This window comes from Pithys albifrons, chromosome 18, assembly GCF_047495875.1.
Source record: "Pithys albifrons albifrons isolate INPA30051 chromosome 18, PitAlb_v1, whole genome shotgun sequence".
NCBI classification, from domain to species: Eukaryota; Metazoa; Chordata; class Aves; order Passeriformes; family Thamnophilidae; genus Pithys; species Pithys albifrons.
Genome location: NC_092475.1, coordinates 10,793,100 through 10,865,188, shown reverse-complemented (window position 1 = coordinate 10,865,188; position 72,089 = coordinate 10,793,100).

The window sequence follows — 72,089 nt, the reverse complement described above, 5'->3', positions numbered from 1 at the left end:
AAAGAGACAGAAACAATGAAAGACTTTTGATCTACTCTGCTTTTTTTATGGAAAATTAAATTTTTCACTAAAGGACTGGTCTTATCAAAAGGAAAAAAAGAAGTAGTTTCCATAGAAAATGTTGCCTTTTTGTCATAGCTACAAAACACAAAGATTTCTCTTTTCAGTCAAAACAGAAAAGCTGTAGGGACAAACAGTCTGTTCAGAATTGCTAGGGGAAAATAAAATATAGTCTGCATTAACAGAACATTTCTGTGAACCTCTAATGCAATTATCCAGCTCACTTTAGGAGTAGAGGCAAAGAATTAGCTTGGAAATCCATCTCCCCCCTGCACAACAGTTACACTAAAGTAACAGAACTTTGGGAAAGAAAATAAAATAAGCAAAACAAAACCAGCTCAGTTGTTTATTTCATACTCTTTCCTTATATTTTGTCCTCTTATGACCCTGCACGCTGTAGATTTTGGAACAGATTTATGTAAAAGTACAAAAATACCATAAACCAGGCAATTCTAGTATTTTTGCTCCTGTGGGAGACAAGAATTACTGGAAATATCTTTGAATAAAGCTGCCCTCAGAGGAGGCATCTCTCCATGCAGTTCTCTGAGATTTGGGTATTTTAAAAAGGGTCAGCGTCAAGCTTCTGTGTTACTGGTGTGGTTCAGCTTCTGTGTACTGACACTGGAGGTACTTTCCATTAGATGTCCATAGCCTGTCATTCTCTCTTTTGTTTTGCTTCTTAGCTGTGTCTTTTTAACAGTTAGCTCTGATAGTTTCAGCAGTTTCCACTTGAGGTTTGCAGACGTCTCCAGTCAGGATGAATTGTCATCCATATGGACAGACTTCTGTTTCCTCAGATTTTTGGAATAAAGAATATTTTGTCATCAGCTGAAGAAAGGATGATATTTCCTTTGTTTAGACCTTGTTGGGAATGTTTTGAACAGACACAGCCCACAAGGGCCTGATTTCCAAAAGCAGCTCTAGATTGTGCCATCAGCTCATTTCCCTCCTGTACAAAATTGGTGGCGTCAACTTGTCTGACAGCCAAGGTTGCATGTACAGATCTTTAGGTGAGGACCCACACACAGATGATGTCAAACCTACGCCTCTGGGCAGCTGAGGCTCCTCAGAATTGAGATGCCTTCCCAGTGTGTCTCAGAACTAAAGTTACTCTGCAAGAAACATGTAAACCCTCCCATTATACACAAAGCAGACCATGTTTAAGAGACCAGTGAGCAGGAGATGTGTATGATGTAAGGGCTTGTTTATGCCTTATGCACAGCAGACAAAGTTATTTGGACATCCACATGCTTTTCTGATTTCTTCATAGTGTTTGGCATTACGTAAGTACCAGTGACAGTAACCACCATGTGCTCAACATTCTCCATTGATCTCATGCACACTGTCTGAGTTTCCACACAGTGGTGACTAAACTTTGTGGGTCCCACTTTGGGATGCTTTGATTGCGGGATAAATCATGGCACAGATTTTCCAGGCTAATTCCTGATTCTGTTGGTACTTCACAGTTTTCATCAAGCATTTTTGAAGGGATATTTTTCATCCCCACTCCTAAAATGACAAGCAACGCTACAAATTTGGGTCTGCCTGAATATCCAAACATTAGACTCTTATTTCACAACAGCTGGATGTTTGAAAACATTCAAGTGTGTAGAAATACTGTTAGACTAATTTAAATGTCCCACAGTCAAGCCTTGCAGTTGTTTTCTTGCAACACGTGTCTCTTACTGGAAGCAAAACAAGTGGGGCGAGTGGAAAACATGTGACTCTACCCATTATTTACATCCCCTTTCCACCCCTGCCAGCCAACACAGTTTGAACATGAAAGTCACTGGAGAACAGCAGCCTATAAATATTCAGAGAAATCCAGGCAGGGCAAAAATGTTGCAAAAACCTTTGACTAGCAGTTCACAGACCCTGTGAGTTGGGACTAACCACTTCTGGCCAGGGACACAGCCTGGACTCAAACAAAGACTGATTGTAATTTTGTGGTTGGACATGAATGTTTTGCTCAACACTGACTGAGGCCACTTTGAAAACTGGGCCAGGGTTGTAAAATAACCTATTTACTGCAGTGTGCATTGTATTTGAAAACACAATGGAGCCTTTTAGATTCTAACGGGGCTTGGTCGAGACCTTGCAGCTGAAAAAGGCTCTTCTTGGTATGAGGAGCCTTGTGGGACCTTGCTTATTTTATTTGTTGCCTTTGATTAGGTGAGGTAAAGTGAATTAAATACAAAGCAAGGAATTGGGTATTTTTAACTTCTAATTCCAGTTTTTCCATTGATTTTTCTCTTTGACCTTTGGCAAGTCACTTAACCCTTTGGCCCTTTGATTTCTTACACAAAGAAATGGAATAAGGCTGTGCTACTCAGGCAGCTCAGTGGGATGACTAATGAATTAATGTTAATGAATTAATAATTATAAAGCCTGCAGTACATACAAAGCCTTATGCCAGTGGGAAATGTTACAGAAGTCTCATGAGTCTGTACAGCATTGTCTGTGCATGATGAAGTCACCTCCCATTGACTTACTGTGTGGCCTCAGTTGAACCCAGGCTTGAGCTTGAGGGTTGAACTTGTGACCTTGGCATCAGCAGTGATGACCTTCTGCCTGAGGCAGACTGTGAGGAACTGGACTCCTAAAAGTAAGCAGGTGTTGAGACATGCAGGTTTGCTCCTTCTGAGCTTTGCACAACAGTGTAAGTGCCTGAAGTCTTCATTTGTTGAGCTCCTTCATAGCCTGGCAGACAGTGAGTGGCACCCAGAACAAGACAAAAACTTTGTTCTCCTCTGTGGGGCAGTCTGAGGAAACTCAGGCATCCCAAGGATAGTCCCCAGTGCAGCTTAGGGAGAGGGGGAGCAAAGACTTCTCACAGGACAAAGGTGCAACCTGCCTGCCCAGACTCCCTCCAGTGCAACGAGGAGCAAATGGATTTGCTTGGACCTGTTGTTCACCTGAAGCTGTTGACCAGTCTTTTCATTAAACAGTTGGTTTTCTTACTTCCATCCTTTCTGCTATGTCTTACACAACTGATCTAATCACCTGCCTGCCCTGGAAATAGAAGTGGTTGAGGTCTGAAAGAAAAGGTGTTTGTAAAGACTGAGCCTCAGCTGAGGGATTGGCTCTCCCTATCACCCTGATAAGACTTGGCTGTTTGTGGTAAGATGTGCTAACCATGCCTTTCACTAGTTAACATGTAGTAGGCACCCTGATCCCCTTTCCAGTCATTTTGGGATCTGAATACCTCAGGAAAATACTTGCTTTGGTGTAAGAAAAAAGCACAGGCCTTGACTAAATTTCAATAGCAAAAGCAAAAATAGGGAAGGAATAGAGAGGTATTGTAGATAATTCACCGCAACAAATTTGCTTTCAGATGTAACTTTGGCTTCTTTCTCACCTGGTTAGGACCTAACTGCTACAAATCTGCTCTGCATGATCTGCCTCCATATATTTATATGTCATCTGTGTGACTTCCACACAGAACAAGGCATGATAGAAATCTTTCATTTAATTAAAATTGATTTTAAAATTCCCTTGATCAATAGTGAGTTAAAATTCATCCCAGCAGTGATGGGAACAGCAAACCTTCTGAGAAAAGCTTTCAGGCCAGTGGTTTTGGCTTTAGAGACTGGGTCTTGCCTGAAATTATCCCTTTCTTGGCTCCTGGCTCCGTGGTGCTTGGCACATTATGGTTTCCCCTATAGGCCAGCTTGTCAACCACCCCTATGAAAAGCTGAGACATCCAGACTAAAGGTCTCTTTCTTTTTCTGCCTTTTTCAGTGCAGATACTTTAAACATCCAACTCTTTATAGCCTCTATTGTCATAACTTTGGTAATGCCTACTGGGCTTCAAAATGAAATTAGAGTTTTGTGGAAAATGACCCAATATTTCTTCTTTGATTCCTGCACTGCAGCCTATCTAAACCTTTTGAAGTTCTTTCTGAGATGGCAAAGTGGGGTAAGTTATTAGTAAAGTGATATTCAACTGCTGAGTTTTAAATATTGCAAAAGGGTCCCTCCACATGTAAGTTTTATTCCCCTGCAGAATAAAGACCCAAAGCAAATATGTATAATCTAAAAGAACATGGTTTATGTAACCTTGCCTAACAGAAATTGGAGAGATTAATAAATATCAGCTTCAAATGACAGTAACACTGTTGTTCACACTCCAGGGTGCTTCCTAATTAATTGTCTCAAGCCTTCACTGAGAGATACTTTACCAAAAGTGCTGTGATCAAGGAAAATTAAGAGGCTGGAGTACACACTCAGTGCTGCTTCTCTCCTGAGAGTTACTTATTTGGTCCCATATTCCCAAACTATTCTGAACTGGAAGGGACCCACAAGGATCATCGAGTCCAACTCTTAAATCAATGGCTCACATAGGGGATTGAACCCATGACCTTGGCATTATTACAACCAAGTTTTAACCAAGCGAGCTAATCACCTGACTTAATCAGCATTCCCATCTCAGTGATGAGAACTTCATTCCTGATCAGGCAACTGGATCACCCTGTTTGACTTCCTTGGAATCCACATTGACCAGACACAGCCAATTACCCCAGAGGATGTGACAGTGGGATTGGGGCTCTTGTTAACTCTGGACTAAAGTTAATGGTTTAGGTCCATGTAACTAATGTGTAAATAACACCAGTTTACACAGTTTAATAGAGAGCAAATCCAGAGAGCTGCAAAGAGTTCTTTGAACAGGAATTGTAGAAAATTGGTCCAGGCAAATCAATCAAGTGTCAAACAGCAAGGAAAAGAAATGTCTTCTGTGGTAGAAAGGTCTGGCATGATCTTGGATAGGATGGGCATGTATTCCCTGGTTAGGGGAAGCTGGTTTACTGAATTGCTACTTTGCATCTTGTGTTGAAAATATTGTGAGCTGATTTGCTCTTGTTTGCTGTCTTTTACAAAAGTACAGGAATCCAAAAGATTCCATGATGAGAAAATATTTTTGGTAGCAGAGGAACAGGCACCCCTTAAGTATTTCCTAGCACGTGGCAAAGGGGATACAGTGTAAGGATCACTCAAATTAAATTAATCCTGTAACATTGAAATTATTGTATAAAATCAGTAAACATTGTGATAGCAGGACTTCCTTTGTCATTTAAAAGAAAATTTAGACAGCTTCATGTTAATAGAAATGTTAATTTCTTAATATAAACATTTTAAACCTCAGAAGATTACATATCTTACACAAACAACAACAGAATCCCTGAAAAGGTATTTAAATCACCTATCTATTCAAAGTCTGTGCTTAAATGATCATAAATCATCACAACCTCTGTGACACTGGTATGTGAAGGTCCCAACCCCTTCCTGCAGCCATTTTTTACAGGAGGGGCACAGTGCCCTGGTGATGGGGCTGTGCTGGTACTACCTGTGTGACAGGAGAGTAACTGGGCTGTTGAGTTGCTCAAGCCCCATGTGCTGCCACGAGCTGGTGGCAGTACCAGGAATAGACCTGGAGCCTCACAGGTTCCCTGCTCTCACCTCCAGACAGCTCTGCCTGCAAACATTCCTTTGGCTTTTTATTCTTCTTTTTATACCTACACTATCACATTTTTATAGTAAAGTAGCCAAACCTTACTCATTTCACTTTCTGATGAGAAATGTTTTTCACAGCTCTGCTTGGTAATAGAATTAGATGCTTGATGCTTTTCAATTGTGCATGTAGTGATTGGGGACTTGTTTTATGCTTGCTGCACCCCAGTTTCTCAGAGCATCTTGGGTTCATTGCAGGAAAATTCCACACTGTTCCCCAGATGAGATTTCAGGCCATCCTACAGTCTGGTACCCTGCATTTCAATGTACTTGTTACGTGCTTTGAGGTGACTGGAACTCTTGCCTTCCCATTTCTCCATTCTCCCATTTTTCCCTTCTGTCTTCTCCCAAACAACTAAAAAATTTGCAGGTAATGTGTTCTGGCTATTGATTTCTATTCCTCATTTTCCTTGGCACTTGAAATGGAAAGAAGTGCCTCTGAAACAACCAGTCAAATGAAACACTAATGGCTTTCTTTAATTTTCTTATTTATATTGAAAAAAAATCAGTGGCACTCTTTTTTTTTTCTTTTTTTTTGTTTTGTTTTCTCAGACAGTGCCTTCTGGGGGGGTGTATTCTGGTGGGAAGAAGTCTATTGTCAGAAGGATAGCAAAACATCTACTGTGATTTTATTTTGCTTTCCTCTCTTCTGCTACACTATTCCACAAAGGAGCATAAGGCTGTTAGACCCTTGCTGATAATGTAGTTACAGTGACTGTGCAAAGAAATGTCAAAATGTTAATACAGTCCTCAAGAGTTCCCATGTTGCCTCAGCATTTGAATTGATTTCAGAGAGTTCTGAGCAGACGAAATGTTCCTTGTGTGAAGTGTAAATATGCTTTCTTTTCCATGAAGGCACGTTGGAGCCTCTACCTTCCTTCCTGAAGTCATAGTTGGGAGAACATTTGCCAACTTAAACAACCCTCATTTTCCCTCCTTGCCCACACACCTGCTTCTCTCTGCTCCATCCTTGTCATTGTGCCATTGCAGTTGTTGCTCATTGTCACAAGGGAACTGGGTGCATAAAGCTGAGGTGATTTAAGGGAAGTAGAAGACAGACAAATGTATCTGTCTGAATTTTGTTTTGGCCAGTATGGGTGCGCTAAAACATAGGTATTAAAACAAAAGCTTTCATATATGTCAGGATGAAGAATGGTCAGTGCCTGGATTTGCAATTTATGTGAGGAGCAGGACCTCTGAACAACCCGATACCACCTGCCCCTGCCACAGTGGGAGGCTCAGCAGGTCCCACTCCAGAGACTTGTTGTGAGTAACCATCTTCACCTCCTGGGTGGGAAATTTTGTCCTGTTCACTTTGTTGTAATTTTATTACCCAGTGTAATTTCACATTCTCTCAGCAAGTTCATTAAAAGATATGTGTTTTTCTACAACAAAAGGAAGAATCATCTCTTATGGAGAAATGCTGGTTAATTCCTACATCTAATTGTATTTTGACTGAAGATGAAAATGGACAGTGCTTCCCAGAATGAAGCTTGACTCTGCACAAGGTTATATTGGAGGCAATTTAGGGATTATTGTTTGTGTTTTCTGAAATAATTGTCTGCTGTTTGGAAAATTCAGTTTGCAAAAATTCCACAAAATTGGCCAGGGAGAGATTCCATTACTTTCAATCATCAAGCAGTTGGTTTAGATGAAAGGCCTTGCTGTCTTTGTCTTACACTTTCTGCCTCAGTCTCATTACTAGTGAGCCATGTAGTTACAGTTTGTAGATCTGAAAACAGCACCAAAGCTGTGGCAAATAATTTTCAAAGCCTTGACAAATTATTTTATTTGGTGTTTCTGGTGTGGTGTATTTGATGTATTGGAAAATGGCTTTTAGAGCTTACCTGCTTCAAAGGCAGAAATCTTAGATAATGATTTGAGGAAGCTGAGAGAAAGGAAAAACACCAAAAGCTCCTGCTGCTCTGTCTGATTTTCCAGTGCATCCTTCTTGTTGGGTCCCTGGAACACACCTTGAGTTCTGGTACTCTCTGGAGTTCTCTTGTGGTTTCTTTTTGTCTCTTCCTCGCAGGACCCTTTTGACCATCTGTGGCTTGTGGAGAATATGAAAGCTCCTTCCTGTGTCCAAGATCAATAGCTTTAAAAACAGAGCACAAGAAGGCACTAATCATCTTTTCCACCAGGAATGATTAATTTCTGAAGTGCTTCTGCTCCTTTCCTTTGAAGTTTCCTTTCCATTTCTTTTTCATTTTTTATTTTTTTTTTCAACAAGTGTCCAAAACTCAGAGGTCCACACCCACGTGTGTCTTGCAAGAGACTGGGGCTGGCAAGGACTCCTCCAGAGCCTCTGCTGTTTGGATGTGGGTGGGCCAGAGCCCTTTTTGGAAAGCTCTCCCAGATCCTGGAAATATGATTTCAAAAGCCAGTTGAGAGGTTTCCCAAAGCACCCTGGCTTCAGTGGAAAGTGGTGTTGCTTTCCTGCCTGAATCTTGGATTGAGAAGAGAAGGAAAAAGGAGGGGGAGGAAAAAACACCCCAAACAGCCACACTACAAGCTTTAATTGACTGTGGTTCAGTCCCTCAGCCCCACGCCAACTGAGTAAGAAAGTGATTGAGAGAAGCTACATCCCCACAGCCACCTCCTCCTTGTGTGAGTAAATAAGACATTCCAACAGGGCTGAGGCTGGGCCAGTGGAAATATTTTTTAAAAAATTGTTATTATTATAATTATTTTTAAATGTTATTTTTAAAGTTAAGTCATCTACAAATCCACCTGGTCTCTCTTCCTGTTTCTCCTGCACTGCACAGCAACTCCAAGGGCTGCTGTTATTACAGCACTGCTTGCAGAGGGAGGAATTGGATGTGACATGTGTGAACAAATTCCCTGGAATTCTGAAACTACACAAATTCAACACTGTCGTCTTTGCAACTTCCAAAAAAAATGGTTGTACTGTAAATGGGTGATGTGGTATTGGCTCACTCAGAAATGAACATGCCAACATATTATGGGTATGTACATGAGCCTCAGCACTGCTTCCAGTTGTATTTGCCTGGCATTTTCTGATACATCTTTGGCACTCAGAGGTGTCCTTGTGCACAAGCCATTGATGGATGACATGTAACTGGTTGTTGCCCAGTCTGCAGGTACAAATAAATAACTGTGTGCACACATTTCCTCCTCTGCACAGCTGCATTCCTAAAGATCAAACTTTGAAAAGGAGTTATATTGTGCGTGCATGTCAAAGAGATTTGCTATTCTTGTAAGACTGAGTGCTAGGTAGGGAAGGCATCCATAATCTCTTGCCAGGAAATCCCTGTTTGAAAACAGGACCTGGCTCTGATTTATTTTTAATATACTGGATTTGTTTATTTTTTATTCATGCACATCTCAGTCATAACCAGTTCTGGCTGCTATAGCAGTTGTGAGGCTCTATGAAAAGCTCTGTTAATTTTTGCAGCATTAGTAAAGGATGTAACTGAAATGCAGTGAGGAGGCTTGTGCTGGCAAGGTTTCTTACCCAAACGTATGAGCTTGTGGATTTCTGGGCAGCTGTGCTGAATTTGAAGCACCTGCTCATGTAAGGTGTGTTCTGTACAGACTGGATGATGGCCCAGTTGGAAAGGGGGAATTCACACATTTAAGAAGGAATACCTGTTGAAGCCACAGTGGTGAGTAAAGCTCATGGCTTTGCAACACTGGAATAACAGGAATGGGAAGGAAGTCTCTACAGCAGGAAAAGAGAATGTACACAGAAAATGAAAATGTTCTGTAGTGATTGCAGTAAACTGCTAATGTGCAAAACAGAAGCAACTGGTTCCCTCTGTGGTTCTGGCAGTGTGAAATGTGTTTTCTGCTGTCTCTTGAGGGTGACCCACTTACAAAGCAGTTGAATGATGACAGTAGACTTCAGTAAGGCTAAAACTAAATAGATACAGCTGTAGATGTTTCATAAGGGAGACAATCCCAGGAAATATGTCTGTTAGGGAATCTAGGCCTTGGTTTTAGCTAATACTGGATGCAGTTTCTCCTAATGTGTAGTTTCCAAACTGAGTGTAAAAATTATGCCCCATTTAATGCATTTTCCCTTGTTTCTCTCGCATCCATCCTGTTTCTGTTGTGTCTTCTGACAATGCTTCTAATCTCCCAGAATAGGATGAGATCTCTTGTCTCTGAGCACTTCATGTTCCAGGGTTTCATGGCTAATGATGTGCTTCTCCTTCCTTGTGCATGGGTGTTAGGAGGGAATCATGACCAGTGTAATTTGGAATGTACACATAAACCATGGTTTTCATGACTTTGTAAGAATTAGGTAACACAAAACATCTTTCATTGAATTATGTCATAAATAATATATGAATATTTATATATGTCTTTACCATTAGAAAAGGAAAAAAATAAGTATTAGTCCTTATACTGACTTTTCATGTGCCTGTCACCCAGTGTGAAACAGTTTCCTACATGATGGTCCCCAGTCTGTGTTCAGAACCACATGCAGCTGATATGATTTTAATTTGGCTGATATCCAGACAAGGACTTAAAGGAAAATTCTGTCCCCAAGAAAGAAAATGGCAGCATTGCCCACTCAAGGCTTGGGTTATTCTTGAGCCATCCTATGGGTTTCATTGCTTAGGAAAGCGTGTGATTCCCAAACTGGCTGTTAGTGCAGAGACCATCTGAAACCATAATGTCCTGTTAGTTTGAGCTATCCTAATTTCAAAACAGGCATGTGGTCTGTACTGATTTCAAAGTGGAGATGATACTTGCTTGTGAGGCTGTAAACTTGTATTAAGTACCAAGTTTAATTCTAATTCAAATATGTAGGGATGAGTTATGACTCCCTAAGGCTCACCAAGCTCCCCTTAGAAAGAGTGGGGCCGTTCAGTTAGAAGGGAAGGGGGGTGTTAATCTTTAGGAAAAGGGCTGCCAATCCATGAATTCTCCTCCTTCTCCTTCTGTGCCATAGTGCTATTCCTAAAGGTGTCTCTTGCAGGGTAGATTTTATCATTAACGGTCTATTTATTGCCAGGGCATCCCTGCACCTACTGCAGGAGCTCTGGACAAGCAACGTGGGGCACAAGGGCTTCTTTACACTTTGTTTTGCCCCTTGTGCCACAGCAACATGAGCACAGTGTGCAACTGGGATTCAGCCTAATCAGTGGCAGTGTTCCCCCAGTCTGACAAGCAATGAAAGGTGAAGGTGGCAGAATATTAGGTCTAACATTGACTATTTGGCTGATAGTTGTTTAATATGATGCTTAATATTAAGCTGATTTCTTTTCTGCCTTCCCACCTACCTCACCCCCCGTCTGCTTTCCTCATCCCTTTTTCTTTCCTGTTTCTAGAGGGATTTAAGGATAAAGCTGCAATCTCAGTGAAGTTACGAAGAGTGGAGTTTCATGACACCCACGCAAATGATGGTTGGTGGTGCACTGTTTCTGTACAAACATTTCACTGAATCTGTAGCCACTGTATTAAGCTGCATTTTCTCCATGAATGGTTTTAAATTGGTTGGCAAGAGAGGATTTGAGGGCCTGCAAATCTCACTGCACTCCCCCAGTCAACTTAATGTTACTACTAAACATTTTGGGTGGAAAAATAATGCTAAAAAAATCCTTCAAAAATCTATGAATATAAAAATGTAAGAGGTTTTCCTTATGGTTTTTTAGTGTCTTTATCTTGTGCCTGGGAATGCTATTTTGGATGTGTGTGTGAAATGGTGGGGGCTTTTCCTCCCCTTTTAAACAATTTATTTCCTTCTTGTGGAGGAATAAACTTTGGAAAAAGAAGTGAGATAGAGACTGTGAAGGATAGATGGTGGAGTGCTGGTATTGGCATACATACAGGTCTGGTGTTTTGTGGCTAACTGAAGTGTGTTGTGCCTCTGCAACACAGTGTCTGCCTTGGCACAGGAGCTCCCTAATATTCACGGAAGTTATAAAGTACATGAAAATACATTTCTCCCTCTTCCCCGCCTTTCCCCCTTCGTTTGAAACCTCAAGGTGTTGACTGGTGGCTCACTATAGCACTCAGTTCGTTACCACCCATTCACACCTCTGCGTGTCTACTGTCCCCACCTCCTCTCACACTTCCCTTGCTGTAACGATGTGTTGCAGAAATAAATTGTGTTGCACAATGAGCGCGTAGAAAGAACAAGAGGGTATTTAAAAGCTGAGAATTCAGACAACTGGTGTGGAAAGAGAGAGAGGGAAGTGCTTTTGGCACATTGAGCTGGTAGCGTGTTATAATTCAAGCTAGATGTCTGCTGTGCTGCAGTGATTATAGCATTCATTTGAATACTGGAAGTTGAGTTTACCAGGAAAGGATTGGGAAATCCAGGGCTTGGGGTGCTGTTTGAGAGCTTGGGAGATCAGTGTGCCTTCTCTGCTTTCCTTTAGGAAAAATGAAATATTTTTTTCAGTGTTTTTTTGTTTGTTTTGTTTTATTGTGGGCTTGTTTTTTCCCCCATTCAGGTCTGTAACCTACAAAGGTCTTGGAAAGATACTGCTCAGTCATGGATCCTTATAAATCCCACTCAGCACCTTGCAGATTTTCCTTGGTGGGTAGAAGCAGGTTTTCTGAGAAAGATAAATTAGTTGAAATAAATATTTAGCATTTCAACCATGTAATTGTAACACTTTCCTTTAGTTTCACATCTCTTTGGGAAGATTGTGCCCCTTGATCACACTTTGAATGAGCCAAGGCTGTGCTTTGCATTCACAGCACAAGCAGACACTAGGTACCTTTCTCATTCCCTGTGCAAACCTCCTTTGCTCGCTCCTCGGGAGCTGATGTTGAAGGAGATGGTACGAAACTTCATTATTTTCTTTCCAATTTCGTTAAATTTCAGTGAGCTCCCAATCTGAAATGATGGCTTGCCCTTAAAGAGCTGCTTGTACTTGACAAGTGTGTGGCAGTACTTCATTAATTATCAGCAGCCCTTCCCAGCACAACCTCAGTTAGGTGGAATATTTGTTCAGTGCACATAATTATCTCTCTGTCGTTCTCTCTCTCATATCGATTCATGTGGAAAATATGATTAAAACATGAACATCTACAAATGATTCAGAATAACAAGAGAGGAAAGGCCATTGTTTTTTCGCACTGACTATACTAGATTACTATAATTACAGCTGAATGGTTATACATTTCTCTGTGTCCCCCACAAGACCCTGCTCATTCACAGCCTCAATGTACTGTTTAAAAGTAGAGATGCTTAGAAGAAATATGCTCTTAAGGATGTTTCTTTGACCCATTAAGGACCTTTACCTTGGCTCTTGCACATGTAATCTCTGGCATAGGGTCATGCAAAGCGGGGGTAGGGCTGGGGAAAGAAACACCAACGCTTCAGACATCTGCTGTGGTGTTTGGGCCAAGAGCAGGAGGGGAGGCTGTGCCAGTTCGGCAGCCGCTCCCGCAGATTGCAGTCGGCCTGCTTTTGATGCCAGCGTTAATAATGTGGGCTTCCCGCTGGCTGGGTGGCACTGCCAGATTCCTAATTAGAATCCACTAAAAGCAGCAAAAGGTGAAGTGGTCACTGCTTTCCACCCCCCACGTCTTCATGTCTTCTCCCAGCAGAATTGTTTAGCCTCGTTTTTATTTCACCAGCTCAGCCCAGTGGAGAGGAGTGGGGCAGGATCCTGTGTGCTCTTGCCTTGATCTCAATTTAAACAACTGGAAATTTTGATCTGCTGAACTCCTCGGGAAGGCCTGATTCACTGTGGTGTGTGTGGAGATGACAGAACTAATTTCACACTTCATCCATTGTGCGCAGTGGGTTCACTTGGTGTTTGCTCTTGCAGCTGGTGTGGACTCCTGAGACAGGACATCGTTATCCTCCTCTGGTTTGTTAAGGGCCACACTGGAAGAGCCCACTTCAGAGGGCAGGAACATGTTATATGTCTCCCATTGGCAGCTCTGGCTTTCTCTTAAGAGGCTGTAAATACTATTCCAGAGGTCTTGTTTTCCTCTGAATAGTTTCAGGCTGCTTTTTGATATAATCACATGAATGGATTTGGGTTGGAAGGAACCATAAAGATCATCTTGTTACAACCACCCTGCCATGAGCAGGGTCACCTTTTCATGGACCAGACTGCTCAAACCCCCATCTAACCTGGCCTCAAACACTTTCAGGGATGGAGAAGCTACAGCTTCTCTTTTTGGTTGGTTCTGGATCAGCCAGCCCATTTGGAGACCTTGAAAATGTTCTGGCAACTCAGGCTGAGAAATAATTGAATTGTAGGATTGTTGACATGAATTGTTTCTGGTGAGGGTAGATGTGCTTATGTCCTCTGGGAGAACAAGCTTGAAAGCAGGCAGGACACAGAGGCACAGCTTGGACAAACCAGCCCAGAGTAGCACAAACCAGGCTGGATGTACAGTGGAAGGAATGGCAGATTTCTGGAAGATGGAATAACAGTTCTCAGGATGAAGTTTTGGGATTCTTGGCCCCTCCTCTACCTCTTCACTTTTCTTAAGAAAGGGCCTTGTATAAGTTTATTATAGATCTGTTTCTCCCTGGTTATTTGATGAAGGGATGGGATTACCTGGACCAAAAAACAGGCAAAGTGCAACCTGCAAAACATGGTCCAAAGAGTTCAGCAGGAATTGCAGACCTGGGCCTCAAGTTACTGTCACTGGACCGACCTCTCCTAAGGAACGTACAGTGCTTTTTTCTTGACACAAAACAAGGCATTCAGTTTTTGTTTATGAGGTTTGAGTTGCAACCCTGGAACTCAGGCTGCACAAAGTTGCTTATGAATCAGAAGGAGTCCCATGAACTCTCGCCAGCTGAAATGTCTGACTTTTCCTTGGCTTTACCTTTAATTTACTGTTAGAAAACCTGTGATCAAGCTTTAGCCTGTGAGCCAGAAGTAGCCAACTACTCAACAGCCTTTCTCATTGCCTGATTAAATAAAATCCTTCATACTGTCCTGCCTTTTGATCAGTAATGCAATATGATGCATATTCCAGTAGTTGTGAATGCAGAACAATGAGTTTTCTGCCAGAAGTATTTGCCTTCTGCAAATAGCACTTGACTATCTGACCTCAAGACAGAAGGGAAATTCCCCTTCTTGGTGTCCACAAAATACTTATTATTGACCACTAAATACCTTCTAGTCAGCACGTTATTCCAATTCCTTTCTATTTGCGTCCTATAAAATAAAACAATGCCAACTCCCTTTTTAGACTATCTACTAACCAGGGCATAATATTTATAATAAATATTTTGGAAAATTCCTATAACATATGTATGGATATAAAAGAGAAAGAGCCAAAAAGATGGAAGTAGTCCTGGTTTCAGACAGGGTGAAAGAGGAAGGGAGTAGGAAAAAAAAAAGATTTTCTGAGAGGCAGCAAATGTGTATCTTTTGTTTGGTAATATGGTATCCATGTAATGTCTCTGAAATGGCCACAGTTAAAGTTCATGCTACATTAGGAAAGCAAAGTGGTTTACATTGAAACTTAATAGAAGTCAATTGTGTTTGAAACATCTGATGCAGAAATAAAACACCTTATGTTTTATGGGAGTGAGGAGCTGCATATTTGGCACTCGTTCTTCTTTCTAAACACGTGTACTCTCTCTATCAGTTTGAGATAATCCAGGTCTGGCTCCTGCCCAGTCACTCCTCCTAACCAGAATTACATGAGACATGTTGGGTTCCCTGCACACACACACAGACACACACTCACACTCCTTCTTGGAGCACTTACTGCCTCGAGTGAGAATCAGTTTTCACCTTATACAAATCTTCCAACTCTCTCTCATATCCCAAGAGAACATTATTAACAGTGGATATTTTTTGCTTCCATCAACAAGTTCTTTTCTTTGTTTGGGAAGAGCTTGGGTGTTTTCCCCTTATTGTTTTCCTATTACTTAATGGTTTCTTGATGCAAACTTCAAACTTAAAGTTCACATCAGAGCATGATCTCTAGGCCTGCTGTTTGATCCATTTCCCTAACCAGCCAGAAAATGTAGTTTCACTGACAAAGCCACTCTGTTTTATAGGTAAGGTCATGAACTGATCCTCCAATTGAACCAAGGTTTCCTGTGGACACCTTCCAACTTCTGTTGCCTTGCAGTCAATTACATGCTTATTTTCCTAATCCTCTCTTTGACAGGCAGAGATTTGTACATTTTTGCATTCAAGATGAAATGGGAACCTCTTCTTTGCTGCATTGGATGTGTGCAGGCGTTCACACCTCCGGAGTACCGGGGGATCTAAACACAGGGAGTCAGGCTATGAGAACATAATCCAGAATTTACAAATATTAATGCATTTCTACACCCTCTTTCTGAGGGCTTGAAAATCAATTAGCTATTGAAGTGTTCTCTTTGGTAGATTAGTTAGGATTTGAATTTTAAGACAGGATTAATGTTTTGTTCCTACAAGGTTATATGGCAAGTCTGCAAGAGACCTGCAAATAATGTCCAGCCATCCCAATCCACAGTTCAGTGCTGCCCCATTGCTTCAGTTCTCCTCTCTTTAAATGTCACAAAGCCTTCAGTGGGAGCAAGTAGCAAACTATCCAAACACTTACTGACATGAGTTTCAGACTAAGTTACTCAATAACTTTAAGTAAATGACACATTTGTTTAGGTAAGGTAATATGTCAAGATTTATTTAATGCTCTCTATTAAAAATAAAAATAATAATAAAAAAATAACAAGAAAATATGTGCTTTTCAGCCAGTTAGGGTTATATGCATCTAGCCTAATTGTTCACAATAATGCTTTTATTTTTCCATATTAATCCTAATTGATGAAAAATTATTCTGAAATATTTTTTAAAGTCTGTACAAGTTTTGTACAAATAGCAGTAGTTAGACCTAGCAACATTTCTTATGCTTGTAGAGTATCTTAGTTGGATGCTAAGGATAGAATTAGGGTAAGCCCTTTATCAGTTAATGGTTATTGGAGACCAGGATTTGTCAAAAGTCTTGATATGTGCAAGAAGTGGAGATGAAGTTGTTATATTTCATATATCAGTATATTAAAACATATTCTCCCAGGAACTATTTCTGTTAAACAGAAATGTCTTAATTTTGTACCTGTTTTATAAATAGGTGAACAGTATGTTTTGTAAAACAATCCAGAGTGTGGAAAACTTCATCCCGAGGGGGAATGTGATAAAGCAGCAAACTTTTAATGTCAATATTTTAAACTCTGCTCTAGCACTATCTTTCCTAGGGGATTAATTTCTGTAGAACTGAAGCTGTGAGCCACCTTCCATTACCAGGCTTTGTTTTTGTTGGCTCTCTCAGAGGTTTTCCTTTTTTCCTTTGTAAAACTTCGGTGAGTGTGTGAAGACATTCTGGTGAGCTGTGCATGAGAATGTGAGGAAGGTGAATCTGTGTGTAAAGAGCAGTGGGTGTTGTTCTGCAGGCTCCAGGAGTAACCTGCATAGCAAAATATCTGTCATGAGTAAAGAAACAGGCTCTGCTTCAGAAAGAATTAAGTGCTGAGCACAGAACCAGGAAGGAGCTTAAGTGCAGAGCTACTGAGAATATAGAGCTGTATTTTTAAGTTTAGTCCTCTCTGAATCATGGCATCATGGAATGGTTTGGGTTGGAAGGGACCTTAAAGACCATCTAATTCCAACTGCCTGCCATGGGCAGGGGCACCTCCCACCAGTCCAGGTTACTCCAAGCCCCGTCCAACCTGGCCTTGGACACTTCAAGGGATGGGGCAGCCTCATATTCTCTTGACAGCCTGTTCCAGTGCCTTACCACCCTCTGAAAAAAGAATTTCCTCCTAACACCTAAACTAAACCTTCTCTCCTTTTGTTTAAAATCATTGTCCTATCACTATGTCCTGAATGTGTCTTCATGATTCAAAAGTCTACAATATGATTTCCCCTCCCCCCGGTTTTAGCTATGGCAGCTTCAAGCTTTGAGTAGTTGTGAAGGGTTTTTTGTTTTGTTTCTTTGTTTGGTCTAGTGTTTTGGAGGATGGATTTGGTTTGTTTGAGTTTTGATTTTATTTTCTTTTATAGCATAAGAATGATTCATTTTGAGGCTTTCAGTTCGTCCACTTCTATCCTTATCTGTCCATCTCTTTCTTTCTTTTTAGAAAAAAAATTCTAGTATAAGCAAGACAATGAAATAAGAACACCCCCTCCTTTGTTAGTACAAATTTAAAGCCACCTGATTACAGAGCATAAAGCAGGAATCACAAGTTTTGTCATAATGATATTAATATTGTCATAAAAATCAGATGACACTGTAGCTAAATGTCAGTTCTATCAGGATTTTCTCAGTATTTTTCCTGAAGTCACAGTTGTTGGCATTCTAGAACTAGGTGAATATCAAGTTCTCCCAGATGGAACAGAAAATTTGGGACCTAGAGGCTGAATAGTGATTTGAAACTTGAAAAGAAATGTGGCTATTGGTTAAACAGGATGGGGGGGGGGTGTGTGTGTGTTTGTTTTTCTATTTTTTTTTAAATAGGTTTGTGACCTTAAGCCCTGAGTCCTGCCTTTTGGCACCCAGATTTGACAGCAGTAGAATAGTCTGAAGTGGAAAGCCATTCCTGGTAGGGAAGGCTGACCCCAACACCCCAGATCTGCCCTGGTGTGTTCTCTGCAAGTGGGTCCAGTGTAAAAGTGAACCTCAGAAGGTCAGAGGAAGAAAGCAATTCCCTGGACAGACTGGGCCTGCAGTGCAGTCCCCAGGACAGGAGTGCCTCCTTCCCCTGCACTCCTTGGACATCTGGTCAGCTTATGTGTCAGCCCTCACCCCATGGCCCAGGGCTGCTGGCTGGGGGTGAGGAGCACCATGGCCCCACAGCTGGCTCCCATCACTGCTGCTGTCAGCAGGAACCACCAGCCTGGAGCACACTCTGCTCCTGTGCACTGGAAAAGCCAAGTCCCAGCAGGGTTCCCTGGCCCAATCTGTTGAAGACTGTGAGTCTCCCTGAGCAGGAGCTTTTGTCTTTGCTCCCCTTGATCATAGTGACACCACTGATAATTGCAAATACATTTCATGTATGACATCTGTGGAATTCATACATTAGTGCAGACCTTAGTGCTTCCTGGTACTTTTAAGTTCTCAGCATTGGCTTTGCATCCATCCAGGGCAGTCTATCTCACTGTCTCCTTCATCACTGGAGTTGCAGTATGGCAGGAAATCCTCTCTTTTGGGACCAGTCATTGCTGTCTCCTTCTTTCTCTCCCAGCCCCACAGTGCTGTTCCTTGATTGCGATCTAAATTGTCCTTATCATATGCCAGACACTGAGAGAGCTGCAAGGCATCGTTTCCTGCCGGGCACTGCCAGGCACAGAACATATGCTAGACATCCACAGGCAGATGGGGTTGGTTAGGGCCAGTGAAGCATGAAAAAATGGGGGCTTGGGTAGGAAGAGGCTAAAGAACTCACAAACTGGTCGAGTGCCATATCCCAAGCAATGTTAACAGCTCATTAACATTCCCTACAGGGCTGGCAGGTCAGCACAGGAGGTCAGAAAAATTAAGAACTATTTTCTTAAGGAAACAGGAGGCAAAGAGGTTTAGGTACATACAGCTGGTGTAGGACACAATGTAAGGATTGGTCTGAAAGAAGGCAAAGGGGATTGCTTCATCTCGGTCTCTGCCTGCTTAACTAGGACCAGCCATCTGTCCATTTTCTACCTGGGATTCTCCTCATGCTGAGCTGAAACTTGCTTCATTATTCAAAAGCAAACTTGCCCAATGGCACAAGATGTTGGGAGGCAGCTGATTCGTGACCTAGCCAAAGACATCGGGAGGAGAGAGCGAGGTTTTCCTTTGAACCAGGCTCTGCAAGCATATGGTGGGCCTTGTACTTCAGGACGTGATCCATATGCTGCTCCCCAGTGCCCATATGCTTTCTATATTTTCCGTATTTATTTATTTTAATCAGGATTGAGTCTCTGATCTTGATTTTCCTTTTGCTGCTGGCTGTAATTACATTTGGTTGTGCTACTGGAGGTAAGGCAACAAGGTTAAAAATGAACACCAGAGCATTCAGTTGTGTCCTTTTAACATCTTGTTCTGTGTGTTTTGTGGACAGAGTTGTATTCCAGGTTAATGATCTGTAGTACTATTAGTTTGCATTTCTTCTTCTCCTTGTTGCAGCTCAGGAGTGGAGTTTCATTGACTCAGAGACAGAGAAGAGACAAGCTCCAACAATAGAGTTGTACAAACATTAACTGATGTTCACTGTTGTTCAAACATTAACTGATGTTCACTGAGGTTAAAGGCTATAAATCAGGATATTCTTATTTCACTGGAAAGAGAGTGGAATTGAGAACGCTACTCTGGTCTCTGTCTCCACCCACCATGCCAGAATTCCACCTGAGGTACTTATGATTTATAGGGACAAGGAAGCACTTGTATCTTCCTCACTAATACAGGGACACTTTGATTCCAGAAGGGCAGTATTTCCTGATCTCTTTATCTGAACCCTTCCTGTCTCATGGGCTATGTGATGGTGACAGGTATGGCTCCTTAGGTCCCAAACCAAGCAAGAATGGTGCTGGTGAGATCCCACTTCTGCCCTGCAGACCTGAGCATGGAGAGGTCCCTGCAGACAGGGTGTGACCCCAGCCTGCCCAAACCAAGAGGAGCAACACCTCCTGAGCCCAGCAGTGGGTCTGTCCTGGTGGTGCACAGGCTCCAGCTGCACCATTAATGCCTGTTCCTCCTTCCACACTTCAGCAGGGATGCCACTTCCCTTCCTCAAGGAGCCCAACAGCAGAGAGCAGGAGCTGGAGTAGCAAACCCCCTCTCTGGCATGCCCAGCTCTTACCCACCTGCAGAAAATCCACCATGTGATAAAACAAAGCATTTGTAAGCACAACAAGTGTTCAGAACAAAATGAGTGTTCCAAAAAGAGGAGCTGCATTGCCGTGTACTTAGTTCTTTAGCCTTCAAAAAGTCTTGTTTTCACATTGCTGCTGGAAGGTCAGGGCTGCAAATGCAGTTATTTTTCAGAGGCAAAAGGCTTTATGGCCCAATTATTTTAACCATCCATGTGCTTTTTGTTTTCCCGTAAACCTGCTGAAGAATTAATAGTGAAATTTGATTTCTTTTTCATTTCCACATTCTTATAGAAAAATAACTCCTGACAAAATAATTCCTCTTGGATATTGGGGCAGGAGGAGTATTGGTTTTTGTTATTTTTTTTTCCTGTGGGAAAGAATGTACCATACTCTGGGTCTAACATTAATGAAAGCAGACTCTGTTGAGGGTTCTCACCAGTAATTAAATGAATATTCCTCACTTTTCCCTGCATACAAATAACAAATGGGCAGTTTGGGTATTTCCTGCATGAAGTGATAACATCTGTATATTATTGGAGAATACTTTAGTCCTCTATCACTGGGTAGTAACTCACTTAAAGGTTATTTAGACTCAATGACAGTTTTGTGTGAGAAAAGACAATGTCCTGGCTTCTTAAAGGCTTTATTAGTGACGTGTTTCTCCACCGCAACATTTTTAGACGCTGAGAAGATCTTACAATGTCAAGGACTTTGGACAAAACAATGACTTTCTTGCAAGAGGAACCATCTCCAATTTTCATTTAAATCTTGTGGTGAAAAGTATTTACCCATAAATACTTTTGGATTTTCAAGTTGTTATTACTGGAGAATTTGAAGTGTCAAAATACCTCATCTGTTGTTTGTGCTGTCAAAGGGAAGCAGGAGATATTATAAACCCTTCAGGAGAGCCTGTTTTTCTGAGAATAAGGAGATCATTGCCCAGAATGAAGACTTAGGAAGAAAGCTCTTCAAGAGATTTTGGTGGAAGGCCTTTTGGTAGAAAAATAAGTATTTAAATCTCAAAGATTTTTTGCCAAGGAGGTACAGCAAGGTCATTACAGGAGACTGGGGGCCCTGTGACATCAGACTCCAACTCTTGTGAGACATCACAGTGTTTGAAGAAGATGCACTTCAGTGTTAAATGTAATCTAATTTAGTTCAAACAGGGAATATTAAAATGTTTTGTATTATGAGCAACTCTAAGTATTTTTATTTTCTCCAATAAAAATTATATTGGAATTTTCTGCTCTACGCTTTCCCCTTGAAAAATATTTTTATTTGGGAAGCAAAATTAAATGAAGAAATGCTGGAGTTTCCATAGCACGTGGCTTTGTGTTTAAAGAACTCCAGTTAGAAAAAGCAGAAAATGTAGGAAAGGATCTGTACTTCAGATGTTCCAAGGTTCAGTCATTTCTCTACTTTAGTACTTAGATAACCACATGAATATATAGTGTCATTTATTCCTTTTAATAGTTTTTTGAGTACTAGAATACAACCCAAATTTTTAGATCATTACAGGATAATTCTATGGGCAGACTTCCCTTTCTGTCACAAGCAGCTGGGGAATGTGAGAACCTCACTCTGGATTTGGGCTTTGCATTCCTAACCTGTGCAAGCCTCAGGCTGCTGTCAAATCAATTGCTGATAATGATGGCAACCAGTGCTCTACTGAGGCTTGAATGACAACTTTCCTTATAGTTCTGGAAAGAACATCTTTATCTTGCAATATATTCTGAGAAACTTCACATTTTAACTCTCCTGGAGAAGACCTGGAAAGTACCCAGGCCTTGGTGGGATTTTCCAAGCATAAGTAGACAATAGAGGACAAACTTAGTCTTGACTGAACTTTAAGTTCCATGGGAAGCAGGGAATGTCCTTGATACAAAGGAGAAATAACACCATGAATGTTTGCCTGAATGTGTTGCTCCCACACAGAGCAATCTCTGTTATTGGCCTGGAGTGCTTTGGCTCCAGGTGAGGGGAGAGCAGAGCAATGTCTTTGCTGTGCAGCTTCAAGGAAATCCTTCTTTCTTGTCTAGGCTGAAAAGCTCAAACTGGATGACAGGAGAGAAAGTTCTGAGGCCCAGACCCCATCTCTGGATGGGAAATACCGTAATTTTCTCTTTGTTCTCCTGGTGAAATTTCAGTGTGTTTGTGTCTCTTCTTTCACCATTTAAAGGGTAAGAAACAAACAAATCTGAAAATGTGTCCTGCATCTTCCAGCAGTGAGCTTTGATTCACACTTCCTTTAATTCACTGCTGTGAAAAATGGGCTGGCGTCCTACTGTGAATTTAAATACTCCCAACCCAGGAATAAATGGATCCCATGGCTCATTTATCTTTCAGCTATTAATTAATAGTGGTTAATTGTAGTTATGAACTGCAGCATTCCAGTCTCCAGCATCCATACATTTTATTTAATATATTCTGATTAAGGTGGAGTCAGCGAGTTGGAGAATAATTAAAACAGTGCCTTGCCATCAGCTTCTTGCAAAATTTCAGCTTCATCATGAACTCATAAGGTGATTGCATCTGCCTGTTCAGGGAGAGTTGTTTTGGGACTGAAGCACAGCAAACACTGTGAGAAGATCCATTTGAACATGGCTCTTGTTTGTCCATGATGTCTCAGACTAACACACCTTTCCCAGCATCACACTAATGGAATAACTTTGCACGTCTGGAATCAGGATAAGAACAGTTTTGACTCTTCTGTCCCTCCTTTATGCAATGAAATAGTTGATAATATGAGTAGGGCAGCCCATGTCTACAGTTTGAGATAATTCCTTGAATGGCTTCTTCCGTATTGACTTGCTGAAACCTGTTGTTACCCCAGAAAGGATGTGTCATAGGGCAGGGCTAAGAGGGTACTTTGCTTAGATGAGCAGCATTTTCTTCCTAAAATCATAGAATGGTTTAGATTGGAAGGGACCTTAAAGAGCATCTCATTCCAAACCCCTGACATGGACAGGGACCCCTTCCACCAGAGCAGGTTGCTTCATGCCCCATCCAAACTGGTATTTTCTTATTTAAAATCTTGTGTTTCCTTTTTCTGCACACATGTAAATGATATTTCTGTGCTTTATTAATAGTTCATTTATTGGTGTTGTAATAAGTAGATTTTAGAAATACAAAATGTCTTTTATTTGAATCTGTATTCATGAGCTCCTCTTCACCCTGTGACTGGAGCCCTGTGTTTGAATCATTTCACACAGCTCTGGGCAAAGTGGGGTCTGTGAAGCCTGGCAGGTGTTAAGACACAATACATTGCAAGTTTTAAGGGCTCTTTCCTGAGGGATTTCCTCCTGAAGGCAGCTATTGTTTGGTTAAGAGAAAGCCGTAGCCACTCTGCTCCCAGTGGCATCCTGGAACATACTTGCAGGACAGAAAAAAACGATGACTCTCAAATTGATTTGATGATAAAGCTTCCCCCCACCCCTCATAAATGCCTGTGGCCGAGCTCTGGCAGAGAGATGTCCTGTTGGAAACTGAACTTGGTTCATCTGGGCTCTGGTGGGATCCCTGTGTTCAAGATAAACATGCAAGTGCTCTTTGAAGTTGTTTGCTCATCAAAAGCACAGTTACTTTGTTTGTATTATGCTTGATACTCCCGTGAGATGAGTTCAATTTATGGCATAAAATCTTGGCAAGAGGAGGCAGTTTAGGAAGAAAACCCCCCCAAACCAAACAAAAACCCCCTCTACACTGCTGGGAAGGTGGAACACTGTCCTCAGGGTCCATCATGTTTCTTTTCATAGCATTTAACAGATTTTAATTATACTTTTCTGTACATGGAAAATCTTCCTCATGTCTCCAATGCTTTTCAAAGTCTTTTAGGGTAAGTTACCTGTAAATTCCTTTGAGATTTTAAACTGGACCAGAGACTGTAGTGTTTTACTGACAAGGTGGGCGCTTCTTTGAGGATCTTTGACTGCCACTGTAGGTGTAAAAATACCCCTGTGGCAACAGTTATTTGCTCCTTCTTTCTCTGCATCCCATGCAATGGACATTACTGATGTACCTTTGATCATAGTTTCTAGAAGGTGCAACTTTATTTCAGATTTGAACATGCCCTTAATATACAAATTTTGGGTGGGGTGAAGTACATGTGGCAAGAGACATTGTGGAAACATGGCAGGATGCTTGTCTCAAGTTGGTTTTTTGATTCCAGTTTACCTGGAGCCTTCTAAGAACCTTTTTGTTTAAACTGGCATCTGAATTGCAAGGACATAATTTGCTGAGACTGACAATTTAGCTTAGTGGAATGTGAGTTCTAGCAAATTTTTACTGGTGAATGGAGGTTGAGACCTTGCTTTCCCCTTTTCATAATTAGAAAAAAAATAAACCCAACAACCAAACAAAAACATTTTGAAAATAAGTCATAGGAAGGAATCAGTCACTCTAAAATGTAAACTTCCAAGTTTTGTGCTGATGTAACCACAAAATCTCCAACTGTGACAAATCTCTGAGTACTGGCAATTTCTGACGAGATAAATACAAAATATGTATATTGATATATATTCTTTACAGGTGGGTAAAAATGCACTCTGAGTACTCAGAGATGAACTGAGGAAAGTTGTCATGACTAGGGACATGAGTAGGAAAGGAATAAGACTTTTCTTTGGTGTGCTTTCCTTTTCTTTGAGAGAAATGATACATTCCCTGTCTTTCTTTCTCATCTACATTAACGATAATTGATACATCTGAAGACATAGTGGTAAATTAAATATAATTTTAAGCTTCTTCATTGCCTTCTGAGAATCTTGAAGTAATTTGCTTTTAGTAAAGAATTTAAGAAGGATGTCTCTGTTATAAAACTGGCCATCATTGTAACAACGATAATTTTTTATAAGGCGAGACATCTAAATCATAGAAAAGCTAAGCTCAGGATTTTCAGAGCACTTTAAGGACATCATTTTTGTGGTTGCTTTCTTTGAGTTGCTTAATGTAGTCATCTAAAATTCAAGGCTCCTAAAATCACTCCATGGAATCCCTCCATCACTACATGGATTTTGCCCAAGATCACAGTGGGAGTCTGTAATACTGCCGGGCCCAGAACCTACATGCTGATTCTGACCTTGCTTAAGCTAATCTTAAATCTTCGATAGTTGTTAATGTCAGGAGATTTACTTTTGATACAAAATTACTGTCACTAGGATTAAAATTCAGATTTCCAGACTTTTCATCCCGTGCTCAGCAGAAAATAATTCTTCCTCCATATGCCATTTTTTTGGATGAGCCTTTAAATCAGATGCTTATCTCAGTCTCTTCTTTTGGCAAAAGTGAACTGGAAATCCCAGCTGGAGGTTTCTATTCTGGCAGAGTCAGAAATGTCTCAGGAGCAGCTTTCTTTGCAGTGTTTCAGTGCTGCTCATTCTGTTCCCATTCACAATATCGAGAAGTACAAAACAAAATTTGCATTCTGGTGTTTGGACTTGAGGAAGATCTACTTGATTGGTTTAGAAGGGGCTGAAAACATATTTTTAAAAAGAACTTTGTAGCTGGAGATGAGCTCATAAATGAATTTGTTTTCTGTATATTTACTCCTTAGAGAATACCAAGGGTAGAATTCAGTAATATCTAGTAGAGCTCTTACAGTCATTTGACAGTCAGCATAGGGTTTTATGCATAGAAGTGTTTTATCATTCCACCTTTATTTCTATGTGCATGATGCAAGGAGTTACAGCTCAGTTGCAGACACATTTTGGGATTTACCTTGTTGATAAAACCAACCCTTTTCAAACAGGTTTGACTCACAGCTTGCCTAGCCATGAGTTCTTTAGTTATTGTTATGGTCTGAGTCATGATTCAAAATACCCTTTAACCTATCAGAAATACCTCCTTTGTCCTCACTAGGAGAAGCAGCCCATTTTCTTCTGTGCCTCATAGCTGTGGTTCAGAGGAGGGAGGTGAGATAATCTGCTACTTCATCAGTGATTTAAGTGAAGGTGATACTTTAGACTCTTTCAGAGTCTTTTCATTTTCAACAAGGACCTTCTGAATCTTGGTTTATCCTCAGGTGTTTCCACTGACATATAGATGGCTCTGAGAACAACCATGTGAATTCTGCTAATGGGAGACAGCTCTGGAGAGCCTGGAGTGCTCCTCCAAACTGTGTGTATGGTCTGGCTCCTGCCTGTGCCTCAGCTTGATTTACTTTGTACGCTGGCCTGGAGGGAGCTGGCTCTGAAAAGGAGAGCTGGTGGAAAAAGGTTCACTGAAAAGAATAAATGAATGTTTCCTGTCCACATAGACAGCTTTTGGACATGCATCTGCTGAGGTGTGTACCATATGTAAGTAGTCTTAAAAGCTAGTGATTCTCTAATGTCATGACCTAGAGAACAAATACAGAATTATTGAGTGGATGAGCTGCAGGCTTTTCCCCTCATCTTTGTTCTGTATTTCTTAATCTCCCAGTTTCTGTGTTTTTATTTGCATTTGGCATCAAACAGACATTTTGATTCTGTACTGCCAATAAAAACTGGGATTCACCTGTGAGTCAGTAGACAGAGATCTGAGTCAGGGGGCAGTAACAAAACCCTGTTGCTTATGGTTGTGCAGTTAATAAAATATGCAGCTATGAGTGGGGTTGGAGGCCTGTTAAGATCCTTTCTTCCAGCATCTCCACCCTTGGAGAGGAGGGTTGTTCTTATCTGCCCCTCTTGCCATGGAGTACAGATGTCATCCCTGAGGGATCAGAGTAAGAACCAAAGGAGTCCTCAGAAGCTGGATCACATTTTGGTGGGGTGACAGATCCTCCTGCACCACTCTTTGCCTTTGCACCTTTCCTAATAGAAGTGATGACAGCAGAACTCAGCAAACAGTGATTCTTGCTTCATAGCAATGATTGCTGTGGCTCACAAGCTTGCAAGGTATGGGTTGAGGTTCTTTGCAAAGCAATTTAAAACATGTATTTTTATTCCAAAAGAAGGGGTTTATTCTAACCCGTTAGCTTGACTGTGGAAATTAGGATTGCACTTACATTGCTAATACCTTAATTTGTTGTTCTGGAGGTTCAGATTTTGAAATAAGTTCCTATTTGACCAAAAAGCATCTTCACTTGCTGTCCTGCAGTGCCTTCCATGAGGTCCATCCACCCCTGGATGTGACGGGAGGCTTCAGGACTATTGATGAGTTTGATGCTGTGCTCTTTTAGTAAAAAGGGGGGATATTCACAGCCTCACATTGTCCCCGCCTGCCCTCTCTTGCCTCCCTCTTCCTTGTCAGTTCATTTAGCTAATTCCTTTCCTCTTAAATTACTCCCTTTTGCTTAACAGCTTTCACAACTTGTTTGCAACCACCCGCAGTCACTGTGGTTGTGTATTCTTTTCTGGGGGATATATTAGAGTGTTTATTTAGGCTGAGAGCTGCTAAGGGAAGGTTTGCAACTGTGTTTTCATGCTGTCTAGCACCAACAGAGCCTGACCATTGTTTGTTTCAAAACTCCCTGCAATAAAAACAATTGATGTTGCATGCATTCATCAACAAAAGTTATAACACAGTGGTAACTAAATCCCTTTATTTACAAAGTTGTTGTGCCCTGAGACTCTGTGAATGGGCCAGAGAAAGGCAAATGTGACCCACAGCACCTTCAGCACACGGTGCAGTAATTGCTGCTTTTGAACAGAGTTTCACCTGCACTTTCTTCCTCACTTAAAGCTTCTACTCAAGGCTCCAATCAAGCGAGCACCCAAATTCCTAGAGGTACCATTTTGCAGCAATATGAGCCTAATTGTTTCTAGATTGAATATTTTCATGGGATATCAGTCTCAGTGCTCCTGGAATTAGCATGCTCACTGAAGGATTGAAGATGCTTATCGGGCCCGACAGCTTTAGTGTCAGCGGGAGCATCGACAGCTCCGCGGAACTTCGCTGCGCTGGCGACAATATTTATTTATGCGGAATGGAGACATATGGCCAGAATCATCCGCTCCCTTTCCTCAGTAATTAAAACATCTGGGAGCACAAAAAGGCCGTAAGAAGAAGAAAAAAACCCCCTCTCTCTGCTAAATAAAACAGGAGCATGGTGCCTTTACATAATTGCCAAAGCTTTCTCTTGCCGTCGTGGCGGAGTCTCTGGAGGAAGAGCCTTCTCTAATGTTTTTTGAATGTGTGACGGTCAATAGAGGCACAGCTGAACTGAGAACAGAGCTCAAACTTTTTATTAACACTGTATCTTTATTTTCCAAAGGATGGATTTGAATGTTCCTGAGAGGAATAGGGGATTATTTCGGGAGTAGCAGAAGCATACTGAAGTCATCAGCCATTCTACAGACCAGGATTGTGCAGTGATAGCTTTCTCTGTCTGGAGCATTCTATAGATATATCTCTGATAAACACCATTTCACTGAGAGCTTTGAGGTTCAAATTCAGACCAGGGCAGTCTGATGACAGCTGTTATCATTTGATGGATATTCAGTACAGTGTGTGAAGTGCGTTTAATACAGTTTTATGTAATTTCAGAGATTAGGTGTCCCAAACACAAAACCATCTAAAAATGAAGTAATTGTCTAACTTCTTGGCCCTTGCAAAATCCCCAGCTGAGCTGTACACTCTCAGCCTTGCAGGGTTGGATTTTAGAGGAGGAATCTTATTTTTGATATATGAAACTTTTAAACTCTAAAATCTGTCATCTGCAGAGTTGGGCAGCCATTTTGAGAGTTACTGTTGTTTTATTGTACTCAGGGCTCACACTGTGCTGCTTTGTAGAGATTTTATGTCTTATTCTTTTTTTTTTTTAAGTGGAGTAAGATCATAGAATCATAGCATTGTTAGGGTTGGAAAAGAGCTCTAAGAACATCAAGTCCAAATGTGGACCCAGCACCACGATTTGAGTGGATGTTATTCAAGTTCAAGTACCTGAATAACATCCCATCCATGTTGTGCTGGCAGTGGTGAATTTGCCCTCCAGTATCTCCTGTGGGAAGAATGTGAAATTGAGGCAAAAGGATGAAATAGAACTGCCCACAAACATGTAAAAATTCTGTGGCTAAGCTGGAAATTGAATTGAGCTCCTCTGAGGCTCCTCCTGTGACAGTTCTTTGTGCTTTGAAACCAGAGCTGAGCAGGACACAGTGCTCCCAGCAAGGAACCTCACCAGAGGGTCGTAATGACTTTTTATGATCTCAAAATCTGTGGAAGTAAAAAACCTGCTGCCATTGAGGAATGATGGCCCAGCCTGTTTCTCTGAAAGTGCTCATTTGTGGGTCCCTGTGAGTGACCTGCACCTGTGTGTGTAACACAGCAGGGCCCAGGGCAGCCTGGGCTGATGATGGTGATCAGTGCTCTCACCTGCAGCCCAGGGCTTATAGCCCCTCCATGCCTCCTTGAGAGCAGGTGCTTGGTGCTGGCTTTTTGCCTCTGAGGTGTATTCTGTGTTTAAAAACCTCTCCCGAAAGTTGTGGTGCTTGGTTAGCTCTGTCTCCAGTGCTCCAGGAGGCATCTGACAGTGGTACAGCAGCAGCTCTTGGCATCTGGAGATCTTGCTTTCATAACTGCTCCGAGGTAAGAGCTTCTCAGCTGGCAGTTGTGGGGTTGCAGTTTGTTGCTGTGTGAAGGAGCATCTTCTACCTCAAGTTTCTCTTTTTGAACACTGAGTGGTGGTGTCTAAAGAACCCTCAGCCTGCCAGGAGTTGTTCATGTAGGGCAGGATGAGATTTGGCCCAGGCTTTGTGAGATGGGCCATCCTGGACGTGGCTGATAGACTTATGGCTCCAGTTGTAGGAAGTATTGTAAGGAAGGATATGGGGTAAAATGTAATTTAGGGGAGTGGATAAAATGGAAGAAGAGGGGCAGTGATAAGAAGAACATTAAGATCTTCACTGGGATTTTAGGAAATAGCATGGAACCCCAGCTGGGTGCTGCAGGTGTTCAGTTTGCTCTCAACACTCACTGTTGCTTCCAACACCACCCAAGGAAACTAAATTGGGAGCCACTGGCAGTAATATCCAGACTAGCTTTAATATAGTGCTGGAAGCCTCAGCAGTGCAGCACCCCTGCACTAATTTAGCTCTTGGTCAATGAAATGAGCCCTTGTGGAGTGCTGTGATGTTTCCAGGAACTGAACTGGCCTCCTGACCTGGCTGTGTTGTGCTGGGGCTCAGCTGGGCTCAGAAGTGAGGGGAGAGACTTGGGGAATGTCTGTCCATCTTTTTGGTTTGTTACTCCTTCTCCATGTATCTTATGGATTCTTCCAGCTGCAGGCAGCTGTCCCTGCAGGGTTAGCAGCTACTGCATTCTGTAGAACACCCCACACAATGACATTTTTTCCTAAAGAAAACTTGTCCCAATAAAGGTCTAATCCAATATATTTATATGACAAACAGTTGAAGCCTTGGAGATGTCTAGATAGCTCAGAGATTTAATTAAATTCAGCCTAGTTCTAGGTGTATTTCCTAATTAAAGTATTTGACATCCATGCAGACATAAATATTTATGTTTGGTAGAACCTATCCCAAACAGCAAAACAAATTACTCTGACAACATGGAAAACATGAATGCACTCCAGGTGATGGCTCCATTATCTGCACTAATAGCTTGAATTTCAGCAGGTGTCATTTTACAAACTGTGGAAGAAGCTGTCAGATGTGTTTGGGAGAAGGCTGACACTGTGAGGGAATGTGCCAGTTTTAGTGGGAATGGAACAAGAATTCTGCAAGCAGAATCATGGGCCCAATTCTGCCCTCACTTTCTAGACACAACAACCTAAGCCATGTTCTCAAAGACTTTGGTGTCCTTTTACTCTGCCTGGGTGCCCCAAGGACCCTGATAGCACACCCAAATGGGACAACAGATCACTTTTACCTTGGGAATTATGACTGTTTGTTTAGTGGGTTCTGTGTTGCTGCCTCTCATGCTGTGACCAACAGCCTCAGCCAAGTACGTGTTCTGCTTCCATGTTCCTGGCTTCCTAAAAAAAAAAATAAATCCAGAAACCATACAGTCTCTCATAAATTCCAGTGTTATCAACCCATAATTCCTGCAGCCCCACAGTCGAGTACAGACCAGCACTTAGCAAAATATTTTGGGACTGTGTTTTGCTGCTTGCTTTGGAAGTTGTAGTTGCTGGCATGAGCAGAGTTCCTAATTTATAGCATTAGTTAATTTTCCCAGGAGACTCAGGATCCTAAACTGTCCCAGTTCTGTGTTTTAGGCCCTATCAAATGGCATAATGAGGGAGATCATGATTTAGCATTCTTCTGGCTGGTGCAAACAAGGGATCTTGGATTCAGAAAGACCCCAGTGTTCAAACAGAAAAATAAATCTCAGAAGAAGGGTTTGGAACCAAGATGCATACAAGATTAGGTGTTTCTGCTTTGTTTACCAGCCTTCATTTAACCCCTAATTGGTATTTTCCCCTGTGTTTTACTGTTGAAAATGGGATTAAAAAAACAAAGCCAAAATCTGGGGACAGCTCATAGAACAGAACACACTTGCATTTATTTTATTTATTTAGCAACAGACATCTATTTTTAAAGGAGTCAATAATCACTCACATCCCTGCTTCCAGGCAGGAAGAACACTGGTCATAAATAGTGTAATAGACTTGGTGCCAGGTGAGCATCTACATATTTTTTCCATTTACCTCCCTTTGTGCTGGTGATATTCCAGGATCCCAGAAATGTAGCTCTCTTCCCATCCTCCCCTCTGCTTCTGCAGTCACTTCTGGAGAGGCCACCCCTTTATCCAACCCACATGCAGAAATACCCCAAACTCTCACGCTGGCCTCTGTTCTGTGTAGGAGAACCAAAACCATCTGTGGCAGAGGTTGGGCAGAGCAGGGGAGAGACAAAATGTGGATGCTCCTAGGGGAAACTCCATTTGTGTCCCTTTTTCCCAGGCAGTACTCCATTTGAAGCAACACAGTGTAGACCCCTTTGGAGATACTTATCAGAGTGCAAATGGCAGGATGGAAAAGCCCTCCCAGGCTTTCAGCAGGCAGCATCTCTAGGAGCTGCTCCTTGTGGGAGAGCAACCTGCATTTACACTGTGTAGCTGGTTAGTGTTAACATTGCTCCTGTGAGCATTGGGAGAATGCAGTAAATCTTCCCAGAATGGAGAGCTGGTTTCATCTTGTTTGACACATTGTTTCCTGATAAGAGCTGCTGGGAAAATACTTCCGTTTTCTTGTCAAACCAAGCTCATGGAGTTGCCAGGAGAGACTCTGAATCCATGAGGTCCTGAAAAAGAAATTTAACCAGCCACACCGTGGAAGGAGAAAACAGTGGCTGGACACCAGGGGCAGCTTTCTGAAACACAGGCAAATGTAAAAAGTATATGGAAGCACCTTGTTGGCTCTGCCTGACAAAGAAAGGCAAAGTTTTTCATTTTCTCAGTAATTCCTGGTTTGTACCTGTTGCTGGTTCCCCAGTTGTGTCTCCACATGGGGCTGAGCTGGGTGATGCAGAGTGGAATGTGCAAACAAGGGACTTGTTCACCTGGAGGAGCTTTGGAGAGTGAAGATGGTGCTGATATTGCTAAAGAGGACACAAAACCAGTATAGAAATGTTCTTTTCCTATTTTCTTTTTCCATTATTTTTCCTTTTCCCAAAAGGATTTGTGTTCATTGTAGCTTAGTCCTGCTGCAAATCTGTTCCTTATGTTGTAGTTATGGTTGCTCTTCCCATGCATCCCAGGTTCCCTGATAATCCCACTGATGTTTCTTGGAATTGCAGTCTGTATTGCAACTAAGATTGTTTTGAAAGTGTGTGTGAGTGGGTGCCAGCAAACACAGAGGCTTCTGTTCTGAAACCCCAAAGCCTGGATAATTCTTGAGCTCTTTTTGCGTGCATGAAATTAAACCTTGGTCTAGTTTTTGGTGGAAAACCCCCACTAAAATTTTATGGTAACCTATGTTGCAAACCACAGCCTGTGCATGGGCTTGACATGACTTGATGGCTTATTTTTGCCTAAAGTACTTTCAGACTCTGAAATTCAAGGGTTGCAAGATCAGACGAAAGTAAACAGACTTTCCATGAACCACAGTGAACTGAAGCCACTTATTTTCAGCAAAACTTACAGTGAATTGTGTTCAGCCCTGAACTGCACTGACTCCAGAAGAGAGAGGGCATTTGCTGCAAAACTATTGTGGGTGTTTATTTTTGACATCTCTGAAAATCCAGCCATGTGCATAGGTGTGTAGTGAGGATTTATTTGCTATCTGAACTGAAAAGTATGCTCTGTATAGTCAGCATGAAAAGATAAGTTAAAACATGAGCATGGAGAGGGATATGTTTGTTTCATCTAATCTGTGTGAAGTAGGAAATACATTTTCATACTCTGTGAACATTTCTTTTCAATCTGATTTCTTGTTGCAAGAAAGGACAAGCACTTGTGAAAGAGCACACTCATGACAGACACACAGAGTGACAAACTTTTAAAAAATACATGTCCCTAATTTTCTGAGCAGCTGTTTAAAACTAGATACATGTCAAAAATTACCCCAGTGATGTCAGCTCAGCCTTTTGCATTTTTCACTACCTGTCCCTGGGCAAATTCTGATCCGTTGCCATGCACAATCAGAGATGTGTTTCTTCTACAAATTAAAGTAGTTAAACAAAATGGGAGCTTGAATAGAAAAGTTTATAAATTAGCTATGAAGTTCTGTAAACATGTTTGCTGGGGTTTTTTTTAGATTTAATTGCAGCTCTAAATGTTTAATTTGGAGATTTCAGCAGCAGACATAGCTAAGGGTTCTGATGGGGCTGCTGCAGCACAGTCTCCTGTCTGTCAAATGGACAGTGCTCCCAGAAAAAGCAACCCAGATTCCCCAAAAGACATCTATGTCAAATTGATGATGAGCTTGGCTGGCATCTTAGAAAGATCTTGAGATGGTGAGATTAACCCTCAGATGCCCTGGGAGGCAAAGGTCATGCCATTTGAAAAGAGGGGCACACACAGGACTTGGCAGATGGAAAAACCTGCAAGGCTCAGCTAAATGGAAGTCTTCTTCAGAAATGGTAACTTCAAAACTGGGGGAGGGGATGCAGGTAATTCTGTTGGCTCTCTGTGTTTTATCTTGGGATGGTATGTTTTTTTAGGACATGTTTGCTATGAAAATAGCCCCATGGAGTGCTTTGTGGAAGTTATAGGCTGTGTAACATTTTTCAGGCAATATATTGGGAGGTCCCAAGCAGAGAATCATGGAATATGCTGAATTGGAAGGAACCCAAAATTGGGTCAAGGTCCTGGCTTTCCCCAGGACAACCCCAACAATCCCACCCTGTCCCTTAGAGCATGGCCCAAATGCTCCTTGAGCTCTGGCAGCCTTGGGGCCGTGCCCACTGCCCTGGGGAGCCAGTTCAGTGCCCACCACCCTCTGGGGGAAGAACTTTTCCTGATATCCAGCCTAAAACTCCTCTGATACAGGTTCATGTCATTCTCTCAGGCCCTGTCACTGGTCCCAGAAAGTACAGATAGATGCTGCCCCTTGTGAGGAAGCTGCAGACCCAATGAGGCCCCTCCTTATATGTATTCCTCTCCAGATTCCTCACCACCTTCATAGCCCTCCTTTGGACACTCTCTAATATCTTTATATCTTTCTGATATTGTAGTGCCCAAAACTACCCCCAGCATTCAAGGTGAGGCCACACCAGCACATCCTCTTGCTTTTCTCCCAACTGGAGAAATTCATCACAGCCAGCACTTGGCACTTCTGTGGTGCCATCAGATACTAATGAGCCACCTTAAAAATTCAACAGTAGCTCCCTAATGTTTCCCTCGAGGAAAATAAGAAACATGAAAGACAGACAATTGCCCTGATAGTGAAGGGAGAGCAGTTGCTTGTGTATGAATTTCTGTGCTACTGTGGTGTCAGCAATGTGACTCCTGGAGTGGAAGGAGCCAGTTCCTCCACTGGTGTGTACTGGCAGGTCTCTGCTGCAGTTGTTGGAGCAAGATTTATTTACACCAGAGGAAGAGCTGACCTTCATAAATTGTAAACAGACCTTGACAGAAATATGTACCCATGGTCTTGTCAGCTCTCAAAGGTTTTGTCAATGTTGGTCTACTGGTAAATGTATTGGCAAACTTCCTTCAGCAGAGCCAGCAAAATCTTGTCCTTCCTGGCCTCATATTCCAGTGTCTCCTGTGGCAGTAAGAAACCTAAAGAGCCATCTGATGCAAAGGGAATTTTGCTGTTGGGGTTGTGTGTGTGGCACAGTGATGCTGGTTAGAAATTGTGTGTCACTGTATTTCTCAGTGTGTGTATTCTTAACAAAGTTGTGCATTGTACGTATGACTCCATATACATAATAACTCCACCACTGGAAGTCATGACTCTCTCAGTGAATTTAGCTTTATTCCCAAGGCTTGAAAATGTTTCTGGAGCTGTGAAAAAGCCTCACATTCTGGCTGAATGATAATCATGTCTTTTAAACATTAGTTTTAGATCTGAAAAAAATGTAGATTAAGGCAAAGATTTTGGGTTTTCTCTCATGATAGTCACAGGTCTCAGTGTGAAAATAGCCTAGTGAAACCAAATGTAAATTGTGTGCAAGTCTTACATTGCTTGTAGTGTTGTGAGAGCATTAGAGCCCCTTGTGCTTTCCCCTGTTTCTTGGGAATCAACCAAAGCATGTTCAACATTTTATAAGGATTAAAATAGATATTTAATAGTAGATAAACACTGAAGCTGTTTTATTCCTAAAAATGAGCAATAAATTGCCTGGAAATAGTCACCAAGAATGTAAAAAGTATTTAATACCTATTAGACAGAAGCTGATGGACCTCAAGGCACTTTATTAACAAGGAATGTGGCTCCCACGTACTGTTGTGATTGATATGAGTGTCTCCACATACAGATATGAACTACTAATGGAGGCTTCAGTAGAAGAGTTAGAGCTCTCCTGGGGATTTATCACATTGCTTCAGACTGGGGAGAAGGAGAAGTTAACAGCAAGTTGTAAAGGCTGTTTCATTTTCTCACCTGCTGTATATACTCATTTAAGGGACAACAGTTTTATTGAAGAAGAAATGGGCTGTGAAAATATAAAGTTTTATGAAAAATGCATTTGGAAAAATATGTGTACATTTGAAGGCTTCAAAGTAGAAATCCTCTAAGTCTACAAGTTTCTTTTGGGGTTGCAGGATAAGATCAGGTGTTAACAGAAGGGAAGGCTGTAAGTTGGGCTGGCGAACACAGCTCTGCAGCCTCCAGAGAGCCCTCCTGACAGCGTGGATGGTGCCCAGGAGAATCCTGGCTGTGACTGAGATCCAGGGGATGAATAGCAGCCGTTTGAGATAAATGCTTCCTGTCGGTCTGGTCACTGGGCTCATAAATACAGGTGATCAGTGTATTATCCTCTGCTCTGACACTGTGTCAGGACATCAACCAGCTCTGCGTTTGCGGGTCATTAATATCTCCAAGTTCTAAACTGGCACAGACCACAGTGGTTTACAGCAAGTGAATTAGATCAATTAATTTCCAAAGCAAACCTAATGGGCATTTTAGAAGAGGATTTAATGTCTCATTTACTCTCTATAGTTATCTTGTTAAATGCCAATTAAGTATCTAAATATTTCTTACCACTTTAATGAATTACAGTATAATAAGTAATAAATGATCATGAGTTTTTGCTAACGTGCTGACGTCTGCTGTGAACTTGAGAAAGTGAACATTAAATTTTCCTAGGACACTTGTTTGTGACAGTGAAAGAATTATTTTTAATAGCACAATAATGTCTAAGTAACATAATAACTGTCAGAATACAGACTTTCTTTTTTTTTTGTCCAGTAGGATAATGTCAGCAAGAAAAAGTTGAAATTGCCCTTCAAAGGTTATATATTTGAATAAGTTTTAAAACTTACTTTTTTCTCCTAAATTGTGCAAATACTTCTGTTTTCTCCAATTAGTTGCTGATGTAATTAACCCAATTTTCACATGCAATTCCACAGCTAACCTGAAAATCTGGATCCACATTTTCAAACTGATGAAAGTATTATTGTGGAATTTCAGAGTGCAGTAGTACAGATATATTTTTCCAAATGTATTTGGTGTCCTCCAAAAACCATCTGTGACTTTTTTTTTTTATTTGCAGTGAACCACAAGAGAATATATATGAGCATGCAGGTACAAACAAAATGCTTGTAGGTGATTACTCCCCCATTTATATTTGGGCTTCATCCTTTCCTTCTTTTATTTGTGAACCATATGCAAATATCAAGGAGGTGATTTTTAATCATTCCTTTCTCTTTTCCTCAAAGAGAAAGAAATCTTGTTCTTCTGGACAAACTGTTTTATGTCAAGGTGAGACGTACCTAAACCTGCAAAATCATGCAAACAGGTTCAACTGGGGTGATGCAAAGGGCAGGACTTTCCCATGCCTGTGAGTAACCCATGGAATGACACATGGACTGCACATTGCCATGATAATGATGCTGTTGTGTTTTGTACCTATTGCAAATGAAAGAGCTTTCACTCTTCTGAGGCCAACCCAGGGCTTGGTCCTCCTGGTTAAGTGAGTTTGAATAAATTAACTCTTCCAAACATGCTTTCTGAAGTCAGGAGAGACACCCTTCCTGCCATACTTTGGCATCCCCCTGCTGCCATCCCAGAGCAGCCTCAGTTTTCCAGCAGGATGAAGCACCATGGTTGGCAGGAGGGTTTTGAAGATCTCCAGCCCCTGAGCTCAGTGGCTGAGTCTCTTGGGCTGTGTGAAGCTGTTGGAGTGATGGAACCTGTATCATAGTCAAGCCCACAGCTTTCTGTTCCTATTAGGAGTGCTGGTATGAAGACTGTCTTGTGAGGTTTTTTTGCTTTTTACTCAGATTAGGGCCTCTTAGGAGTATTGTTCAGGTATCTGCTAAGCAGTGTCTCTGTACACTGTATTAGAGAGAATACAGAGGTATTTTGTCTCCTGTGCTGTATTAAAGAGAGTACAAAGGTACTTTCAAAGCCTCTTTTCTCTAAGCAAGGTCCTCCCTATTTATGTCAGCAATTAGTTTATTCTTAAAAGGGGGAAAATAGAAAAAGCAGCACACAAGCACTCAAACTGTGCAGCTCCCTAAGTGCTTTTTTCCAATTTATGAAACAAACAAAACAAAAAAATACCCTCCGAAGTTAAACTAATATGAAACAGCCCCAGTATTTGAACTTGTCGCACGAAGTTGGTTTAAATTTTAATGTGAGCTCTGGAGTAGATTTGTGTAAGGCAAGGTAAAGCAAGTCCCATGAAATATTGATTCTGTACATTTTCTTATGAATTTTTATACTCCAATTTAGTAAATTTTTCATCTCGCCTGCACTTAGAGGTTGCCTATAAAGTCGTTACTACCAATTGTATTAACTGTTGTAAATAAATCATCTTGGTTTGGGCTATTTGTATGAACATGGGCAGACAGGACCCGGTTTTGTTTGAGCTGTGGCATGTTATGGCCTTAATCTGAAAGGGCTAAAAAGGGATTATCAAAATTTAAAATCCATCGTGGCACAGTGGCAGAGCTGCAAAGCTCCTGAGCATCTGTCAGAGGCAGGAATCTTCCTTCTGCATGTCCCACCTGGGTCTGACAAAGCAGCGTGGAGGGCTCTCCAACAGCAAGGTGGTTTTCTGTTCCATGTCAGAAGAAAATGGGGTATGGGTGATGGTGTCCTTATACCTGCAGATTGAGCTGTTGGAGAGGAGAATAAAAACTATAAATGTTTGTACTGCTTTGGGCATAGCCTCACTTTGCAAAGCAGTGTTTTCTTTAAAATGCCACCTGAAAAAGGTCATTGGAACACCTGATTTGAGGGAAATCCATGAGTAAAGATTTTTCATTTGGCAGATTGAAGCTCCTGAATTCTGTTTCTCTCTCTACCCACAGCTCTACCATGAGCTCTAATTAATATCCTCCATCAAACCTAGCTCAGATTTTCACACTGCCTCCTCATCTCTAATTATAACATATTAAGTGGGTAGGTAGGCAAGGTTCTGTTCTACTTTGTGTCTCTGTATCAGACACAGTGAAATGTAGGTTTTCTGATGCCTTTCCTTTTAAAAGAAGTATTTTAAAACAACTTTTAAAATATTACATAACATTCAGCTGAATAAGTTTAATAATTTCTATTTTTTGAGCTATTCCATTGGTAAGTTTGCCTAACTCTCAACAGAAACAGCATGAGAGACTCAAACTGTTTAAGTGGTTTTCTTTATTAATTTTGAACTAATTTCCAATTAATGCATTTTTTATTATTTCTAATTTGGTTTTCATCCCCCCTTTTCTGTTAAGTCTCTGGCTCAGTGAATTCAGCGATATACTTTTGGAGGTTAAGGCTGATCATGTCTGGATTCTGCTGTGCACCATTAATGTTGTGAAGTTCTTTGAGTCATAAATGTCAGCAATTGTTTGATGAGGACCTGACTTGAAGCGAGTTTTTGCCTGTGCTTACACCCTGTAGTCTTGAGAGGTGCCTAAATAAGAGCTTAAATAAGTCCTTAAAGCTGGAGTATATGCTTCAGTGTTCTGCAGATGGATGACATGAATGTGGCTCGCTCTGGTTGATGTATAAATAAGAACAGATGGTTTTTCCAGATTCTAGTTAATGGTAATTAAACTCTAATTTGTTATTTTATTCAGAATAAATCTCTATTAAATTTCTAGGTTTGTAAATATTCTGAAACAATGCTTTTTGAGATACTGTCAGGAATGTTTGGGCTATTTTGAGACAAACCTTATGGTAATTTGACAACAAAGCACACCAGGTGTCCTTCTCCTGATTCTCAGTTGTCTGTGTATAATTTTCCAACCATTTTTATTTCACCTACGTATAAATAAAGATTATAACTTTATTTTCCCAATATCCCTAAGCATAACTTGTTTCAGAAAATGAACCTGTTAATAAAAATATATTCTGTAAGTGTTTGGAGATAACACGAAGACAATTCATAACTGATGAAAATTTACTCAATGTCCAAATCCTCTGACTTGTCCTCTTCTATCCAGTCTGAGTCCTGTTCAAAATCCAGCTGTGCTCTGGGTGTTTGTTGCTTATAGGTTGGCTTGTTAAACACATTTAAAGCTTTTTTAAAAATTCAGAATAGCACTGGTATTCAAAGAACTACTTGAATATTTTTCCAAAGGAGCAGCACCTCATTAGTTAAGTGGCTTTCTGTAATAATCACCTCGTATTCCGTTTAATTTGCCCTGTGTAGCAGGAGCTGACCTTTCAGCTGTCTGTGTATTTTGAGTGTTTATGTAAACAGCAAAGGATCCCGTTAATTACGGAGCCTTCCTCCCATTCAGCCAAGCGATGTCCGGCCTTCTCTGATTTCCAGGGCGATAGGAGAAGCCACTGGGAGACAGGAAGGAGCTTGCAGAAAGGGAAAACGCTGGCAGGGAGGGAGGGAGGGATCAGGGAGGAGTGCGCTCTGCGGTGAGGAAAAGTGAAACGGAGCAGGGGCACAGGCAGCATCTTGTACTGGGGCTTTGGGAAGCTGTAGAAGGGATATCTCTGCTTACAGAGCTGAGTTCTCTGTCTGTGTAGGGGTTACCAGGGTTGTGGCACCAACAGGTTTGGCCCAAGAAATTCTCACCAAGCCCTGAGGTTTGGTTTTGTATTGTATTCTCCAGTCTGTACTGGGGAGACAGCTGATTGAGGTTTAGGTTGGATATTAGAAGGATGTTCTTCCCCCAGAGTGTGGTTGGGCACTGACCAGGCTCCCCAGGGCAATGGGCACAGCTCCAAGGCTGCCAGAGCTCCAGGAGTGTGGGGATAGTATTCTCAGGGTGTGACCCTGGGGGATGGTCCTGTGCAGTACCAGGAGTTGGGCTCAGTGATCCTTGTGGGTCCCTTTCAACTCAGCATATTCTGTATTTTCTCCAAACTTAGTCACTCCCTGAAGCCTGGAGGAGTTAAAAAATCAAGTCAACTCTCTCATGTTGCTGCTGTTCACTACACAGCTCTCACTCAGGGCATGGGGTGTTGTCCTCTTCCTGTATGGGACTCGCTGCCTTTCCTTCACCCTGCCATGATGTAGCTTTTGTATGACTTTGTGCTCCCACACAGGGCTTGGGTTGAGGTGCCTTTTCTCAAGGGATGTGGGAATTTTGCATAATGATAAATGGAATATTACTACAGAAAGAAAGCAAGTGAGACAGCAAACCTTTTGAAGGGTCAGCATCTGCGTTGCTTTAGTGTACAGTATCAAGACTGGGAAGGAAAATTAATTGTAGAGGAAAAACAAGTTTTTCCTTTGTGTGTTTATTTTTACAACCCTGATTAGTGTTGGTTTCTCTAAATTTCCATGCTAGTCAGCTTCATTGTAGATATGATGTTGGAATGATGGTGACGTGTTTTGCTGGTTTGGGTTGGATGGCAGCCCTGCCTGGAGCTGTAACATTTGGAGAATCTCGGATGTGCCTCTTCCACTGCAAACCTGTATATTATTGACTCATTTTGTTTCTAAGATGCAAGTAAAATCCTGCTGTTTGATTGGAACTGACAAAGTGTAACTCAATCAGTTACATGTGAAAGCCTTTTGCAGGCAGCTAGAAACTAATCTTACATTAAGTTCAGATATTTAGGCTTCAATATATATGGCAAAACCATATATTTAAATTCTGAAAAGCTATTTGGTAATCATAGCATTGTCTCAAAAGTTTTTTTTCTTTTGAATTGCTAAATGCATAATTTCAAATTCTGTAAATTCAAACAAGTAAGATGTAGGCACAGCTAACTGATATCAGAGAAGGGAGGACAGTTGAATGCAGGAAGAAAATCTTGCATTTGTTCAACTGAATTTTTAACAAATTGGATATACAGAGTTGCCCTTTTGGTTGTGATGTTGCCTGACGTCACAATTCAAAATCTTTCTTGTAAATGAAGCTGAGGGACAGCCCTGTCCTACTGTTAGCATTTTTTTCTATAAGTTGAGGAAGTAAAATCTCGGAAAACTACAAGTTTTGATAGAAAAATGTCTTATTTTTAAACATGCTTTCCTTCCTTTTGCATGTGAGATACAACTGGAAGCCATGAGAGCAAACCCCTGCTTTGTGTGCTGAAGTGAAACAATGAACATACCCAGATATAAACTCCTCATGGAGGCATCAGCTTTGGCATGTATCTGCTTATTTGCTGAGTTTCCTTAACTCCTCATAACTCACCTTGGATAGACTTGAATGTCAGGTGCTTGAAAGTTCAGCAGAGAGCAAGGTCAGACCCAAGGGCCCAGCATTTTCAGAGAGAGGAGCAAATTAAGTTCACCCTTCAATTCTCTCCTCTGAAAATCTGCCACTTCTGTTTTAGCTGTAGTCCCCAGAAGTCTGACAAACAGGACCCAGGAACATTTCAATATATATTTCTCCTGGAAGCAGGTAGTGTCAAGAAATGCAATTTTGGTAGATGACCACATTAGCCTTGAACTTTTCAGACAAATCTAAATGAAGAGGAAGAGTTTATTCTGGCTTCTAGAAACTGATGGGAGCCCTGTGGGGCATAGGTTCAAATTTTTAAATGTTCACATAAAACCAGATAATGGTATCCACCCCCTCAAAAGCTCAACGGGTGGAGAAAAAAAGAACATACCAATAAGCACATGCAATCCTTCAGAGTTCATTATACAGCAAGTGTGTTTCAAAGGACCTTGAGAGCATGTTTCCAAAGGAGGGGCAAGGTCGATGCATGGATGGGAGAAGCCAATTGAAATCAATGGGAATTGATTTAGAGTCTGGGGGCACTGTGTTAAAATCTCCAGTCTTACGATAGAGCCTCATGAATATTAACAGGAACAGGATCAATACACGGCTGATTTTCAGATGTACAGCTGGCTCCTTTTCGTCTGTAGATTAAAGACGGGGCGATCTTTCTTTCTTTAGATAAGACTGAGAATTCCAGAAGGTACCTTGTGGCTTTAGATCCAGTTCTCCAGGACCGTTTGATGAGGTTTATGGTGTTTTCCTACTTTTAAAGTATGCATTTTCCTGGTTGCATTTCTCTCTGGTGTCTGTGTCAAGGATTTCATCTAAAGGCAGCACAGGGGGTTGCTCCTGGGGCACTGAGGTGGCTCTCCCATGCCCTTGGGAACGCTGGGTTTGGGGAAGCCCCGGTGCCTGCCCTCCTGCAGGCTGCCTGCCAGCAGATGGCTGCGCTCTCTTATGGAACTGAGCGACTTCAGCTCGTCTTTCGTTCACACAAAGTCACTGCGAAGCTCTCTGATTAGTCTATGACAGGCTGCCTCGAAATGTGTGATCCACCAATCTGCAAGCCCAGATGACTGACACCGTCCACTTGGAAGAGCTTTTCAGTGTTTGAAAGCAAAAACCTGGGTGGCTGCTGTGCCTGTTATACATCAGCTGAGCCTTCACCCTCCCAGATGCTGCCTGAGCTGTGAAAGTGAAATCTGGCTTGAAAAAATTCTCCCTTACCAAAGGATGCACATTATTTGAAACATCCTGAAGACTTTTGTTTGTTTGGAAAGTGTAGGTCAGGGTCCAGGCTTGGCAGCTTCTCCTGACTTCCTTAAGGAGCTCAATAAATGTCCCAGGTCCAAACAACCCACTTAAATTCTGGGAATGTTTTGGGCTCCTCTTTACAGCAAAGATTTCTGTGTTCAGGCAGCCTAATATAGAAGAACCTTGTCTTCTTTTTTTGAGTTAAAAAGCAAGCAAACAAAACCCCAAGAAAATAACTGAAAAGCCCGAATGAACCAAGCAAAAAAATACTGAAACCTGAAAAAATTCTTCTAAAGGGAGAAGATTTAACGTTGATAAGCTTGTCTTGGCTGTGTGTTCTTTGTTATCAGGAGTGTCAGCTTGAGCCAGTGTGCCTCTTCTCAGTGATGCTCATGGGCAGCACCAGCACTTGAGGCTCCTCTGGCATTGCTGGGACTGTGCAAATTCAGCTCTGCCATGGGAATTTTTGAGTCTTAGCATGAACAACAGAAATTCTGGGTGCAGAGAAAAGTGAGACAAGAAGGAGAGAGCCCTAAAATCCCACTTTGCCAAGTGACCATAGTGGATTAAGTGTTTTAGTTCTATTTAGAGCAATTATGATTAACCTGCATCTTTTCTTTAAGGGGTTTTGAAAATCCTTCTGTAATGTGATGAAAATATTTCACATACAGGTTGCTCAAATAATGCTTCAGACTTGTCAGGTCTCAGGTGGACCTTTAAAGGATGGATTTGAAACACTGGAGGCTTGTCCCAAGCTTTCTGAAGTGAAAGGGAGGTAACAGCCACTGAACTATTCTATACCTTAAATTTTGCATCATTCGGGTTTCTAAATACTTCACAAAACACTTATAGAAAGCTGAGTGTGTCTCAGGACTTACAAATTTAATGCTTTTCCTTGTGGTATCTTTAGATAATACCTGACAAACTGTGTATCAGAAGATCATTGAAAATATGTTTGGTTTATTCCAGTTTTGCTCCTATGGCTGGTGATAAAGATGTCGATTATGGGAGATATGCACATTATCTCAGGTACTGGAGGAAGTCACTCATAGAACCCAGTCATGCCAATGGTGGTCTGGTGCACCTCAGGAGCATGAAGTGAGGAATTTTGCTGTATCCTTGTGTTGCTGAGCTGTTCCTGGTTATTCCAAAAGTGGCAGTTACTCTTATGCTGAATTCTCATAAATTCTTACATTGATACCTTTGCATGTTGTCTCTGTTTTGTGTTTAAGGCAGTGCAGGTTTTGGGACAAGGAGCTTGTATTGACTTTTTCAAAGAATTCTGCAAAATTGGACTTCAGAGAATGAGCTGATGCTTGTGACAGGGAAAAAAATTGCTTGAAAAATTAAGAGAAAAGATAAAAAAATGGTTTCTGTAAGTTTGTTAAAGGTCCTTGTTAGTGGGGCTGTGGTGGCTTTTAGAACAGTTTTTGAAAAATAAAAATGGTGTGGAGAAAGGCAATGGGAACAATTAATACAAAATGGGGTAAACTTTGTCTTTCTATACATTATTCATCACAGCTCGTGAAAGGCAACTTGGCTCCTCTTGTGGTTTTGGCGGCCAATTGGAAATGGTGAAAATGTTTGTAACTTCTATTGTGTTTTTCTCTAATTAGACAAGGCAAATAGTTTATGAAGAGCAAGAACAGAATTAATCATGGGCTCTTGCTCATCACAGCTGTGCTCTGAATGCCTGACAGAGCCACTTTATGGCATATAATTCAACATATAGAATAAATGTAGTACAAAGGACAGAGTTTTGAAAGCATTTTCAGTGGTGATCGTGTTGTTTTGCAAAGTCCTGAGCACAACTGATTACAATTGAACTGAATGGGAGCTGGGAGATGCTTTGGAAAGTGAAATCCTCGCTGGCATTTTCCAAGTGGAGATCTGGATTACAGCTTTTGATGCAATTTGGGTATAATTTCCATGTCTAATTTGGTGGCCACATAAGAATATTGAGTGTTTTCTGCAGGCAGTTGGTTACCTAAGCATCCAGCTCTCTCTTTGGGATGAAAAGCATAGAAATCAGGAGGTTTTGAGGGTACTTTCAAGCCATATGCATAAAGTCTGCCCTCTATGTCAATCTGAAGACTAGAAGCTATATTTATATTCCATATGAGATACATGTATGTTTTTCTGAATGCTCTGATGCCAGGAGCAATTGTAATTAACATTTCTTATTAGCTTCAAAACATATATGACTTGGGATCAGCTTTTTAAAGAAATATTGATTTCTTTATTTATGGCTTTTAAACTGTTTTTCTTTTGACTTAAAGTGAATCTGAAAGACTTCAGATTTTCTACTTTAATTTTAAAAGCCCTCTCCCAGTTTTACCTTAGTAAGAGTGTCCATACTTGTAAATAACATTATCCTTAGAATTGAGTAACACTGGTTTAGGTTTACAGGATACATCTCAAGTGGCTTCCCAATCTTTAGCCTGAGCCAGACTTAAAAAATGATTGGTGATGATTTTCACTTGTGAATGGACATTTGTCTGCCTTGTTTTTACCTGTTGTGAGTAACTGACCTACAAGCACAAGTTCTGTCTAGGTGTGCAAAGGCCAGTAATTTGCAAATTTAAGTAGTTTTGTCCAAAATTTAAAGGTCTGGTTTAGGTCATTTTGAGCTTGCTACAGACAGAACAGTGAATATGGTAGTTCATGAAATGTCTAGCAGAAAAGAAAGGGTTTCATTCTCTATTACAACATTATTATATTGCAGTAGTGTCTATAATATTCAGGTTGATGTGAAAACTGAATTGAATGAAAATGTGGCTCATTTAGCTCCCAGTTTATTGTTAGAACAAAATGTTCACAGGTTTCCACTTGATTTGTTAGTGTTTGTATATAGTAGGCTAAACACCTGACTTTAACCCTTTTGCCGACTCTGGGTGGAAATACTGAAAGCTTTGCAACTACCCAGATTAGAGTTTCAGAAAAGTGAGAGAAGTTTCTGATCATGTGGGTCCAGTGCAAACAAACCTGGACTTTCAGAACCTGTCCCATGTGATGTGGTGTGAGCATGTTGTGGGGGTTGGATCCTGTACCCTTTTGGCTATCGGTTTTTAAAGCACCAGTTTTCATGGACCAGAACAGGAATCTTGACTTTATTATTTATATTATAAATTGCAATGGCCTGCCTGTTATTAGCAGCCAGATTTCTTAGGTGCTTCTCTCAATGCCTGACATGGCACACACCAGTGTTTAAGAGACTTGAGATCCTCATTATAAGAGATGTCAGAAAACAACAACACTACTCCTTAACGGTATTTGATACTTATTTCAATATAGCAAATCCAAGTTTTACTGGGTTCAGAAATGCCAAAACAGCACATTTTGTACTCCTCAAAAAAAAAAAATCAGCTTCTGGAAGTGAAGAACATCTGCATCTAAAACATGCCAATTAGCAAGAAGACACGAGTGATGCTAAAGTCTATTTTTGGTCACTGTCTACGTGATCAGGAAAAAACAGAGAATGTTATGGCTTTGATTAACTCTTGTCATTCCTTTTTAAAAGCATTTCTTCTTATTCTCAGTAGTGAGAGGTTGATGAAAGCATGACCACAAAGATGTATAAATACAGCTCAAAGAACTGAGCAAATACATGGTCATGGGTAATAGACTTGATATATTTACTAAATATTCTGCAGGGTACTGAATATGATCCACTGTACCCTGCCAAGCAGAAGGCCAAGGAAAGGCCTATGTATTTACATAAGTCATATCTGTATACCTACATGTTGAATTTTTACACCCACAACTTTTATTTTGTTTTGACTTTGTTTTACTTGACATTGCCTTTTACTGTTTCCAGGAATGTCCTGAGTTAGTGTTTAGGTCTTGTACAAGTAACCATAATAAAATGGCAGGTCCTGGTACTTTCACCTCTACCAAGGCATCACGATTTGGAATGGAAATATCAAGTGTTCTGTGATCCTCAGGCAGACCTCTGTTCTATTTTGCTATCACAAGAAAGGTCCTCTGCACTGTGGTGTAGCTGTGTTGCTCAAAGTGACTTTAAAAAGGAAAAAGTCTGGACAGCTAAAGACTTGGCCCTGATCCCTTTTGGAATTGTTGTCATCCTTTGGTCCCTGAAAAGTTTCAGGTTTTGTGATTTGTTAATTTATTGCCATCTTACCCCATATTGTTTCTTATTCCAGCCCTGACCTGATAGGAACTATGCAAAAGACATTAAAACCAATAAAATTGGTACCAAACTGTGTTGGCACAAGAAATCTTAGTACAACCTGTCCAGCTCCCTTCCCTGACAGAGAACACAGATGTAGGGGTGTTGTGGCTTAAGTGTGGTTGACTTTGTAATGTGAGTTTCTCTATTTTTGTTAAATTTGTTATAAAAGTATTGTCTTTTTCTGAAATCACATGTTGAAAAGTCTTTTGAGAACATCCTTCAGACTGCAGGAAAACATAAATTTATAATACATTGTAATCTCTTAGTTCCTCAGTCTGTGTGTCTAAATATTTCACAACCACCAAAGCAGAGCAGAAGGTGCAGTTTTAAGTCAATCAAGGAGATTTTGCCTTTTGCATTATAAGTCAGAGTGAACATCTGAGCCATCACTAAGGATATAAAACTCAAAGACATAACAGATAATCATATTAATACTGATCATAAAAAATATTTCAGCCTGAAGTTTGAGTTTGCAGTACATACAATGAATAGCAAATAATTCAGTAACTTGCTGTTTGTGAACTGTCTTGGAAGTTGTTCAAGGCTTAGCTTGAGAGCTGCTGTGACTCCTCAGGCATGTGCAGAACATGACTATCTCGACTACATTTGCTCTTTTTCTTCCTGCCAGTGGTCAGATATTGTCCATAGATGACACCAAGCAATTGCCATTTATCCCTGAAGGTCTGGTTAAGTCCCATGGAAGTGAAGGCAAAGCTTCCCATAGATTCTGCTGGGTTTCAGACAAAGCCATCAGTAGCAGTGGAGGCTCTGCACCTGTTTGAGTTGCAGTTGGAAGCCCTACCTTAATGGCTTTGAAGCTGATTTACAAATGCTTTAGTGTTTTATCTCAAATGTTTGGCAATTTTCTTGGTCTTGTCAGGTAAAACCAACTCAGATGTTAATTATTGTTATTTGAAGTGTAGCATATGGGGAAATGAAAAATATCTTGCAGGTACAGCAATAAAACGAAATCCTAATTAGGCTTTGGGTAAAACTGACATCAAAAGAGGGCACTAGTCCTCCACTGAACCCAGGTGCAGTGCATTCCTAGGATTCCCTCTCCCTGTGTGTGGAGCACTGATAATGGAACAATTATCTTTTTGGGATGGAATGAAATCTGTGTTTACTTATATTTGCAATTTCAGTGGAATCCTTTCAGTGCTGTTTATGAGACCTTGAATAGACTCTGAGATAACAAACAGGGAAGTTCATTGCAGAACAGCAGTAGCCTCTATTTTAATCCTTCAGACCAGATGTGTGGAAGACACCAATAGTCTTGTTACAGTGGTGTAATAGATGTGATGTTTCAAAGGGTCCACCCAAGTAAAGCAAAACCTGGTCAGAGCAGGGCAATACACATCATCAGACTGCTTTTCCTACACCAGAAATTGGGTGGGTTTGTACCATGCTGGAGTTGCAGAGACCCCCATACTGTTTTCACAGCCTCTGTTGCAGAGTCCACTGAAATGAATAAGCCCTGATTTGTGGAAGAAATAAAAAATTAGAAAAAAGAAAAACCCACTCTTTCTTTCTTGGTGATTGTTCAAGGCCCATGGATATTTTGGGTGTGTTGGCTGTGTATATTCTCTCTGGAAAGCAGAGGGATAAGTCTGCACAGCACTGGAAAATGACCAGCATGACATGTAGTTCATGTAGCTTAGATCCAGTTCAGCTGAAATACAGGGGGCCAGTACCTTTGGCACCAATCTCCAAAGGGCTCAGCAGTGTGACTGTCACCACACAGACCAGCTGAAACCCTGAAATGGCTCAGCTCTGCTGTGAACTGAACATCCTGGAAACCAAGCAGAGGACTGGTGGTAGTACCGCTGCTTTAAGTGGCTGTTAAATGAGGTTCTACATTTATATATCAAATATAATCTTGTTCCAGCTATTTCCTTAGTTACTTCACTTGAGCTGTGGCTTAAATGGGAGTATATTTTCTAAAGATAGCTGACAAGTAACCCAACAAGAATAGGAAAGCATCCTGTATATAGTTATTCCAACTGCAAATATAAATTATATACAAAAGTAAAATCAGTTTGTTTAAACTGTCATTTTGCAATGGTATTGCTCAAATTTAAGGCATTTTCCAGCATTCCACATTCCTTGAAATTAGGATTGCATTGTGCATAACTTGGAGAGGCTGTTTATTTTTTTTATCATTATTATTACTTTTCCTTCCTTTTCTTTCCTATTAAACTGTCTTTATCTCACATCACCTTTTTTTTTTATTGTATTTTTTGTTTTCTCCTCCACCCCAGTGGGAGGTGAGGGTGTGAGCAGCTGTGGGGCGTTTCGCTGCCTGTCTTGTTAAATCACGACTTTTGCTTAATCTTCAGTGGAAACACTGAAAACCTCTGGCTTAAACTCTGAATTTAGGTTTGGTGGAACTAGATAATGACTAGACATCAAGTGGTTCAAATACCTTTGCGTTATAATTGATCTCTCTTACATCCCTATCAAACTTTCTTTCAAAATTTAAAACAGCCTGAGGCTTTCCCTGTACAAAAAGTGGATCCTGCCTTTCCCATATTTAAAGAATTGATTCCGGGGAGGTTTGCCAGTGTTTGGCTCCTCTTAAATGCTTGCTATTTCTGTACAACTCCCTGAAGTGTATGATGGTTTATTTGATTTCATTAACATTTGGAAAGGATTGGAGGAATTGCATGGTTTGGTCACTGCAGTAAAAAGATAATAATGCTTTTGGGAGCAGCTGAATGTGGAAATTGCATGTGAGAAGCTGCGTGTCCATCCTTGGAGGCTGCAACAACCTTTCTCTACGGTGTGCTATAAATTTTAACTGCTCTAATCAGCCAGGACCATCACCACCACTCATGGCAGAGGAATGGCTCTCTTCTCTGATAACATCTGAAGGCTGTTCTCATTGATGGCCCTGCCTATATATCATTTTCTAAGCATGTGACCATGCTCAAATCCAAACTTTTTGCATATTGAAATAATTTGGAGGGAAAGCCACCACAAGAGGAGGACTGGCTGGGATCTGGCATTGGGTGGGGGAAGCTTGAACTCACATTGCCTCTTTGCATGAGCTCGAGCAGGACAGTAGTACAGGCACAGTTATACAGCCTTTTGCTTCACGGAGCTCTCTCTTTTACCAGCTAGATAGTGGCACGAGGGGTGTCACACTGCCAGAGCAGACTAGTTAGCAATGTCCTTGCTTAAAAGAAATGACATTAGTAGGAAGGCAATAGCAGGGCTGGAGACAGCTGAGCTGTGCTGGGCTGCTATGTGAGTGCTTTCAGGACTCACTGTCCACCTGAACCGTCTGATAGGTGTTGATGTGATTCATGTGTTTCAGCACCATGTTACAAAGGTGTTTGTGGAGCCTTGCAAGTTGTTTTGATGAATTTGGCAGGGATGTGAAAGGACTTGTAGGGCATACAACAGTTAGAGCAAATCCACATCTCTTGGTATTTAGAGAGGTTTTTCCGAGACCTCAGAAGAGGTCTCGGTGATTCCTGTGTCATAACTTGTTGCAGTGGTTTGCCCCAGAGACTTTCCAGCACTGCTTGCAGCCATGGGAAATCGCACTTAAAAGAGGTTGCTGTTGCAGCAGCCCAGACTGACAGCAAGAATAAAACAGGATCACTGTCTGTAAACCAGAAAAACTATTGGAATGCTGGTGTAGGAATATCCAGGTTGTGTCTCTCTCTTTTTGACCTTAGTCCTTATATGTTAACACAGTCATGTATGTGTTACTCAGCTTTTTGAGAGGATAATACAGGGCTTTATCTCAAATGTTTGAAATCGGCTTACTTTGAAATCTGAATCATTTTACATGATAGTAGCCACTTCTTGGGAGCAGGGTTGCCCTGGTCCCAAAGCTAAAATTGCAAAAGCTTCATTTTGTTTTTCTTTCCTTTTAGAAGTAAATATTTTGAATGAGGCACAGAAAAACTTACCACCTACTGCCACTGTAGTCTCTTGTGCCAAGAATTCAAGCCAGAGTTTAAATCCCTCGCTCCTCTCGCTATCCTTCCCTCCCCATCTCCTTTCTCTGCACCATACATGTGTTTAATCTTAGACATGGATGTAAACCTGTCTATTCCTTATTTTGCATCCTTTGAGTATTATTATAATCAGGCCAGTTTATTAAGAATTAATGCCCCTTCATGAACTGAGGATAATGGAATGGCCACATTTCTTCTCGTGCTGGACTGTGATTTACTAATAGGAGCTTCTTGGGAAAGGATCATAAAAGACTGAGGCCCCCACCTCTGAATTAATATTTAATCAGGTGTTAAGAGAGCCTTGTGTTGGATCCTAGAGTTGCTGGCAGAAACCTGCAGGGGAAATGAGAGGGTCTTGCATCTTAAAGGGGCAACACAATTATAATTAGAGCCTTGATCCAAAGCCCATGGACATAAATGGAAAACTGTTAATTTGAAGACCTTTGGATCTGGCCCAAAGGGAACCAAAAATAATGAATGTTTTTACATGTGAGACAGAGAAAGACAGGCTTACTTTTAAAAAGTATATTATTTGAAAGGTATCATGGTTAACACGCATGGTTTAAATTTAAAATGAATGGGGTGGAAAGGTCTGCTGCCAAAAATATGCATCAAACAAGCTGGAGGTCAAACTGTTCCAAATTTTTAAATATGGGAATGTGAATTCAGATGGCCTATTTCTTGTATTTCATGGTTAAATAAGCTACACTGAGAGAAGTGTGACAGTTGATTTGTTCCAAGGCACATTATGGTTTGTGGACTATAGCTCAATAATCTGTTTTTAAGTAGGCACAGATCAGTTTCCTTCAGTTTACAAATAAGATCTGCACCTGATTCCCCAAATGAGCTGTACCAGCCTCCCCAGGCCTTTTCACCTGCAGGAGCAGCCCAGGTGTGACTGCTCTTGGTGGGGCACAACCCTGTGACCCAGAAAGTGCAGGTAACACACCTGACACCCTGTGAATTTCTGCAAAGCAAATGCCTTTTGCAGTTCCTGTGTTATGTTCCCAGTACTGTTACTGGGTTATTATTTCATAATAAACCTGGGCCGATGGAGTTATGGGAGCTTGAAATACATTCTTGACTTGGAACTCTCTGTTGGAACTGGGTTGTTGGTCAATACAGTTTATCAGGTGTTTTAAATTTTGCCCTCTGAAAAATGCCTCCAGCTGAAGTAAACCACTTGGTAATCAGAAAGGAGGCAAAAAGGAGGGTTGTGCTGAGGTTGTGCTCTGCAGATGAGGGGGATGAGTAAGGGCTGCTCTGCTCTTGCAGTGCACAAGAGAGAACAAAGTTTGACCATGGCAGATCTCTTTTCTTGCTATAAAGAATACTTTGCCCTCTGGTGATGAGTGGCTGCCCAGCTGAGCTGATTTGTATGATCTTGTGCCATCATTTAAGACTGACCTTTCAAGCCAATATCCTCCATATGTATGAAAACACAATATATTCCTCTCAGGAAGATGGCACAAGTAGGTGCTCAGTGTGGCTCAACAGCACCTATTGTATTTCAGCACAGCCTGCCACATCCCAGGTCACTGTGTTTTAATTGATCTGAGTTTGCATCTGCTTTCCATCGATGCTGGTTTTGCAATTGTGCTAAATATAGCATAGTCAGGGGACAGTCTTAGGACTGTGTTTGTATCAATAAATCTCTTGCTCTCTCTGGACATCCTCAGCATGCTTTGCACAAGTTAACTTGGTGCAGGATAATATGGAATGATGATGTGGTGTGTTATCTCTGGCCAATTTAGAAAATCTGCTGGTATTGCTTCAGTTGATTTTGGCTATTTGCATTGAAAAAAAAGAAATAAATCCTGTAACAGAAGTTTAGATTTAGCTCTAAAACACAGTTAAATGGGTTTGTACGAGTGATAAATCCTCTGGGAGAACATCAGCTGTACACTTCTGTTCTTTGTTTTTGCTTCTGCAGTTGCATTTTGAGCATGAACTGTAGTTTTCCTGCAAAGTTACAGCTGTTTCTAACCTAGAGAGTTCAACAGAGACGTGCAACATGCTGCATCTCCCAGAGCAACAATGGAACTGAATTTCTTTAGGTCACAGGGTCTTGGGAGATACTTATCCTACAACCTATTTTTCATCTTGTGTAGGACAACCAGCCCCCACTGAGGGTGCAGTCCTGTGGAAAACAGTTTGTGTGTTTAATGTAGAACAGTGACATTAGGAAAGTAAGGAGTGTGGCTGGTGCTGTTTGGAATGAACAGTAGAGACAGAAAGTTTATTTGATTGTAGCCTCAAGTTCTCATGATCTAAAGGCAATTAAAAATAGGCTACATGTTTTTGCTGGCTTTGTTTTTATCATCTTGAGGTCTTTGCAGCTGCCTCAGGCTCCACAGAAAGTTAGGATGCCCACTTTCAGCATTTTCAAGTATGGCAGTAAAGTCAGTGTCTTTGAGGATCCACAGCACAGAGGTACAGGGATAAAGAAGGCAGATGCCAAGCAGGAAAAGCTGGGAGCAGCTATGGAAGTGCATTCACTAGATCTCAACCGGGCTCCTGAACCACAGTGCTAAACAGCCACCTTGTAATCATTGCTGCCAGACAAAGACTGTCCCTGAGAACCTCTTTCCAACACCACCTAACAGGCAAGGCTTATTTCAGGATTTTATTCCAGCTCATTTAAGTTTAGGGACCTTCCCTGTTGCTCATTAATCTCATGGAAAAATGCAGATGAGAGAAGTTCAGTCAGTGTGCAGCCACTGTAGATGAATCTGGGCAAGGTCTTTTCTTTCCTCCTGCTGCTGGAGGTCAGGAGCCATGGCTGCATTAAAACACCTCAACAGAGCAGTGCCCAATTACAGTCTCTTGTCAGGGCTAGAGATTGTGAGACCATTGCTATTGGATGGGAAGAGCTGGATCTCCCCATCATTTGGTGGGAGATGAGAAATGATCAAGGAAAGCTGACTGGTGTTTGAAATGGAGGAGAGAAGGGACTTTTGCTTCTAATGAAACAGTCACTGCTGCTTTGATTCAGCCTGCTGCCCTCTCCTGAAAATAGGACCCAACTGTCCATTAGTGGCACACAGCACTGCAATAAAACTTATGAAAATTATTTATTGCTACATCAAGCTGTATAGTTCCTTCTTATAAAGGAAAATATAGCAGAAAAGGGGTAAAGGCTAAGCATTTAGCATTAAGTTCCCAAATACTAAGGTCTTACCTAATGTGCAATGTATCCTTTGCAATTAAAAGTAAAAGTTAATGAAGTTTCTGACAGTCCTTATTTTATCCCAAGGGAACTTTGGCAGTCTGGGTCTGGCAAGAAAACAAGTTATCTTCAATTCATGCAAAACTCAGCTTTGCTTAGAAAAGCTTCATTCTTTTCTCAGAACATACCTATTAACCTTGCTTGTCTTTTTTTTTTGTCCTTTTTGACAAGTATTGTTGTGTGGGAGTTTGTTGACTGTACAATCTCTCACTCAACCAGACCTTGTCCCCTCATTGTCTAAGAGCTTCAGTAGGTAACAGCAGGTACCTGACCTGATCATGCAAAAGCCTCTTCTTCATATGGTCAAGGGAATTTTACCACTGACTTGTTAGTCAGGATTTCAGCCCTCATGCTCTCACAGAGATATCGATTATACATGGTGGAAAACACGGCAAGGTATTTTATCAGAAATACAAGCACAAATGTGCTAATAAAACCACAGAGATAATAAAGGTCAAAGCTGTTTAATGGACCTTCATAAAGTTATGTATCACTTAAATCCTAATTAACTCCAGTTTGGGGCATTTCAGTGGGATTTAATAAATAGTCTTGTGGAGAACCTCTCCACAGGGTTGAATTTCAGTCTTTGCACAGAAAATGGGAGGAGGTTAGTTTTCATTAGACATCTGTGCATTTTGCTCCCAAAGTAGCATTTAGGAAAATGGCCACAAACAGCACATGCAGGGTTATAGCTGGCAATTTAATCTGCAGGCAGGAGCACATAAAATCCATGTTAGGCCAAAGCTTGCTGTGACTGTTGGATAATGGAAGCACCCAACAAACCTGGAAGGCTGAGCAACAAGTGGCATTTGAAACCTCTGAGTTTACCACAGCCTCACGTATTCTGCAGGATGGATATTTTCCTTAGGTTTCTAGTATTTCAAGTGCTTTGCTCATCATGGAAACAGTGGGGGTGCAGCTGAGTGGTGTTACTACAATGCAGAAAAAAAAATCAATTTATTCTGTGGCTTACAATTTATTTCATGGTTGGGGAAATATCAGTTTAAGTGATGATTGTGTTACCCAAGTATGTGGTACGCTGGCTCTGTGTCTAATACAAACAGTTACTGTATATGTGTTGCATGTGTGGTTATAATGTGGTGCTGTGGCACTGAGATTTTATCAGGTTTGGGCTGCTCACATTACTCACCAATTCCAACTTTCCCTTTGGTCAAATTGTGAGTATCTATGCAGGTCATCGCAAATGAATGTGAGCAAAACCTTTACACCACCAGTCTCTCATCATACATTCCATCATTGGCACGTATTGAATAGGCATGTTATAAATTCAGTGTTTGAGGAGTCTTTAAAGGCTCTTGTGGGACTCTACCTTGGAAGGGTTGGCTTCTTCATTGACAAAAGTCCCATGGAAAAAACTGTTGAAAAAAAGAGATAATTTTTAAGTCCGTCTGGATATTATTTCTTTTTAATATCATAGCTTGGTGATTCCCTGTGGCATCTGAAGATTTTTTGGCAATGCAAGGATAAGTGGTTTGAGCTCTTTGGAAGTGCCCAGGGAATCGGCCTGTTCCACAACAGGTTTAGTTCACAAGACACCGTACCCAAAACTACCACTTTCTGGACTAATCCTACCATTCTTGTCATCTGTTTTCTGAATTTGCAGCACAGAATAACTAGTTTCAGAATGTCAAAATGTGGGAGGTAAAAGTACTTCTACTCATTTCAGCCTCATTCCTGAATCATAGTGATGCATTTGGAGTTCTAGGGTCTGTGCCTGGTCTGCCAGGGCAGATAGGAGTGCTGTCAAATGCTGACTGTGGTTTTGTGTGGCCCCAAAGACTCTGCCCTCCCCTGGTGCAGTGTTTGGCAGGGGAGGAGCCAGCCAAGCTACCCCTGACTGGAGATCTGGAAAGAGGCCCTGTCACAAAGTCTCTGAAAACAGGCAAACTCTGCTTTTGGTTAGCTAGGAGAGAAAGGAAAGAGGAAGAGATAGGACAGTGTTCCTTTCTCAGCATGTAGATAAGAGTTACTCTCTTAACATGGCATTCCATCTTGCCTCTTACTCCAGTTCCCTCCCCCCACTCTCCCGTCAGCTTTAATATCTGAGTTTGTCTGATTTTTAAACTGGGTTATTTGAATGTCAAACTTTCAATAACACTTTAACAGAGGTGTCCATTAACCCATGCTAAATTACAGCAGAACATCTCTGGAAATACATGTGACATCCACATGAATACCAAATGAATTCATTAGGATCAGCGCTATTACAATGAATACCAAATGAAAGCCACAGTGATGGGGACATCATCTCTCTGTGAATAATCGACAGCGTTCCTTTGGCACTAGTCAAACACATCAGCTGTTTGTTTCCACTGATGAGAGGTGGCAGTCTAGGGTTTGGTTAGATAAACAAATGATGACACCAATAATCACTTAGTTGGTGGCTGTAATGCTTAATAATCACATCCTGATATCATGCACACTAGAAGCAGTGCTGCACTTTTTATGCATAATGAATCCCAAACACTTCATAAAAGGTGATAACTTTCTTTGACCACTGAATATATTATTTATAAAAGTGCTCTGTTCCCTTCCCCCTCCCACCCTTGGAGATCCTTTTGAATTTTTTTTTATCCACTACAATACACTGGTAGCACATCTTAGACTATGAGGTCTCTTCTTATACATAATTTATAAAACAATTTACAAGTGATTTATTTTTAGCAATAAGATAAAACATGGTGTGAAGGGTTTTGCCAACAGAGATAGAGATGGTTTGGGAGTAATACTCATGTAGGAGCCTGGGGGTCAAGTGAAAATTATTTTTCCATTTTTCCCTGAGGTGTGAATTTTAGGGACCCTCCTCTCGCACCCATTTGCACAGTGAACTAAATACACACTAAAACTTTGTGAAGTTGTGTGGCACGACTTGTTTAGATGGCCATGAAAAGTATCCTTTAACTGACCATAATGGTAGTTAGATCTTGTCCATAGACACAGTCAGTGTGTCCTTTTCCGGTGCTGCCTGGTTTAACCATTGGCTGCTTGAAGCCTTACTGAGTGGTGGAGCTGCTGATGTCCACAGGGATGATATAACGGTAGTTGATAATTAACACCTCCTTGATGAAGAGGAGGGCTGTGCTGCCTCCCCTCTCCCAGGAGATGGCAGTGTTTAAGAGCAGTAGCAGAGCATCCTGCACGTCATAAACCTCATGTCCTTGTACCAAATCTGGTTCTCAACGCAAATATAATAGTAGTAGTCTAAAAGGAAAAGAAAAATGGATTGACTCAAAGATGGAGAGAGGACTGTGGTGCAGTGGAACATGTTTGTGTCAGCTGTGGTGGCCTTTGATTTGAATTGCTGTCTGTTTTGAGCTTATGTGAAGCAAGATGTTCAAAGATGTTGACCTTGTAGTTTGCTTATGTCCCAGCCTGCAGCGGTGTACTGTAGTAGGGAACCCAGCTACCTGGCTTTCTCTCATGCTAAATATTGTTTTATATCAGCCACAATTTTCTGCAAAACTAAAAAATCCATTTCTACAGGGCCCTTACCTTGGAGTGCTGGGTACCAGCATAGCACAAAATGTAATGAGCATCAAGGGCAGTATGAGCTTACCCAGTAACCACTGAACGAGGTTCTGGCTTTCTCTTTCCAAGCCTCTTCAAAGAGATACCAGAAAAAATTGTCAGTTCTCACTGGCCATGTAACAACACTGGTCAGAAGTGATCCCTACCTGCTCTACTCATCAACTGGTGGCTTTGAAAATTTAAGTTATAGGTTGGGTTCTCCAGCATCTCAGGTCGCACAGCCATTTGTAACTGTGATATGTGCACCTAATGAGCACTCTGGTGCTGTGGTGGTGTGATGGGAGCTTTGTAACTTTGCTCTTTACTTGGCTGTGTAAGATGACAGAGAACAAGACTCCAAATCTCCAGTCTCTGTTTTTCATGTAAAAGACTGAGCTGGTTCTGACTTCTGGCATTTATGCATCAGAGCTGGGCAAATGTATATGTACTGTTGGCTTCCAGGTATGGTCAGGCCACCAGCACTTGTTTTCCTAGAGGGAACATCCTCCTGGATGGTCATTTGAAAGGGTAAATATATCACTACTTAACCAGAAATGCAATGCAGTGCCCATGGTCGTGTTGTGTCCAGACACTGAAATGACTGTGACAGAAGAGGGTACAGAAATTTGGGATTTTCAGCCATTTTGGGGGGCAGGTTAAGAAAAGATGAGGAAGAAGCTGGAAGCACAGTCTGGGCTGTTTCTGGGTCTACCTTGCTGCAGAATTCCTGTTGCATGCTCCACTCCTCGTTGTGCCTCACTCTGCTCTCCTGGGCTGACAATGAGCTCTCCATTGTGTAATTCTGGCCTTGAAATGGTTCAGACTTCCAACTGCTAGGAAACTAATTTCCTACTAATCTATTTGTTTAAAATTAGCATCTACAAAGTTAACTCCTGGAGCAGCCTGTACTTTGATTTGGGAAAACTGGGGCCATACAACCCAGAAAACTGTAAATGCAGGCACTGCTTTCCTTTGCATCCAGAATTCAACAGAGCTGTCAGATAACACATGAGAGATGGTTAATAATAAATTAAAAACATTGCAGCCACAGGGAAACTGCGTCTTTCCCCTCCCCCAAACTCCCCCTCTCTTTTGCTTTTTTCTACCCCATGGGCTTAATCAGCATCAAAGAGTAACAAATCCAATAAAATGTTTCCCTGAGCCAGGAACCAGCCTGAACTGGATACGCGCACACACACACACATATGCACATACACACACTCTCACTCTCCAGCTTCTCTCCTCTCCCCCTGACTGCCAGCCCCTTTGCAAAACAGCTGACAGTCGAGGTGGAGATAGAACAAAGGAAGAGATGGGGACTGGTAAATCACAGAGCCACCCCCCATCTCTCATCTGGCACTGGAGAGCTCTAACAGGCCTCCTGCGCTTTTAGGCTACTGGGTCAGAAAGAGCCTTTCTGGCTCCTGCCTTCGTTTTTATCCCACTAAGATCAGAGATTCGGAGAAGGGAATGGAAGGGGAAAGCGTACATGCGTTTCCACTGGTTTCTCCCTTTGTAAAACTGAATTCAAACAGCGGCAGTTTTGTCAAATTGCAGTGGGTCATACACAGACTTTTGATGGGTTTATGGCCACGGAGCTTCCCAAATACCTGCCAGTCCCTTGCTCAGCTGAGAGCAGAGGATGCTGTGTCAGGAGCGCTGCCAGGACCCAGCGCAGGTCTGTGTGATGACCCTTCCACACCCAGCCCTTGCAGGCTCCTCCTGTGCAGCAGCAACTCCTTTCAGAGCTGGGGGAGATGTCCATCAATCCTGAGCAAGAGGCGAAGGTAGTGGTGGGCTGGCACTTCAGGGCTGAAAATCACTGTGGGTGTGTTTGAAGTCAGTGGGCTGACATTGCTTTTCTGTAGCTAAAGATTCAGCCTGAGGAATTCACCTGTCTAATGGCAAGTACTCCAGTAGTGCCTATGGCACCAAGAGATTAAAAAAAAAAGTTAAAAAGGGTTAGCAGGAAGAGCTAAGGAGAACATAGCCTCAGCAAGTTCTTCGTTCTGTGCTGCTATATGTGGATTACTTCTAGGGGTATGTCTGTGTCCCCTGAAGCTGTAATATCTAAGCACTTCCTAGTTATTAATATTGTGAGTGCATCTCCTCTGTAGCCTTGGAGAGAGAGTTGCCATCATTTCTGTCTCAGAGATGAAAACTGGAACACAGAGGAAGGAAGGTTTTGCTCATGGCCATGCAGAAGAGCCTATGGCAGAGTTAAGAAATGAATCCACATAACTCAAACTCTGCTATATCAGATCACAGCTGGAAGAACATCCTTGCCTTTGGCCTGTCTGAGCTGTAACTCTTTCAGGTGAGTTCAGCCATCAAGTCTTCTCTGTGCTGAGAAGACAGCTTTCTAAGTCTGTGCTTGAGTGTAACCATGATAAAGGTGGAGATTTTGAGTAGCTGGCAGACAGAGCCAGAGGGAGCTCTATCTGGCAGGCTAATGGACATCTGGACAACGAGGACTTTGTAACTTGAAAATTTTGACTGAGCCTTCCAAGCGAAGTAAATTTGCTGTGCATTTTGACTGTGCATACCTCCTTCAAATGAGAGCCTCAGAACCTGCTCACACTTGATGTATGTGACAAGAAAGATCCCTTGGCATTTTTCCATCAGAATAGCTATTTCTCTGAATTTCCTGTTCTGTAACAGTTGTTCTTGTGTGTTGCAGTGCTGTGGGTGCTGTCACCCTGCTTAATACCTGTCTCCCAGAGATTCTCTGTGAGTGCTGTTTGTGTGGCCAGGGGAGGTGTAGGATAAGAGGGGCCTGGGGCTCCTGTGCTTCCCAGCTGGATGGAGCTGGGTCACACCAATAGCGTGTACAGTGTTAGCCATGAGAGGCACTGGAGGAGGTTGATGTGGGGCTGTTGCCGAAGGATTTCTATCACAGCACTAGAAAACACTTTCTTAGAGAGCAGAGTCTCTTGGATTCACTTTCATACAAGTCTCTCCCATGAGGAGCTGTAGCACTGTGAACTAGCCAGGCTTTAATGAATGAATTCAGAAACTCCCAAAGAATTCCTATGGAAATACAGATGACATCCGCATTATGGTCATAATTAATTAACCAATCAATTACCATGATGAATGCTATTCTAATGAATCAGTTGCAAATCATTTTCAGTTCTTATGGTTTTCATTGGGAGGACATTAATCATGGCAGACTCTTTGGGTTGCAGAGGAATGCAGGGTATAAACCCAAGACCTGAGTACATCTTTAAAAGGGGGGAGCCAGGTTCTCAGCGATCAGATCCAGGTGCAGGTATGGAAAGCTCTCCTGAAGGTCAGAGGATCTTCAAATTTGGAAAAATAGTGCTGGCATAACATAGCAATTGGCCCCAAGCATGAAACAAGCAGATTTGAAATAACCCAGGACTGGGATGGTTTTTCAAACGCTTTCAGATCAGAACTTCCCTGCTAATTCCATATATACTGGAAAAAAAGGTAAAACAATGCATGATAATTGCTTTTGAAATGTTGGATAAACCATACTGGGTTTGGTTTTTTTGGGTTTGCTTGGTTTGGATTTTTCCCAGTGCTAAATGAGAATTTTTGTAGATCAATACAAATTTAATTGCCTTTGGCAATGCTGCACAGGAGCAGTGGCTCTCTGAATGGAATCAGTTGAGGGACTGGGCTTAAATCTGTGCCTGAATGTCTGCTTGGACATTGCATTTATTTTCAGTGTAGTGTTCACTTATTCCTGTGAAGGGCTTGTATGATTCTACCTTCTCTGAAAGCTTCCAAATAGTGTGAGAGCAGAAGCACCAATTTAAATTAATGATTAGACTTCAACCCTTGGATGTACTCCTTATTTATCAGAGGTGTTGCCAAAACTCACTGATTGCTCCTGGAATTAGCTAGAAGATGTACTGACTGGCTTGGGGTGTTTTGTATAGTTATGCCTGAAGCTCCTTGGAGCTGGAGTTGCTGCAGGGAAGTGCAACAGATGCATCCCAGCACTCAGCACTGAAGTTGAATGCCACAGGAAGCACAGGCTTTCCCATGCAATAAGTAGTGGATTTGTGATGGGGGGGGGGGGGGGGAAGGCTATTTTTAATTATTTCATTTTAAAGATGAGAAGGCGGGGGGGGGAAGTGGGAGGGAGATGAAGTCTTAGATGAAAACGGTTCTGAAATAGTTTGAGGAGAAAGACTGGCTCTGCCTTTCAGGGTGTTGTAGTGAATGAGGAGAATCAAGATGGAAAAGAAACTAAACCAGCTAGAAAATATGTGAAGTAATCCACAATGCCAATCTTGAGTCTGAGGTAGTTTTATAGTATATGCAACCATATAAGCGTTAATTTAGGTATTGATATCTGTAAAGGAACTGTTATTAATAGCTTGTTTCACTTGCAGCTAAGAAATACTTAGATATCCTACTTGCATAGCTGAGGGAACATCATGGGATGGAGTTTGGATATTACAATATTTCTACTTACCCTGTTGGTGTAGCAGGTTGGAATGCAGTAAGTAGTCTGTTTAATGGCTTGAGTAGATAGAAAACACTAAATTTTTTTTGTAGACACAGGTCTTACAGTCCAGATAATGTTTTCCATCAGTGTATATTATGTGTTGCACTCTGAAAGACACAGTTTTGGCAAGTGTGAGCTTAATATTTGTTTCATGAAGCCATACAAAAGTATCTGTTGACTTTTGGAAGCCCTTGGAGACACCCATCTTCTGATGGGATGTGGGCACCCAATTCGTGTAACAAATACAAAAGCTTGAGAGTAGTCCTGACATGGCTGTATTAAAAAATGTGGGGAAATATTTGTGGGATATTTTTTGGAGTCTTTATAGTGCTTTACTGGCAATCACATGAATTTTCTATCTGTCATGAAATCTCCTGACATTTCCACCAATATGTTGCAAGGAGGTCATTAGAACAATTACTGAGATGTGGGAAAAGGAGTAGCATTCCATAGCATCAATTGCCAGCACTGCCATCTCTAAGCAATTAAAAACCATGAGAACAAAAACTGGACATTTTTCTGGCCTGTGTACCAAGAGGGTGCACCCACATTTGTTTTTGAGGTTTTCTGCATTACTATAGCACTAGACGTAGATTTTTGAAAAAAAATGAAGCTGTTTTGGGAAAACTGAAGTCAAATGAAAAGAATCTCAAGGAAACTCTTAATTTCATCCATTAGAATTCACTGACTTGATGCATTTAAAGACTATTAAACTATAAAATGTTGAGAACTTCCCATGGGAGATGAACAAGTTTAATTAGAAATCAGGTTGGTTTTCTGAGGTGCTATCAGGTTTTGATTGTATTGTTTGTGAACATGAAGCACAGTTGGTCCAATCCAAGAGCCACAGTTGCCCATAGTCCCTTCAGCTCTGAGCCTGGCCAGTTCAGATGGGCTGAACAGGAGCAGTGTCTGGGGACATCACCCTGGTGTAGGGCACTGGAGCTGGGGAAATGGTATTTCTGGGCTCTCGGCTTGTCACCCATCTTACATGGACAAGGGAGAATGGCCCTAAGGATAAGGGAGAGAAGGTAGAAAGATATCAGGAAGAAATTCTTTACTCAGAGGGTGGTGAGTCTCTGGGACAGGTTGCCCAGAGATGTTGTGTACTCTCCATCCCTGGAAGTGTTCAAGGCCAGTTGAGATGGGGCTCTGGGCAACCTGGTCTAGTGGAAGTGCCCTGCCCACAGCAGGAGACTGAAACTAGATGATCTTTGACGTCCCTTCCAACGCAAACCATTCTGGGATTCTACGATTCTTTGATTCCAACCCACTGCCAGTGACCTGTGGTTTTCACCGGCTTTTGGGTCTCAGAGGTCTTTAATTGCCAAATGGCTGTGACAGATTTGAGAATGAATGTGACACTTTTCAACACAGAGTAGTAATGGCAAAATGACTGAGATGCTATTTCACCCTTGCTTGGCAGGGACCGGTGATGCTTAAGCCAACAAAAATTTTGTCAGGCTTGGGTTGTAGTGACAAAGGCTGTCTGACTTCCTATAGTCCTCTAGGAAGGTATTTGGACATCCCAGAGATCATAATTCATTCTGGAAATGACATATTTCAATATTAAAGTTGAATTTCACTTCCATGATGTGAAGCTGATCCCTGAATCCAGATGGAAAAAATTCCCAAACTTAAATAATTGAATGGAGCTGATATCTGGTTTCCTGACCAACTCTATTTCTCCTGTGGCAATAAGCTAGAGTTCTTGAGAAAATCATCAAGTACTGAAAGAACTGAGGAATGAGGGTATCAAAAGGCTCAGGCAGTCTCCCACTGTCAATAAGGCATGCAGGATTATTTCCCTGGAGACTCAGAGACGAGCCTGCTGATGGCGTGGACGTTAATAAAACAGGAAAAAATATTAGTGAGGTTTGTCCAAGACCTGCTTTGAGTTTTTAGAAACACTTTTTAGTCTTCTCAGACCCAGACACTTGATCTATTCCCCTTAAGCCCTAAATTTAGCAGAAAATAAACCAACCAGGCTTTCCTCACTAGGGTAAGGAATTTCAGTACGTTATGCTGCTGGACCTTGGTTTTGGACTGCGGGAACAAGGATTACTGTGTTGATATGCAGGACTGCATCTTCCTTGCCTTGCCTTTGAGCAAAGCCAGGTTTGCCCACCCTCTTACACCCAGGTTTTTTTTACTCATGTTGGGAGTATGAGGTTGTTACTTTGGACAAATGATAAAACTGCTCAGGACTGTGTCTGTGATGGGTTTGGTTCCTCCTGCTGAGGCACAGGGTGGGAGGCAGAGGGGTTTGTGGAAACACCTGTCCCTGGCTGGGGTGACTGAGCCAATCGGTCCTGAGCCTTCAAACCAGATCCCTGGAAACTTCACTACTGTTGGAGAGGTGGTGGCTTGCACTTTCCCAAACAAAGCACAGCAATGTTTCCTGTAATTGGAACCAAAGAGACAACTTAGTGCTTTGTAATCTGTGGGTGGGGGAGGCACTGTTGAGTCAGGAAGCCCCCAGAGGGTGCTGGCTTTACTGGTTTCAGCTGTGAAATCAAAACACATGCATGAGTCAGGCCAGTGGTTAAGTTCTGCTCACTTTGAGGCCCTGGCTTTGATTAAATTCATGTGTCATTTTCAAAGGTCCATGTTTAGCTTGGTTTTAGATCATGCTTGCATAATTAGTTTATTTAAACTATGTCTCATGTTAAATCAGATTTTGCCTGTGGACTTAAGTACAACTATGTAATAAGATATACCTATTAAACAGATGTTTAATCTTAATGACTATGTTCTTGACAATCAATTGAAATTGAACATCTAATAACTACACTGCAACTAGGCATATCTCTTTGCATTTAATAAGATACTATAGTAATATAATTATAGTAATATAGGATATTATACATAACATATTCGTGGCAATATACCCATGTTTGTATAATACATATAACATATATTAAAAAATCATCTGAGAAATGAGGAGGCTTTAGCTCAGCTCATCATTTCCCTGAATGGAAAGAACAAAAAAAACCAACTCAAACCCCAAAATGTTATCCTCTTACAGAGGAAACAATTTGTATTGGCACTTTGCACTCTGTGTCCTGTAATAGCACCGAGTCCACAGGTCATCACCCCAAGTAAAGTCCAAAGCAGTGGTGCTGCAGAGCAAAGCCCAGGCTTATGTTTATGTGTCTGGTGAGCTGTTAGATACTTTTCTCAGACTCAACAGAAAAAAAAAGGGGACTAATAAAAATAAGGTGAAAAATTAGAACAAATATAAATGTGGAAACACTTGCTGGAAGAAAGCCAGCCAGCTCTGTCAGTACTTATTGGAATTGTGCTTCTAGTTTTCTGTCAATATGATGCTTCTGCAGTTGTGCACCCAAGTCACTGTCTTGTGATTGTAACCAATAAATGATCTGTTTCATTAATAGATATCACAGAATATCTGATTGTTTCACAAATTCCATCTGATAGTCCTGACTGCAGAGCTTTATATTCTGCTGTCATGACGTGTACAAATGATTTGGTTTATATCTCTTTGGCCTGCTTCTGTACCATAACTCTGTACTAATGGGCATTTAAATATGAAACCAAATAGATTCATGATGTTCTGTTCAGAATTAGCAAGTATGTGTCAAATAGCCTATTAAAACACTTGAATATTGTGGTAGTTTTGCAGTATTTTAGGTTTTCATTTTTTCTCAGCCCTAGTCTGAGGAGGCCTTTAAGCCCATGCTTAAATCTATCTTTTCAGCAAATCTGTTGCACATGTGTTTCGTATTAAGTCCATGCTAACTAGAAATGAGCTAATTAACTTTTGTCTTATGGTTGGACCAACTATTCATTGAACTGTATAGAAAACTTTCCATTGAATCCAGTGAGCCCTGAGCTAAACAGTTTAAAAATGTGGTGGGGAGAGAGTGGGAAACAGGTGGGTTAAAATTAGGCTGGATTATGTGGTATCTTTTGGGCTATTGAATATGTATAGAATGGAGCTCTTGTTAATGCAAATCACAAACATGTTTCAGAATCTGTTTTGTGGCACATGTACAGTACAGTGATGGACTAGTAACATATGAAAGACATATTGATGATAGTAAACATTAGCTCGGCATTCTGGTCTCCAGCATTGCTCAGAATGGGGGAAAAAAAAGTCTTCAAACTTTTTATATTCCATAAAAATAGTTATCAAGGTCTCTTTTTGCTCAGGCTCCCAGATTTCTCTTTAAAGATTAGCCTGTTTTCCCTGAGCATCTCTTTCCCAGTGCATTATATTTTCCCCACGCCTGCCTGCATTAATTTTTGTTAATATTGTTGTTGCCATCTTTACACTAAAAAATGTATGAAGGAGAGAGAAGTGTGTGTGTATCTGTGTTCTCCCTTCCCCCATTCCTCACCTCGCTCAGAGATTGGGGGGGGGGGGGAAGGGGGGAAGAAGACACTTAAAAAAAATTTCTTCCTTCAAATGCCAGGTTTAGAGTATAAAGGCAGTGAATTCTCCAGAGGGAAAACCTATTTTTGTGCCCTTCTTGTAATTGTATTACTGGAGGGCACCTCTTGCTAGCACTGTGCTGGGTTAAATTAGGGTTAGAACTTCTCAAGAGACTATTTTTACTACTGACTTTACTTTGCCTCCTTTACCCCTTATTTAGGCTGGGGGGGGATGGTGCTCTGTGTTTTCTTTTAGGTCTTTTTTTTTCCTTCTCCATTCTGTTGGTAATTTTTCCACACACCTTTATTGAAGACAGTGATTGCAAACACATTCAACTTAATATTCAACTCACGCTTTAACTTAACAAGTAGTTCAAAGATTAATTACCATGTACCTTGCAGTTCATAGATTCTATTATGATATAGCTCAAGCAAAGGGAACAGGGGGAAAATCCAGCTGATTAGCCTGTGATTATGTGTTAGCCTGTGCTTGTGGTCTTTGGTTGGTTGTCACTTTATGATGCAAGAACTGCTGCATGGTTATGCTTTCCCATCTGCATTAATTTTAATTCAGTTGATGAGTTTTTAGGACTTAAAAAAATATTAGTGGCAGTTTCTGTTGGGTTAGTACACCTAAAATTGTTAATGCTTTAAGAGCTGAAATTCATCTTCTCAGTGGAGCATGGAGGGCAGTTGCTATTGATGTTTCACACGTGGCTATCTGGATTGCGGCTCAGCTGTGGCTGACAGCAGAGTCATGCACTGCCCTCACCTGGGGTGCAGATCTGAGCAGGATCTGCAGCGGCTGTGCTGGTGCTTCTGGCAAGTTCATCAGAAGCTACACTGCGGCTGTTTCCCGCCCAGCTTACTGGCTCCTGGAGGGACTGTGAGACTTTGAACTTGCACAGTGAGACTGTAGTGCATTGAGCAACCTGATCATGGTGTCTCTGTCCATGGCAGGGCATTGGAATGAGATGATATCTAAGGTCCCTTCCAACCCAAACCGTTCCATGATTCTCTGATTCTGTCATACAGATGCACAGCTGAGTTACTATTGTATCTGGGCACTTCTGATTTGGTAGTAGTGCACCTAAAACTACATTTAACACCTTGCCAGATTGTAGCATCTGCTAAGAGTGGATTTAGCAATGTGCAGAACGCCCAGATGAAGAGTTTGTCCTGTTGTCCTGCTGCTAATAGCTCAAGTTCAGTGTTTTAAGATTTGCAGAGTAAGACCTGTCAGAGATGTGATTAGAAGTTTCTTCTTACTCTGTTCTCACTGTAGGCATCTCACTGTTCCCCTTATTCTGGAGTAAATCGATTAGGACTCAATAAAAAGCACGGGCAGAACCTGCTTGTCACTTCTTAAATGTCTCAGGCTGTTTGGAGCCTTTGCCTGAATCCCTGAGCAAGTGGGAGCTCTTCTAGTGTGAATTCCCCACATCTATAGTTTCCCTGGCTAACAAGGGAAGGCAATATACATAGGACAGAACAGGTTTCTATTCAGCCGTGGAGAAAGCACTTGTGAATGTTGCAGGAAATGAGATCTTAAGTCAGTGCATGAAACAATCTAATCCATCACAGCCCCTCGAATGGCCTCTCATAACTCAGGGGCTGTCATAGCCCTTTGTGTGCATGAAGGCAGTTGTGGAAGAAGTGACGAACTGCGCACATATTCTGCTAAATCCGTTCTGGCAGCTGAGGTAATATATTTTCAATGCCAAGTCACATAATTTTACTTTAGCTCATTTGACTCCAGGCTACAGAGCTATTCCAGAAAACAAAGGGATGGTGTTTGAATAATGAATAATAATGAATTTAATTCTCAGGGCTTGTGCTGGGCTGAAGCCTCTAGGAGGTTAAATGCAGATAAAGTAATGGAAAGGAAAAGTTTTACCTTACAAAATGGTGTTGTTTTACTCCAATTGTCTTGATTTCATTAGACATTGGTACCTTTGGATAGATGCAGCTGGCATATCAATTTAAAACAAATATATTATTAAGTATGATTTACAGATTTACACCTACAAAATATTATAGAATTACTCTCAGCATCTTCTTCTTACCTTCTAGTTGTTTTGGGTTGTTTTCTTTTTTTCATGTCCTATTATTTTCTCTTGCTTTTGATAGTTGTAGACCTTCATAGTAGTTGTAAGGAAATCTGAGTCTCCTTGGACTGTGACAGAGGCACAGTGGCACCTGACATCCTCAGCTGATAATTCAGTGCTTTTCAGGAGGGAAGGAAGGCAATAGTCTTGTATTTGTAGGCAAAGAGGTGATGCCTGGCTCTGCCTGAACAACACTGAGCATGCACAAGTCCTGACACTGCTGGTATCATTGTAATGTCAATGACAGGTGGGCAGACAAGACTTCCCCCATAGAGAGATCCTGGCAGGCATCTTCAAGGAAGACTTTGATGTTAGTCAATTTGCCACAGACAGGATTAATTAAACACTATTAAAGATCACTGAGCTCTGGGTTCTTAATTGTACCTTCTCCCTTTGAGAATCCTCCTTTCCTTTAGCAGTTTTAAGGGAGTATGGATTTGTTCAGAGACCTTTTTAGTTTGCTTGTGAAGTTGCTTAAGACTCTCAAAGCTTCACATAGGCAGGTCCAGGCAAGCAGGGGTGTGGAGAAGTGCTACAGGTGCCTCTCTGGGAGGTCTTGCCCAATATGGAGGGGAAACTGGTGAATATGTGCCCAAGGATGCCATAACATTTGGGTTCCTTAGGCAGCACTGCACATAGCTGTGCTTGGTCAGAGATGCTCTTCCAGCTCAGCTGCTTCTTCTGCAGGTTGGTCTTTCACTGCAGACCCTCTGAGTCTCAGTGTCCTCTTCTGCAGGAAGAGCTCTGGGAAGGGTGAGGTGAAAGAGTGAATGCAGGAGCAGGGCATTAATAGCAAACTAAGGCAGAGACTCCATGTGGCTTCCCTGAGAGCTGCAGGAAAGCCCTGGTGAGGTCATCTGTGGAGAAAGTGGAGAAGGCCCATGGCCAGGGGTAAAGGGTGGACTCATTACTTGCCAGTGTTGGGATGTACTAAAAGGGGGCCTGCCAGTCATGGGGGATGTGCAGCTCTGATCTTTCCCATGTAACTCGATGGCAAGTCTTTTCCAACTTTTCCAACTTAAGTGATTTTATGATTCTGTGCAATGGAAATCAGTGTGGTACCAAAGATTCTGCATCATAGTTAATTCATGGCAGAAGATCAGATGAACCAGGAAGGGAAAGTCACCTTTAGAAACAGTTTGATAAGTAATTGAAAAGGAAAAAATCCAGAGGCTTGATAGGCAAAGTGGGTTATGGAGAGTGTTTTCTGATGCTAAAGAAGAAAACAGATTTATAGAACAGCTATGTATGGGATATATGTTCTTTGTCTGCAGCCTGAATGTGACAATATTTTGTTAATTTGAGAGAATGAGAAAGTGAAGCTGATTATAAGCAGAAATGAAATAGTCACTCAGGCACCATGTGCATGGGACTTCCAGTGAGCTCCACTGGAGGTCCAGGCACTGAATATTTGCAGGATTATGTGTCATCTCATGGATCTGTTTTCACAGTCCAAGCCATCTGGCATACAGGAGTAAACAAACAGCAGAAAAGATAATAAGTAAACTGGTTTTTAACTGTTTTCCCCCAGTTTTGATACAGTAAGAGCTAAAGAATTTTGATTCCTGGAACAGATTAATTTTAGATTATATCTAAAATTAAGTGAAGGAGTAAAAGTAACATTTCCACCTTGCAGGAAGACAATATCCTATTTCTTTGGTTCAGAAGGGTGTGCACATATTTCCTCCCAGCTCCAGCTGTGATGAGAAAAGGGGTGAGCTCAGCCCTGCCTGGGGTTACTGGCAGGTCTCTGCACTGATGCTGATGCAGCTGAATAGCCCTAAATACCCAGCACTGGTGAAGACAGTTGGGAGCATGACTTTTGGTGTGACCTGGAGAAGTTATGATGGTTTTGATGGAGAATATCCATTGGTCAACACTGCTTTGTCTGTCCGTGGCATTTCAGAGGTGTTGCTTTGTAACACTGAGCACAGTTTCACTGCAGTGGGGGAATTTGCTTTCACCCAAACTTGTTTCACTGGGGAGAGTCTGGCAGGAGGGCTGCAGCATCCATTTCCTTGCATTCATGATGTTGAATCAGAGAAATAGTATCCCAGAGCAGCTAGAGAGGTTCTTAATCTCATCAAAAAGTCTTTGAAATATTTCTATTATTGTTGATTAACTGTACATTACATTTCATAGAATCAGAGCTCTATTAAAGTAACCCAAATGTGTGTAGACAAGGGCCACTTATACCAGCTTATAGCATTTGATTAAATACTGCATTATTTAATGGCTTTCTTTTTAGTGTAATATCATTTTGTGAGAAATCTCAAAAAAGAAAGGGAGTTTCTAGTTGTCTAGGGCTGTAGTTCACAAATGGCTGTAGTTGGAAGTACTTCAAATTCAGCTGGTTAATTTGGGCTCTAAGAGAACAAGGTGTGTTAATTCAGGGTGTCACTTTGGAGTGTAATGCTGTAACCCCCAGCTCCCATCAAACAAATCCTACCATCCTTCCTATCTCCACCTGCATGATCCTGCCTCGTTTTTGGTATTCATTGGGATTTGTG